Below are 60,948 nucleotides of genomic sequence, written 5' to 3' on the forward strand. Positions count from 1 at the left end.
ACAGCCACACAGCCTGGGTGGTGTTCAGGCTGGTTCATTACAGGAACAATCAATTATTCTATGGTTTAGTCAAAAAATCCAGCTCTTCTGGGAAAGCGGGAGTGAACAAACCAGTGGGTTCAGTAAAGGAGGAATGATCCCCGGAGGCTGTGTCTGTACTCTGCCCCTCCTGCCAGCTTCCCAGGGCAGCTCTCCGGATGGGGCTAGCATAGGTAGGGCATTGGCCCGTTCATCACCGTGGGGTGCCAGCTGCTCCCCGCCGCTCAAGGCGTTGGAGAGGAGGAATCCCAGCTCCTGTACATGAAGCTGGAAGGGGGCAGCTGTAAATCAGGGCTGGCTTCTTAACTGCTCCCCAAGCAGCCATGGGCTGTCTAGTCTGAGCTCGCCCTGGCCTGGGAATCGGAGTAAAGCCGTGCCGTGTGTTTGTGTGGGAGCTGAAGGGACAGTGGGCGGGATTCACTGCTGCGAGGTGAGTGTAGGAGGAGTGAGTTGCAGTGGGCAGGGCCGTACACTGCAGAGCCCAGCCCAGCGGGCGCCTGGCATTAATGTGCTAGCTCTCCGGACTAAAGTCGAGAGCTCGCAGCTGTCTCCCATGCCTGTTGGCTAGGACAGGGGTTCTCAGCCCGGGGGTCCCAGCTCCCCAACAGGTATCAGGGGTTGGGACCACCCTGGCCTCCCCATAGTGCTGCGTGGGAGGAAGCCTCCCTGGGCTAGATCCGTGCTAGACAGAGGGAGTTTGGCTTCTGCTACGGAGCCAAATGCCTGCCTTGATTAGCAGCCGCAGCATGATGAGCAGTAACTCCTAGAGGCCTTGGCCGAGATCAGGCCCCCTCGTGCTGGGCACTGCATAGGCACGCGGTGAGAGACAGCTGCGGCCCTACGCTGGTGTCTCCTAGCTGCCCCTTTGCCGCATCGTCCCCCCACACCACCCCGACTGGCAGCGAAGTCTTTCAAACAGCTCTCAGTCCGTGCCGTCCAGGACAAAGCCCTGTGCCCTGCCCGGTCCGGCCCATCACTGAACCAGCGCCCCACTGCGGCAGCTGGGGTCACCGCACTGCCAAAGGCACGGGCCTTTAGGGAGGACCTTCAGTCAAAATAAGGCCTCCTGAATGAGCAGTCAAGGATCTGAGGCACTCTGAGGAAGCGTTAAGCTTTGTCTTGGCTAAAATCCCGCCTGGAATCCCGGCCTGCCCATGTTCCTGTTGGAATTTAAATGACGTGAGAAACAATGTCCCTTCCTCATGCCCGCCTTTATATCTGTGTCCTTTGGGAAATGTGCAGCGGCCATTTTGTGCCTCTATCACAAAACGTTTCTTCGGATCGCCTTAGGCCCAAGGCGGGCATATTTTTATCCAGCCAAATACATAGCGTGCCAAAAGCACAAAATGGCTGGTGAGGTGCATTCTGGGAGCCACCCACACTCCAGCATCTGTGAAGTGATTCTAGCCCCGTTGTCATTCTACGTTGCTCCATTCTCCCACGAGAAATGGACTTTGCTCCATGGAATCACGCATATTGCAGCTGGAGAAGACCCTATGGCTTTAGGTCCTATTTTGTCCATCCCCCACCTCTGCCGATGCAGGATTGTTCCTTTGTGGATTTTGTTTCAATTGCTCAAGCAATGAGGCCCCCAGGGCTCTCTTGCGAGAAGCGTCCACAGCCTGGTGGAACTCTCAGTAAGGAATTTTCTCACGATAATCAGCGGAAGAGTTGGCTTTGAGTGAGAACCAGCCATTGTCATTCCTGTGCCCATCCTCCTGTTCCTTCCTTGTTTATCTGAAGAAGCTTTTGGAATGCACCTTTCACCTCTGCTGTGATGACTGGCCCAGTGCCACGTCAAAGGAAAGGAGAAGTGCCATCTGGAGATGCCTGGAGCTAGAGTTGCTTGCTTTGCACACCGCTGACTAGTTCCACTTTCTTTTCAGACAACTCAGCAGTTCCCCAACCAACCCCCTCCCCCCCATCCCCACCAGCCAACTCTGAACAATGCCCAGTTGGAGGAGGAGAAGAGGGGTTCTATACCTAACTGGAATCAAAAGCAATGGTTTAAGTGCCCAGACTCTCTGAGTGTCTCAAAGGCCCTGTCCACACGGGACGCTGGGACTGAGCAGTTGGGACAAGATCGTTGTAAGGGCAAACAGCTTAGTGCCACCTCGCTAGCGGTGCTGAATTGTTCTCTGAACCAACGCCCTTTCAGTTCCCACCCACGCTCGTGTTTTGCCCTCTGGCTACTGGCCTGCAGGGCCCACCACGTGCTCTCAGAAGCAGCGGCTTCGGGGGATTTTTGAAAGGCGCTGTTGGAGGACTATTTCAGCCATTTCAGTCTGAGCCATCTTCACGCTGTTGGGATTGAGCCGGTTCAGAGTAACCTGGTGGCTAGTCCTGCTGAAAGCAAGTCTAATCCAGAGGGTATGTGGCAGGTGCGTACACCTTCTGGGTGCATGACTGGGTGCAGCTTCCTCTTAGAAAATAGAAGCTCCTCCCAGCAGACATGGACAGGAACTCAGCCCCTGCCGGAGACAGCCACCCACCTCAGCTCATCCCTTGGCCCCTGCAGGGGCGTTCCCTCCAGCACGTGCTTCGTGGCCTTCTCTTGGAATGACTCACGGGTGGGAGCTCCCACCTCTTCCTCTGGGGACCCTAGTAGATTTAACTACTAGCAATTTACTTTCTGATTATTCAAGCTAAACTCCTGGTTCAAGTCCCAGCTGTGCTCAAAAGCAGGCTGCATCTACACACGGAGTGTGGCCAGCAACAGACTACTCCCCGGCCCGGCTTGTATCTGCTCAGGGCATCCTGATGGCAGAGGCCCCACAAGGCCAATATTTTCCAAAGTCCCGGCTCATTCTGGCACCTCCATTTTTGGGTGCTCGGCCTCAGACCCCTTGGAGGCCCCCCCTTACACAAGCAGGGAGCCCTTTGGAAGATGTAGCATGAGAAGCAGACTCCTCTGTTCAGTAGCTCCATGGATTGAACCAGGGTTCCCCCCAGGACGAGCGTAGGCCTTGGCCAGCGCAGGGAGAGGCTAACAGGCCTGGCCGGAGAAAGCAGCTGCTCCATCTCCAAGAACAACCGGTCGTGCACGCCCACGTATGAACCAGCAACCTGCCTGAGTCGGCCAGGTGCTCGCTACCGGGGCACGGCGCATGAAGACGCTGTCCTTTCCTCACTGGCAACTGCCTGGCCCGCTCACTCGGCTGCTGCCAGCAGGGGTTTCAGCACCTCCCGCTCTGTCTCTTCAGCAGAATGTGGGAGTTGCAGGATATAAATAATAACCGAAATATGCCGGGGACAGATGCCAAGGAGTTTAGCATCAAATGCCCCTTGATTGCAGCTGCAGCACGTAATGCTGGGATAAATAGAGGCTGCACTGAGGAGGGGGAGCTGCCTGGCAGGACGTGCTGTTCTCATAGCTCCAGACCCTTTCCCCGCAACCTGTCCTCATAGGCAGTGGTTTGTCTGGAGCCTGCAGCTTTTAAGGGTGTCCCGGCGTCCCCGGGCGATGCTCTGGAACTGCTCCCCACGAAGCCAGGCAGGACTCTGGGGCAGTCGCCTTTCTGGGAGCAGCCTGTCTGCGGGACACACAGCTCACACGGCTCCACCTCCCTGGGTCTGACCTCGGAGCATTCAGCCTCCTCTGCCCCTCCGTGCGCTTCCCACAGCGAGTCCACTCAGGCGGGGTCCTGGGGAAGCCAGAGGGTCCTGCCCCCAACTCTGCAGTCAAACGGGACTCTCAGCCAGCCAGTAAAACAGAGGTTTATTAAATGACAGGAACATGGTCTAACACAGAGCTTGCAGGTGCCGACAACAGGACCCCTCAGCTGGGTCCATTTTGGGGGCAGTGAGCCAGACAACCCCGTCTGCCCTTCACTCCATTTCCCAGCCAGCCCCCAAGCTGAAAACTCTCTCCAGCCCCTCCTCCTCTGGGCTTTGTCCCTTTCCCGGGCCAGGAGGTCACGGGATTCCTTTGTTCTCCAACCCTTTAGCTCTCACCTTGCAGGGGGGAAGGGCCCAGGCCATCAGTTGCCAGGAAACAGGGTGTCGGCCATTCTCTGTGTCCAGATCCCTGCACACACCTGCCCTCTAGGGCTCTGCAATGATCATACACCCTTATCCCCCCACCTAGATACTTAAGAACTGCATAGGGCAAACTGAGGCACCCCCACACTATTCAGAGGAAACATTAAGAACAGTCCCGCTTCGTCACATCTCTCCCCCCTTTGAGATCAAACTGAGCGGGGTCACTTTAGCCGCTGACCTGGGGAAGTTCGAAGCCACCAACGTTCCCATGGATGCTCCAGCATCTCTCCCATTCCTTGGTGGGAGTTACACCAGGCCCTTCCAGTTTCACGCCCTCCCTTAAGTCGGGTGTGGTCGATAGCACTCGCAGGCCGCATGTGGGAAGGTTTATGTGGCCCGTGCCCTTTCGCCACCCCCAAAACCCCAGGGGGTCAAACTGGGATTGGGTCTTCTCTCCAACAAGCTGGCCAAACCCAGCCACTTGGTTATAGAATCATAGAATCATAGAATATCAGGGTTGGAAGGGACCCCAGAAGGTCATCTAGTCCAACCCCCTGCTCAAAGCAGGACCAATTCCCAGTTAAATCATCCCAGCCAGGGCTTTGTCAAGCCTGACCTTAAAAACCTCTAAGGAAGGAGATTCTACCACCTCCCTAGGTAACGCATTCCAGTGTTTCACCACCCTCTTAGTGAAAAAGTTTTTCCTAATATCCAATCTAAACCTCCCCCACTGCAACTTGACTTATAGGACTGTTTAACTTTCTTAACAGCTTTCACTTCATCTGAGACCTTCTCAAAGCTATCCACACTGGATCTTTCAGCAGGAAAGTCAGTGGATCCATTCACAACAGAAAATTTCTGGCCGTTAGGAACTGAAACTTTCTTGATTAAATCACTTTCACACCCTTCAGCTGCAGTAAACTGCTTGCAAAGACTCCATGAGGATTCCTTTCCCTAGGGCTTTTCTTTGCAACAATTCACCCCTCGCAGAAATTCTGCCCTTACTCTCTTTACCTAGGGCTTGCTCTAGGGGAACACTTTCCTGAGCAACAACAGACTCTTTCTGGGTCTCCCTTACATCCAGAATTACCTCTGGCCGATCCGGCGGATTCCTACACAATCCCCTTTCAGGCAAACTTACAGACTTCCTAGATAAAAGGCTAGAAGCATTCTCCTTCCCTTTGCCACACACAAGTTCAGCAAAAAGAAAAGGAGGACTTGTGGCACCTTAGAGACTAACCAATTTATTTGAGCATAAGCTTTCGTGAGCTACAGCTCACTTCATCGGATGCATCTGCTGAAGTGAGCTGTAGCTCACGAAAGCTCATGCTCAAATAAATTGGTTAGTCTCTAAGGTGCCACAAGTACTCCTTTTCTTTTTGCGAATACAGACTAACATGGCTGTTACTCTGAAACCTGACACAAGTTCAGGAATCTTTTCCTTCTTGCTACAGGTTTCCACACCTCAGTAGGTAACACAATCACATCACCTTCATGCTCTCCTTGTGCCCTGGCTAGGATCTCACCCTGATTAGACAGAGTTGCGACACCCTTTCCCAGCCACACACTAGCAACAGGCAAAATACAAGCACCAGAATTGTCTGGGCTCTGGGATTTTACATAGACACTAACTGGATGCGACCTAGTTACAGGGCCATTTTCCCGAGCAGACACAAACTTAGGACCCTTCCCTTCCTGGGCTTTAGCTGAATCCAGAACCAACTCTGAGACAACTGCACTCCCCTCAACCATCACAGGCTGAAAGGCCCCTTCTGTCTGCTCCACAGACAAAGAAGAGCTGGACACACTTTCTCCTTTCCCAGACACACAGCTTGGGATCTCTTTCCCCTTGTCCCAGCATACAAGGCTGGTCACAGACAACTGCTTGGAGATCGGGGTAGCTCCCTCCATAGGCAAGTCAATACCCCTGACAGACACAGACCCATTTCCTTCACTGTCCCAATTCTCCACCCAGCTAACAGGTAAGGTCCAGGGACTCTCATCTCCCACTCTCCTCGCCTTCCCACCCTGCTGACTAGACATAGCCATCAGCTCACAAGGCTGCCTAGGCTCATCCAGACTTTCCTTACCCAGCACCTTGCCACTCCCCACAGATCCCCTGCCTGTGTCTCCCCCCACTCAGCTGGGGTCTCAGCTCCCATTGTGCTCAGCGCTGCCCTTGCTGTCCCAGTGGGGGTAGGCAGTGAGCTCCCTGCTTTCCTCACTGCATCAGAGTCAGCCTGAGCCCCCTCTCCAGTGTGCAAGGGGGCAGGGAGCCCCAGGGGTCTGGTTACAGGCAGGCAGGTAGCCTGAGCCCAGTGCCGAGAGAGTGCCGAGAGGCTGAACAACAGCTTGAGTTGGTTCGCAACCCGGTGTGCTACACCCAATAATCACAACGGGGTGGAGAAGCAGAAAAGTTTATTTGAAGCTTCAAAAAGGTACAGGGAGATTTGAATCTCAAATCCTGTACCCAGAGCAGGAAGTTACACAGGCTTTTATACATCCTTTTTCCCATCATACTTATCCAATAGCAAGCTGCCCTAAGTATCCATATAGCCAGCCAATCCAGTTCCCAGCTAGTTCCCTGGTTCTCTGTATCATTTGTTAAACTCTACATAAAGCTGCTTTATTCAGCATTGTTCTTCCATATCTCCCCTGTGTGGCCTTGCTTAGTTTCAGGCAGTCTGACTCTGCAACGTATTGTTGCAGATCCTCAGCATAACTGCTGTGTGTGCCTCCAGGCGGGGGGGCCAAGGACACTTGGGCCTAGTACGCAGAGCTGCTGCAAGTGTCTCCAGGTGGGGGGCGGGGGGGCCAAGGACACCTGGGCCTAGTGCGAGGGGGCTTCATCAACACTCGTGATCTTCCATCCCCTCGAGTTACCTAGTGGCCATGTCCCAGTATCCCCAACACCAGGAATGTTTCCCCATTGATCATCACCTTCCGCTCCCACTGGGGGTCCGAGGGGCCTGGCCCCAGGAAACTCCACACAGACATATAGGTTGGGGTCAGGAGTGGGAGCCTGTCCACCTCCCCACCCATCTGGCTGACGGAGTCTACGGCCTTGGGACCCAGCAAGGGAGCTAGACACCGGGGCTTTTCCGCAGGGTCCCCCTGGTTCAAATCGCCAGCCTGCTCAAAGGCAGTGAGGTGGGCATCCACATCCCCCCCTCCTTAACTAGGGGCAGCAATTTAGTCTCGATGTTCCCTGCGGAACTGGCCCCCCAGGGTCTATCCCTACTCACCCCGGGGAGGTCTCCGCTCCCCCACCGCCAGTTCATGCTGCTGCTGCTTCTGCAGCATTTTCTCGGGCTCTCGCTGTCTCTCACAGTCCTCTGGCTCTCTCGGACTCAGCTCCAATCCCGTCCGTCTCCGATCCCCCGATGGGGAACCCGATCGCGAAGACCCCCGTCTGGTCGGGGACAGGAGTCTTGGCGATGCCTGGCTCCCACTCCAGCTGCTCCCAGATCCTGCTTTAGCCCCATTTGGGGTCAGGAATCTGTCCCTTAGAGCGGTCATCCTCCTCCAGCTGCACGATGAACTGTGCCTTGGTGAACTTTCCAACGCTCAACCCTCTCTTTCTGCACAGGGTTACAATGTCCTTCTTCAGGAGACGGTGACAGGCCATCACTCCGCTCTTCCCAAGTTGTTGTGGACTCACAGGCCTGTGTGCTCTCAGCTCCCCACGGTTTCCAGGGAGAACCCCTAGTGTGCCAGCCCTTCTCGAGGTCACCACCTCTTTGCCAGGGTTGAGCTGCAGACTCCTCCACCCCTGGGACCGCTCGCTGCAATCCCCAGGGGAACCCTGTTACTGCAAAAGTCCTTCTCTCTGGTCACACACTCCCAGGGGTTAACCGCCCCCTGAAACCATCTCTCTCTGAATCTACAGCATGCCTGGTCCTCGTCAATCCCCCTTCGTTTTACTGCTCCCCCGTCATTTACTGCAGGAAGTGCCATCCATGGGGTGCAGTAGATCCCACTTTTACCACCAGTTCTCATGGAGTCCCTGGGCGATGCTCTGGAACTGCTCCCCATGAAGCCAGTCAGGACTCTAGGGCAGTTGCCTTCCTGTGAGCAGCCTGTCTTCAGGACACACAGCTCACACGGCTTCCACCTTCCTGGGTCTGACCTTGGCACATTCAGCATCCTCTGCCTGTCTGTGCGCTTCCCACAGCGAGTCCGCCCAGGCGGGGTCCTGGGGAAGCCAGAGGGTCCTGAACCCCAACTTCGCAGTCAGACGTGACTCTCAGCCAGCCAGTAAAACAGAGGTTTATTAGACGACAGGAACATGGTCTAACACAGAGCTTGCAGGTGCAGACAACAGGACCCCTCAGCTGGGTCCATTTTGGGGGGCAGTGAGCCAGACAACCCTGTCTGCCCTTCACTCCATGTCCTAGCCAGCCCCCAAACTGAAAACTCTCTCCAGCCCCTCCTCCTCTGGGCTTTGTTCCTTTCCCGGGCCAGGAGGGCACCTGATTCCTTTGTTCTCCAACCCTTTAGCTCTCACCTTGCAGTGGGGAAGGGACCCGGCCATCAGTTGCCAGGAAACAGGGTGTCGGCCATTCTCTGTGTCCAGACCCCTGCACACACCTGCCCTCTAGGGCTCTGCAGTGATCATACACCCTTACAACCACGACCTAGATACTTAAGAACTGCCTAGAGGAAACTGAGGCACCCCCACACTATTCACAGGAAACATTAAGAACAGTCCCACTTCGTCATATCGGGCTCATTCCAAATGCCAGGCTCCCCCCGAGTGTGTGGGGAACACAGCTCCCATTGCTGGACCACATGGAACCCCCCGCTGGCCCTCTGTCCAGGACAGGGCAGGTGCTGCAGAAAGCAAACAGGTGGGTGCTCGCTCCACTCTCAGCTCCTGCCCGGCATGTCTCTTACATGAAGCTTACAAGAAGTGGAAGATTGGACAAATGAGCAGGGAAGAGTCTAAAAATATTGCTCGGGCATGCAGGAGTGAAATCAGGAAGGCCAAATCACACCTGGAATTGCAGCTAGCAAGAGATGTTAAGAGTAACAAGAAGGGTTTCTTCAGGTGTGTTAGCAACAAGAAGAAAGTCAAGGAAAGTGTGGGCCCCTTACTGAATGAGGGAGGCAACCTAGTGACAGAGGATGTGGAAAAAGCTAATGTACTCAATGCTTTTTTTGCCTCTGTCTTCACGAACAAGGCCAGCTCCCAGACTGCTGCACTGGGCAGCACAGCATGGGGAGGAGGTGACCAGCCCTCTGTGGAGAAAGAAGTGGTTCGGGACTATTTAGAAAAGCTGGACGAGCACATGTCCATGGGGCTGGATGCGCTGCATCCGAGAGTGCTGAAGGAGTTGGCGGATGTGATTGCAGAGCCATTGGCCATTCTCTTTGAAAACTCATGGCGATCGGGGGAGGTCCCGGAGGACTGGAAAAAGGCTAATGTAGTGCCCATCTTTAAAAAAGGGAAGAAGGAGGATCCTGGGAACTACAGGCCAGTCAGCATCACCTCAGTCCCTGGAAAAATCATGGAGCAGGTCCTCAAGGAATCAATTCTGAAGCACTTAGAGGAGAGGGAAGTGATCAGGAACAGTCAACATGGATTCACCAAGGGCAAGTCATGCCTGACTAATCTAATTGCCTTCTATAATGAGATAACTGGCTCTGTGGATGAGGGGAAAGCGGTGGACGTGTTGTTCCTTGACTTTAGCAAAGCTTTTGACACTGTCTCCCACAGTATTCTTGCCAGCAAGTTAAAGAAGTATGGGCTGGATGAATGGACTATAAGGTGGATAGAAAGTTGGCTAGATTGTCAGGCTCAACGGGTAGTGATCAATGACTCCATGTCTAGTTGGCAGCCGGTATCAAGTGGAGTGCCCCAAAGGTCGGTCCTGGGGCCGGTTTTGTTCAATATCTCCATAAATGATCTGGAGGATGGTGTGGATTGCACTCTCAGCAAGTTTGCAGATGACACTAAACTGGGAGGAGTGGTAGATACGCTGGAGGGTAGGGATAGGATACAGAGGGACTTAGACAAATTAGAGGATTGTGCCAAAAGAAATCTGATGAGGTTCAACAAGGACAAGTGCAGAGTCCTGCACTTAGGACGGAAGAATCCCATGCACCGCTCCAGACTAGGGACCGAATGGCTCGGCAGCAGTTCTGCAGAAAGGGACCTAGGGGTTACAGTGGACGAGAAGGTGGACATAAGTCAACAGTGTGCCCTTGTTGCCAAGAAGGCCAATGGCATTTTGGGATGTATAAGTAGGAGCACTGCCAGCAGATCGAGGGACGTGATCGTCCCCATCTATTCAACATTGGTGAGGCCTCATCTGGAGTACTGTGTCCAGTTTTGGGCCCCACACTACAAGAAGGACGTGGAAAAATTGGAAAGAGTCTAGTGGAGGGCAACAAAAATGATTAGGGGACTGGAACACATGACTTACGAGGAGAGGCTGAGGGAACTGGGCTTATTTAGTCTGCAGAAGAGAAGAGTGAGGAGGGATTTGATAGCTGCTTTCAAGTACTGGAAAGGGGGTTCCAAAGAGGATGGATCTAAACTGTTCTCAGTGTTAGCTGATGACAGAACGAGGAGTAATGGTCTCAAGTTGCAGTGGGGGAGGTTTAGGTTGGACATTAAGAAAAACGTTTTCACGAGGAGGGTGGTGAAGCACTGGAATGGGTTCCCTAGGGAGGTGGTGGAATCTCCTTCCTTAGATATTTTTAAGGCCCGGCTTGACAAAGCCCTGTCTGGGATGATTTAGTTGGGGATTGGTCCTGCTTCGAGCAGGGGGTTGGACTAGATGACCTCCTGAGGTCCCTTCCAACCCTGATATTCTATGATTCTATGTCTCACCCACACGACTTTGTGCCCGATCCTGCCCAGGGCTGGTGCACAGCAGGTACGAGGTAGAATGTGGTGAGCAGGACAGGGAGGACACCTGGTATTTAGCACCTAGAAGGCCCCGCTCAGCTGAGATCACCGTGCAGACACGGAGGGAGACAGTCCCTGCCCGGAGAACTTGCTCCCCGAACTCCTCATTTCTGGCCCCACCCCAGAGCCCTTACTCCCCTGCACCCCAACCCCCTAAGTGAGTGAGGGTGGGGAGAGCGAGCGACAGAGGGAGGCGGGATGGAGTGAGCGGGGGTGGGGTCTCAGAAAATGGGCGGGGCCTCAGAGGAGGGGTGGGGCAGGGGCGGGGCAAGGGTGTTCGGTTTTGTGCGAGTAGAAAGTTGACAACCCTCTGCAGGCTCAGGCCCTGGGTGGCAGGGGTCTGGCCTGCATGTGGCCTGGAGAAGGAGGAGGCCTTGTGTATTTTTCTGTTAAGTCAGCTGGCATGTCCTTCCCTCGCACACACCTTGGTGACTTGCCTTCCCCCGAGGCCCCGCAGGCTATGTGGGTGGGATATATTCATTGTGAGCTCCACAGCTGACTGCAAAGCGATAACAAAAACAGATCTAGGCATGTTCGACCCTGAGGCTAGCGGCATGGTAGTGCCAGGGTGTCATCAAATCTCTGGGGAGGAAACAAACAAAGGGGAAGGGGGGTGGGGAAGGGCCTCGAAAGAGCCAAGTTCTCTGGGTGCCTTTGCTTTTCTTGTGCAGAATCCTTAAGTAAATGCTCTTGAGTGACAACTGTGCCTTGCCAGCCAGCCTGGGCGGCACTGACAGCAAGAACAAGCCATTGTGTGGTGGCTACTCCCTGCAGCTTTTGTCTTCTTTGCTTTGTTCATTTTATTTGGCAGCCTTTTCTGTTCTGCGGTTAAACATGCACATGTAAAGGTCAGCTGCTCTCGGGCGAGCGGTTAAACCAAAGCCCAGAGGACTCCGTGAACATGAAATGATCCTTGGTACTTTTCGAAGGACACCACGGTGCCCTGGCCCAGCGGGAGTAGTGACATTCTCCCTGCTTAAAATCCCCTCCACAATTTCAGTTGGCTATGGGATTCTTTGTGGGTTTTTAATTTAAACTGTGGTCTGGCGTTCCTCTGCTCTTTTAAACAGCTGACACATTCTCCCCTATAAGTGGTTGCATATCTGTGATGAGTGATGGGTGTCTCATGCCCACAGAGTAGTTTCTGGAGTTGATTGACTTCATTGGCATTTTGGGTGCAAACTGCAATATTTTAATGTCCATCATGATCTCTTGTCATGGCGGATGCATTCCTCACACTACCGAGCCATGCTGCCCTGACATTCCCAAGTGAGATTGTTCATCAACCCTGGGCAGAGGGAGCTGCATCATCGCTATCTGAGTATCTATGCGTAGGGATGTGTCCAAGGCTGTGCAGCCACGTGATGGCTGGAGGACACATTATGGCCTGAAGGTGGAGGAGATGCACCTGGGTCACCCATTATTGGGTTCTGGTCACCATCTTCTTCTCAGTGATTCTGGGAAGGGTGAAGGGGAAGGGCGCGCCCAGTGTGACATTTCTGAGAGCTGACAGGACTGCTGCATGCCTCAGCCTGGTTGCAACTCTGACTGTAGTCTGAGGAACCCAGGGGGCTTTCTCCATCCATTAGTCACAGGGGTCTGCTTCCCAGAGAGTGATTCAAACCTTCCTGCAAGTCCCCGTATGTGTGACGGAGCCACGCTCCATGCGGGATGGGCACTGCTTTCTACATTACTTCACTTCTTTGGGCCTTCTGAGTCTGTCATGGATGCAGCTGATGTTTTCATGTTGAGAGACGCAGCTACTAGGGGATGGGAAAGGTGGAGGAGGATGACACTCTCCAGAGCCCAGCAAAGTTCCCCTCCAAACAGCTGTGTTACTCATGCATCCATGTCGTTTGCTCCCTCGTGCCATATTGCACCTGGCATCCCCAGTGCTCGCAGCAGGGGATGCCCGCAGTGGAGATTCAGATTGTGCAGTCGGGGCTCTATAGTAGGAAAGAGCTGGCCCTGCTATGATTTTTCCGAGCAGTTGGCGGGTGGACGACGTTATCCTGGCTCCCTTCATGGCTAGAATGTCTCCCATTTCTGTCAGTGGGACTCAGAACAGAATGGATGCCCAAGTCTTCTGCCCTGTGTCAGTGGTCCATGGCGACTGGTGTAGGTGACCGAGGGTGGAGAGAGCAGTCTGGTGTCCTGTTCTGCTAGCTACTCAGTGTGTTGCTCTTGAAGCCGAGTGGATTTCTCCTCCAGGCTGGTCTGGATGATTCCAGGGTGCAATCACCTCTTGGGAGTCAACTCAGTGTCTAGATGGGACAGTTGAAAGCCTTGATCTCCACAGAGGAGGTGATGGCAGAGGGAGGAGAGCGAGGAGGTTGTTTGTGTCCCAGATATCCACCCCAGGGTTGAAGATCAGTTCCCTTCTCAGGTTCAATGTAATGTCCTACTCCTGATCTACCCAGCACAGATCAGACTGAGCGGAGTGACCCCAAAGGCATCCTGGCCATTTACAACTCTGCAGAGGGACTCTCCAACCAGACCCGCATTCTGTCTCAGGACCACCCTGTAGTGGATGCCAGGGGCAAAGACATAAGACAAAGAAAGAAGGAGGAAGAAGCCAACAAAATGCGCACATGGGCTGAAGATGGCGGGGAGGATATTGCCATGCAATCAGAGCCCAGGCTAGCTTTCATTGCAGCATGGCATTTGGATACGGTGATAATAGATAGACCGTAGATAGACAGTGTGTGCATGGCTGAGTGGGAGAGACCCAAGACAACCAGAGAGCAAGGTAAGAGGGAAAGGAAAGAGTGAGACCCCCCAGGGGGCTAGAGCTGCCAGGCAGAGGGAAGACCACCTGGGGACAGGGAGAGGAAGGGATGCCGGGGGAATGTCCCAGGGAAAAACATGGTGACCCAACACAGTGTTATTGCATTTGGTCTTTGAAGTCACCGGGCGCAGTGGCAAAACTGTGGAAAGTCCCTGGCCTGCTGTTCCATGTTTACTATTAAACTATGTACTATTCTGTTATGCTGGGCTGGCCTGGCGCCGAGCAAGGAGTGACTTTTTACCAGAAATGGAGGAGAGAGGCTTGTGCTTAACCCCTTAGTAGGACCCTGTGATCAGCCACAGAACCCGTGCTGCCCCCATGTGCCAGGGGCCAGCTTTTGGAACCATCAACTAGCTAGGGACAGACCTGCCCGCTGGGGCACCCTCGCAGCTAGGTAGCTTGGACTAGGAGCCTGGGGCTGGGTGGTCAGGGGTATAGGCTTCCACCAGAGTTGGAATCGGTTCCATGGTTATGGCGAGCAGTCAAAGAGCAATGGACCAATGAAAAGGGAGTGGGACTCATTCAGTGTGAGTGCTCAGACACGGCTCTGAAAGCCTCCAGCCAGGCTAAGGCGGCCCAGGGAAGCTGGTGTGTGGTCTGCAGGGCAAATTCACTCAGCTGCCACTTGTGATTACTGGTATTATGGCATATGTTTGCTTGCACTGTATTATTCACACGCCAGATGTCCCTGCATGCTGGATCAAGGTCCAGACAGGGCATGGACCCTGGTGAACAAGGGAGACCAAACTGGAACTGATCTGTCTCCAGCAGGCCAATCATACTAAACTTTCTGACTTTTTTCAGGTTCCCTTGCACTAAATTCATCATAACCTGTACATTCTCCTTAAAACAAGTGACATACTCCCCTATGGGCTGTCCTGTTTCCTCGGTACAGCCCTCCTAAGAGCCACCAGTCAAGTCTAGGGGTCCCCTCCCCTGCCTCCCTTACAGTAGATCAAAGTGGGCAAAGCCAATAGATTCTTGGGGAACACTTCTGTAGGCAGATAGAAGATAAGGGAGAAACACGTCCAAATCGATCTCATGCCTGGACACACACGTTCTTAGCATAGCTTTTAAAGTACCATTAAATCTTTCCATAAGCCCATTAGTTGCAGGGTGATAGGGAGCAGCCTTTACATGCTTCACTCCATATAAGTGCCAGCGTTGTTCAGAGACTGCAGACATGAGATTTGCACCACCGTCTGTCAAGATTTCTCTGAGAAAACCTACACAGTTGAATAAAGCTGTAGCCACTGTTGCAGCTTCAATACCTGCTGGCTTCAGGGTATCTGGTGGGAGAAACCAGCACAACAAAAATCTCTCTTTCCATTCCTGGAAGGGTTAGTGAGAGGTCCCACAGATCTACAGACACTCTGGTAACTGCCTGTTTAATAATGGGCAAAGGCTGCCATGGGGCTTTGCAGGGGCCCTTTAATCTCTTATGCTTCTGGCATAAGGCACTACTCTGACAGTCATCTTTTCCTGCCTCAAACTGGTGAGGCCAATAGAAATTCTGGTTCAGCCTGTCACAGGCCTTGTCCACTCCTGCAAATGGACGATCATGAGCTGCGTTCAGCAAGTCCCTCCTGTGTTCTCAGGTACAGGTGCCTACTTGCACACCTTCCCAGCCATCCTCTTTTTCCTGCTAGGACCCTCCCTATACAACAAACCTACCAAAACAAATCGACCTTTTCCTTCCCCAGCTGGGGCATCATTCTGAGCTGCAACTGTCCCTTGTTCCAGAGAAGGGTCCGCTTCCGGGGAAGCCACAAACTCCTTTTGCTTTTCACCTAAGCCCAGACCAGACTCCGGCACAACAGAAGAATTTTCAAATTCCTCCTCCGGGGAAGTCTACGCTACAAAATGATGCCGACCCACAGCCAAAGCAGGTGAATCAGATCCACGCTCTCTATGGGACCTGACTACAACATTAATACGCTTAGACGTGGCTAAAATGTTATTATCTATTAAAATAGCATCAGGTAGCAAATTTCTGGTGCCAACCACTACATCACCCGTAAAATCTTCCCACATGAGGTGGCCTGTAGCTAGAGGTGCGGTCATAGAAAATTCATCCACAGCTAATAGTAAGGCTTTTGCCAGGAAGTCTGTCCTCTTCCCCGACCAAACGTCGCTTAACCAAGGTGACGTGCGACGCAGTGTCTCTCCACCCAGTACATTCAATGCCATTCATTCTTGCACTCTTAATAAACTCTTCTCCACCTTCCCAAGACTCAGTCCAAATGGAGTTTATGGGCCCAATCTCCTCCTCTGCAATCTGCTTTGGGATCAAGGGGGTAGCCTTGGCACTCACGGTGGGGGCTGTGGATGCAGATTGTGGGTGACATTAAGTGTTGGGCAATTTGGTTTGATATGGCCAGGAGGCCTCACGGTGGCAGCAGAAGACCTTCCTTCCCTTAGGGCAAGAGTTTTTAGAATCTGGGCTCCCCTGAGGTTTTTTAACAAAGTTGGGAGTAGGTTTATTCCTAAACCCTCCTCCCTCTTACCCTGGGGAACAGGAGGATTTTCCTTCCCCTGAGGTTTGTGCCCCCCACGAGCCCTGGACTGACTCAGTACATTCATCAGCAATGTCTGCTGTTTCCAAAGCGGTGGAAGGTTTTTCGCCATGGATGGCTGCTTTTACCTCATCGGTGACTGTCCACTATAATTGTTCTTCTGCCATCAAGTCAAACAACTTGTCAGAGCGACCTTCAGCCCCTTCCCCTACTATCCATTGTTCATATAATTACACATCTTGTCCACATATGCCACACGAGTGATGCTGTCAAACATTTGAAGATTTCTGTATTTCAATTGATAGGACTTGGGGTGATCTTAAGCCTCTCAATACATTTTCTGTACATTTCTTATACACCTTAGCACCACCCTCCTCCAGATCATTAAAAACTTGTCCCGCTTTCCCAGTCAACCTGCTTGAGAGGATGGACATCCATGAAGGGATTTCCCTACACCCCCCCTGACCCCCCCCCCAGTTTTGTGAACTAGTTACATGCAGTGTTGCCAATTTAGTGATTGTTTGGAAATTTGAATTGAAATTGAAACATTAATACACACTTTAAAAGCATATACAGTGTATGATAAAATGCGTGTATCTGAAAGGTTTCAGAGTAGCAGCCGTGTTAGTCTGTATCTGCAAAAAGAAAAGGAGGACTTGTGGCACCTTAGAGACTAACAAATTTATTTGAGCATAAGCTTTTGTGAGCTACAGCTCACTTCATCGGATGCATTCAGTGAAAAATACAGTGGGGAGATTTATATTCACAGAGAAAGTGAAACAATGGGTGTTACCATGCACACTGTAAGGAGAGTGATCAGGTAAGGTGAGCTATTACCAGCAGGAGAGCAGGGAAGGGGTGGGAGGGCGGGGAAGAAACCTTTTGTAGTGATAATCAAGGTGGGCCATTGCAGGAACGTCTAAGGAGCAGTGGGCGGTGGGGGGGGGAAATAAACATGGGGAAATGGTTTTACTTTGTGTAATGACACATCCACTCCCAGTCTCTATTCAAGCCTAAGTTAATTGTATCCAGTTTGCAAATTAATTCCAATTCAGCAGTCTCTCCTTGGAGTCTGTTTTTGAAGTCTTTTTGTTGTAACATTGCGACCTTTAGGTCTGTAATCGAGTGACCAGAGAGATTGAAGTGTTCTCCAACTGGTTTTTGAATGTTATAATTCTTGACGTCTGATTTGTGTCCATTTATTCTTTTACATAGAGACTGTCCGGTTTGACCAATGTACATGGCAGAGGGGCATTGCTGGCACACGATGGCATATATCACATTGGTGGATGTGCAGGTGAACGAGCCTCTGATAGTGTGGCTGATGTGATTAGGCCCTGTGATGGTGTCCCCTAAATAGATATGTGGACACAGTTAGCAACGGGCTTTGTTGCAAGGATAGGTTCCTGGGTTAGTGGTTCTGTTGTGTGGTGTGTGGTTGCTGGTGAGTATTTGCTTCAGGTTGGGGGGCTGTCTGTAGGCAAGGACTGGCCTGTCTCCCAAGATCTGTGAGAGTGATGGGTCGTCCTTCAGGATAGGTTGTAGATCCTTGATGATGCGTTGGAGAGATTTTAGTTGGGGGCTGAAGGTGACGGCTAGTGGCGTTCTGTTATTTTCTTTGTTGGGCCTGTCCTGTAGCAGGTAACTTCTGGATACTCTTCTGGCTCTGTCAATCTGTATCTGAAAAAGTATTATAGATCTGAAAAGTATGAACATGGACTAGCTTCCTTATACAGTTGTTATTTTTATGACCATGTCAGTGAATTCATTTCAGTGATGTTGGCCAACCTAATCATTTCAAACTATGATTTGTAAGCAAAGTCTAAACGAGCTCTCCCGGACAGCTAGCGATGAGCTGGGGGCTGGGGGGAAAGGCTTCAGGACCAGATTGTATTTACATTCACACCTCATCTACTTAGGTATCCAGCAAACAGAGCTGCCTTGCCCAAGTGATAGATTTTGGCTGGGGTTAGGTTACAAATCACTTGAATGAGGGGGGAAGAGGGGGAATGAAATGTTGTTTTTCTTATGATAGGAGTAAAGGGCAGTAGAACTGTCCTTAGCCTGTGCTGACTGAGGGCATGGAGAGAGAGGGTGGGGACAGGTGTTTTGCTTGACGGTCTGTCTGAGTCACAAGTACTGTTTGACCTGCCTCGCTCCCCTGTTTAAGGACAGAGCTGATTAGGCTCCATAGAGAGTCTTTTGTTGTGTTCAGTGACCACTACAGCTGAAATCATGGAGAATCAGGACTAAGCGCTTAGACCGGCTGGGGGACAGCGTTTCTGTGGCAGAGACGGCCCAGCCTGCACCAGCAGCGAGGTTCCCCACTGAGAGCTCGGCTGAAATCACGGAGAGCCGGAGGAACCTCAAGAGACCCACTGGCAGAGGTCACAGTGGAGGTGGCAGCCGAAGGCGACGGCGCGGGGCCGTTGGCAACAGCGCGATGGAGTGAACGGTGGCACAACGAACAACAGTGGCCAGAGCGAACAGTGAGCCGCTGGAGGAACGAGCAAGGTGCCTTCTTGCCCCGCACCAGGGAGATGAACTCGTGTGAAAGCACCTCTGAACTCTGAGTCCCCACTGACCCAGGACAACACCGGTGAGTGGGGGTGCCTATGTTAAGAATGCTGGAGACACAACACAGTTCATGCGAACACACATGGCTGTGGCATCCTACTGTCTATTTAAGCAAGAGATGCCACACGCTACGAACTGGAGGCCAATGTTAAGTGCATGGTCACGTGTTCATCCTGGAGCTGGACACTGGTTCCGAACAAGACCAGCAAATGCTCACTGTCTTTCTGCAGGAAACTCAACTGACTGGCTAGATGTATGCGGTGCAACAATGAAAGACTCAACAGTAGAAAAAGTGAAGAACTCTCTCACCACATTCAAAAAATTTGCATACCTGGCTGATGAATGCACCGATGCAAATGGGCATCAAGTATTAAGTCATTGTGTACGTTATCTTGATGTCAGCGGTAGGCCAGTAGATGCATTTCTAGATGTTCAAGTTATAGAGGACAGATTGGCTGCATCTGTGCAACCCACATCTTAGAAGAGTTAAATGCTTGTCAATAGGACCCCAAACAGATGGCTGCTTGCGCATTTGTGCAAACTTCTCTGGAAGACACGGTGGAGCACAAGCTTTGCTCAGAGAAAAGTGTAACTCTAGTCTCTCCTATACACACTGCAGAGGCCATCTACTCCAAGCAGTGCTAGTACGGGCTGCAGACTCTTCAAAAGATATTTAAAAAGCTATACATTTCATGTCTTCATTATATTCTTTTTTCAGCAAGAGTCCAAAAAGACTGAGTATCTTGGAAAATATAGAAGATACACTGGGACTGAAGTTCAAATTAGTCCAACCTGGGAAAACCCTCTGGCTTTCTCATGAGCGATCCTTGGCTGTTGTCTTAAAATTACTCCAGCTGTTAATACTGGCTTTGGAAAGTATCTACCAAGATGGGATGGATCTAAGTAGTGAGGCTGGCGGATTACTTTTGCTACTACGTTCAGAGAAGACTATTGCCATTCTCTCTCTCTCGTAAGTCTACTGTTGAAACCGCTTGGGCCATTAAACAGTGCCATCCAGACATCTTTTAAAACAGTAGTAGATCTTTGTCCAGCAATAGAAGCTACATTTGGATCAATCTCAATCCGAGAGCTATCCATTGAAAAAGTACTGGAAGAAGCAAAGACTTCAGTCCAGAAGTTGACTAATAAAGGCAGTTATATTGAATCCTTAAGAGAAGAGGACAAGAAGTGTTTGTTAAGACAACTGAAAAAGTGCACAGACTTGATTCTTAAAAATTGACAACAGCGACTTCTAGATTCTACTCAACCTCTACGTAGCTTTTACAGATCCCTGTCCTATAAAACACCGACAGCTGAGTGGAGTGAGGCACGAGCAGCCATGGGGCTGCCGTGTGCTCAGGAGAGAATAGAGAATTTGAACACAGTGGAATATCATAGAATCATAGAATCATAGAATATCAGGGTTGGAAGGGACCCCAGAAGGTCATCTAGTCCAACCCCCTGCTCAAAGCAGGACCAATTCCCAGTTAAATCATCCCAGCCAGGGCTTTGTCAAGCCTGACCTTAAAAACCTCTAAGGAAGGAGATTCTACCACCTCCCTAGGTAACGCATTCCAGTGTTTCACCACCCTCTTAGTGAAAAAGTTTTTCCTAATATCCAATCTAAACCTCCCCCACTGCAACTTGAGACCATTACTCCTCGTTCTGTCATCTGCTACCATTGAGAACAGTCTAGAGCCATCCTCTTTGGAACCCCCTTTCAGGTAGTTGAAAGCAGCTATCAAATCCCCCCTCATTCTTCTCTTCTGCAGGCTAAACAATCCCAGCTCCCTCAGCCTCTCCTCATAACTCATGTGTTCCAGTCCCCTAATCATTTTTGTTGCCCTTCGCTGGACTCTCTCCAATTTATCCACATCCTTCTTGAAGTGTGGGGCCCAAAACTGGACACAGTACTCCAGATGAGGCCTCACCAATGTCGAATAGAGGGGAACGATCACGTCCCTCGATCTGCTCGCTATGCCCCTACTTATACATCCCTAAATGCCATTGGCCTTCTTGGCAACAAGGGCACACTGCTGACTCATATCCAGCTTCTCGTCCACTGTCACCCCTAGGTCCTTTTCTGCAGAACTGCTGCCTAGCCATTCGGTCCCTAGTCTGTAGCTGTGCATTGGGTTCTTCCGTCCTAAATGCAGGACCCTGCACTTATCCTTATTGAACCTCATCAGATTCCTTTTGGCCCAATCCTCCAATTTGTCTAGGTCCTTCTGTATCCTATCCCTCCCCTCCAGCGTATCTACCACTCCTCCCAGTTTAGTATCATCCGCAAATTTGCTGAGAGTGCAATCCACACCATCCTCCAGATCATTTATGAAGATATTGAATAAAACCGGCCCCAGGACCGACCCCTGGGGCACTCCACTTGATACCGGCTGCCAACTAGACATGGAGCCATTGATCACTACCCGTTGAGCCCGACAATTTAGCCAGCTTTCTACCCACCTTATAGTGCATTCATCCAGCCCATACTTCCTTAACTTGCTGACAAGAATACTATGGGAGACCGTGTCAAAAGCTTTGCTAAAGTCAAGAAACAATACATCCACTGCTTTCCCTTCATCCACAGAACCAGTAATCTCATCATAAAAGGCGATTAGATTAGTCAGGCATGACCTTCCCTTGGTGAATCCATGCTGGCTGTTCCTGATCACTTTCCTCTCATGCAAGTGCTTCAGGATTGATTCTTTGAGGACCAGCTCCATGATTTTTCCAGGGACTGAGGTGAGGCTGACTGGCCTGTAGTTCCCAGGATCTTCCTTCTTCCCTTTTTTAAAGATTGGCACTACATTAGCCTTTTTCCAGTCATCCGGGACTTCCCCGGTTCGCCACGAGTTTTCAAAGATAATGGCCAGTGGCTCTGCAATCACAGCCGCCAATTCCTTCAGCACTCTCGGATGCAACTCGTCCGGCCCCATGGACTTGTGCACGTCCAGCTTTTCTAAATAGTCCCTAACCGCCTCTATCTCCACAGAGGGCTGGCCATCTCTTCCGCATTTTGTGATGCCCAGCGCAGCAGTCTGGGAGCTGACCTTGTTAGTGAAAACAGAGGCAAAAAAAGCATTGAGTACATTAGCTTTTTCCACATCCTCTGTCACTAGGTTGCCTCCCTCATTCAGTAAGGGGCCCACACATTCCTTGGCTTTCTTCTTGTTGCCAACATACCTGAAGAAACCCTTCTTGTTACTCTTGACATCTCTGGCTAGCTGCAGCTCCAGGTGCGATTTGGCCCTCCTGATAACATTCCTACATGCCCGAGCAATATTTTTATACTCTTCCCTGGTCATATGTCCAACCTTCCACTTCTTGTAAGCTTCTTTTTTATGTTTAAGATCCGCTAGGATTTCACCATTAAGCCAAGTTGGTCGCCTGCCATATTTACTATTCTTTCGACTCATCGGGATGGTTTGTCCCTGTAACCTCAACAGGGATTCCTTGAAATACAGCCAGCTCTCCTGGACTCCTTTCCCCTTCAAGTTAGTCCCCCAGGGGATCCTGGCCATCCGTTCCCTGAGGGAGTCGAAGTCTGCTTTCCTGAAGTCCAGGGTCCGTATCCTGCTGCTTACCTTTGTTCCCTGCGTCAGGATCCTGAACTCAACCAACTCATGGTCACTGCCTCCCAGATTCCCATCCACTTTTGCTTCCCCCACTAATTCTACCCGGTTTGTGAGCAGCAGGTCAAGAAAAGCACCCCCCCTAGTTGGCTCCTCTAGCACTTGCGCCAGGAAATTGTCCCCTACGCTTTCCAAAAACTTCCTGGATTGTCTATGCACCGCTGTATTGCTCTCCCAGCAGATATCAGGAAAATTAAAGTCACCCATGAGAATCAGGGCATGCGATCTAGTAGCTTCCGTGAGCTGCCGGAAGAAAGCCTCATCCACCTCATCCCCCTGGTCCGGTGGTCTATAGCAGACTCCCACCACTACATCACTCTTGTTGCACACACTTCTAAACTTAATCCAGAGACACTCAGGTTTTTCTGCAGTTTCGTACCGGAGCTCTGAGCAGTCATACTGCTCCCTTACATACAGTGCTACTCCCCCACCTTTTCTGCCCTGCCTGTCCTTCCTGAACAGTTTATAACCATCCATGACAGTACTCGTTGTAATCATACAACGAATGAATGAAGATTTGACTTCAACTTCTTCTTTATCATCACTAGTGGCTCGACCTGATCTTTGTGCTCTGTTTCCTGGGCTGAGAGAAGTGGGAATTCATCTCTTGCCACTCCCAGTCACAACAGCCACAGCTGAGCGTTCTTTTGCCTCATTGAATAGAATTTTGTGTTCAGAAAGACGTCGCCTTCTGCCTGATCCTGTGACTGAACTAATGAGTATATCCATGGAAGGACTGGAAGTACCGGACACACGAGAAGCCACCAAAGCTGAACGCATTGCATTCAAGAAGTTCATTAACAGAGCTGTGCAAAATTATAACAAGAAACCAAGAAGGATGCAGACGTTGTGCTTCATAGAAGGCTTGAGTAGCCAACTTTAATTTGAGTGATGATTTTAAAATCTAATAAAATGGTCATGAAACATTTTTCAGTTTTTACTGTGGTGCCATACATCCCATCTTCACCCTCACGGTCTCACCCCTCATCAGCCCTGACCCCCTCTGTAAATTCGAACACCCCCACAGTTTCAATTCCTGGGGAAAACACTGCATCCATGTATCCTCTGGAATCAGATGGACCCCACACCGTCTGTCAAAGGTGGACAGGAGCTCCTCAGTGCAGTCAGTCTCTTCAGAAATTGGGCGTTTTCTCCCACTCCCTGCTGTTGAGAGGGCCTGAACCCCCAGTCTGAGGCTGCTCCTCGTGCTGCTCCAGGACTTTGAGCAGCACTGTATGTGTTCTCTCCTCAAATACGAGCTGTTCCCTGCATCTTTGGTGGGCTTTTCCCTCCATTTCAGTGTTGGCTTAGACTGCTGCCAAATATTCCATGCATCTTTCGTGTGCGCTCTCCCCGCCTCAGTTTCCCTGATCCACAACTCCACCATCGTTATTTCTTCTTCCTGTTCTTTCTGGGTTTCCAGGAGTTGCAGTCGGGCCAGTTCCCTTGCAGTGTCTGGAGCTGCAGGGCATTTGGACGCCTGGTCATAGCTTATGAGCAAAGCTCTCCATTCCTTATCTGAGATTTTCCTCTTAAAGGATAATCCCCTTAGCAAGCACGAATGTTCCAGGTCTTTTGTCCCAAGACCCTCCTAGGACTGTAATTCCCTTATTGGGACCAATCTTTCACCCTTAAAAACTCTCAGTATCCAATTTAAACTTCTAACTGCCCTGGGGTTATGATCTATAAACCCAACTGACCTGGGGCACGTGAATCCTGTCACGACTGTCTGGAGTGGCTCCTGACCAGGAGTGCCTACCTCACGATGGACTGTCAGAAAACGACAGATGCCCCAAGCTGGTGATGTGTTGTATAATTAGATTTCACCAAGCCAGTAACAAATGAGAACTCCTAGGTCACTAAAACAGTCTTACCATGGAGTCACAGACAATCCCCTGAGATGCTGCAGTCTATCTTGTCTCCCAGACAAGCTGGACTTAGTGATAATGATCACTTACGCCAAAAATCACACCACATTTAAGTTGCTTCCAATTCCAACAGACCAGTCACTTACCCCAGATCCACTGGGATCCTCGATCTTACACCAAAGACAATGCTGGCAGCCAATGCTCTAGTAAACTAACAAAAGGGTTATTAGCTAAGAAAAAGGAATGAGAGTTATTGAGGGGTTAAAGCGGGAAAATATGTACAGGTGAATCACAGTTTGTAATTCTAAATGGTGGCAGTGATGTAATAAACTGCCAGTCTCCCCGAAGTCTTTTCAGGGGACCCAGATTGTCTCTGGGGGTCTCTGCTTTTCATCTAGTGCCCTTCCCTGGAAGAGTCCAAACAGTCCAGGGAAGAAAGATTTTCCCTGAATCCTGCTCATAGCTTCTCACAGAAAACAAGCTGCCAGGATCACAGCTCACAAGGGTTCTTCCTTTGATGATGGAAAGTGAGGAACGTGTGTAGAGTCTGTGAGTGCCGATCGTCACATACCATGATCACTTTCTTTGAAATTAGCCTTTTTCTGTTAAAGTTCTTCATCTGCCTTCCACAAGGCTTCTCTCTTGTCAGATGGGTTATTTAGTGATGGGGTTTCAGAGTAACAGCCGTGTTAGTCTGTATTCGCAAAAAGAAAAGGAGGACTTGTGGCACCTTAGAGACTAACCAATTTATTTGAGCATAAGCTTTCATGAAGTGAGCTGTAGCTCACGAAAGCTCATGCTCAAATAAATTGGTTAGTCTCTAAGGTGCCATAAGTCCTCCTTTTCTTTTTTAGTGATGGGGGTACACACTATGTACATGTTTGCTCCTACCTTACACCAGGATACAGCTACGTGAAAACAATGCATGTAACAACCCGGTAGTTTTCATGAAGTTTTAACACCAAATGCATTCTTATCCGTTCAGTAATCACTTTGATCTACACTGATACATAAGCGAATGGGGCTGGCTTCCAGCCATGCATTTGTAAGCATTCAGTGAGGCCGAGGGCTTGGGCATGAGCTGGCACCTGGTCTGCCAGCATCACAAATGCTTCCCGCTTAAGGACTGCCGTGCCAACGTAGCATGCCACAGAGCACCATCAACCTGCCTGGGGCTGGCCGAGGGCCAGGATAACCCATAGCCCCTCCATCAAAATGCTCACAGTCGAGGCAGGAAACAGAAAAGCACATGGACAGGGAGGGGAAGAAATTGTCTTGTCAACCCCACCAAACCGTCATCACAGGGAGCATTGCACAGCAGGGAGCCCAAGGCTGGAATAGTCCCCCCTCCCCCGCCAATGGAGAACTTGACTCATCCCCAGGGAGCTGATCCATTGCAGAGAGGCCCACGAGTGCTATGAGAACATTATGAGACATTGCGTTCTGGAGACAGCAGGGTAAAACCCAGCCCCAGCTCCGCTAAAATCTCCCCTGGAAACCCCAGTCAGGCAGAGAGAGCTGGTCCTCCCTGGCCGAGGAGCAGAAAGGTGTTTCTCCCTTTGTTTGGGTGGGCAGAACTCAAAGCTATCCTGTTACCCAAAGCCATTACTGGCTACGCTGTGTGCATCAGTGCATCCCAGAGCCCAGCCAGGAGCTGACAGCTGAGAAAAACAATCCTGGGAAAGCACTCACCTGCCCACTGACCCCTGGGGGCCTGTGGCTGGCTGTGAACAGGCATCTCCGGCACCCCAGGGACCGAGGAGAAGGGTTTTGCAGTGGGGCGGCCTGGTCCAGGCCTCCTCGTCCTCAGGGGGAGGCAGTCGTGTGCGTGAGTTGAACAGGGCACCTGCAAGGCCAGGCCAGGCCGGGCACTCCTGCAGCTGCCTCTGCCCAGGCCTGAGTGGGGCACAGGAAGGTTTGTTTTAGTAAGAACCCCGCCTCCAGGAGAGTTCTGACCTGACCCAAAACAGGAGACTCCCTGGGGACAACACCAATATTATAAAATTGCAAGCTGGTGCTGTGTTTGGGGGTGACACCCCCAGAGAGATTGGCATCGGCACTGCCTCGCCTGTTTGATGGCCTATTAAGGTCATGATGATGATCACTTTAGATAAGCTATTACCAGCAGGACAGTGGGGTGGGAGGGGGTATTGTTTCATGGTCTCTGTGTGTATATAAAGTCTGCTGCAGTTTCCACGGCATGCATCCGATGAAGTGGGCTGTAGCTCACGAAAGCTCATGCTCAAATAAATTGGTTAGTCTCTAAGGTGCCACAAGTCCTCCTTTTCTTTTTGCGGATACAGACTAACACGGCTGTTACTCTGAAACCTATTAAGGTGTGAGGATGTGACTCAGCAGGGAGGGGGGAGTGTTGACCTGGGAATGTGCCTGGGGATGGGAGACCTGAGAGCCTGTCACCTGAGCCAGGAGGGGGAGGGGGAGGTAACACGTCTGCCCAGGAATGTGGACAGAGGCTGCAGCAGGGAACCTGCTGGGTGGGTTTAGTTTTCAGTTTGGGGCTGGGTGGAGGAACACAGGGAACCCCAGGGCTGGGGTCTAAGCTCCCTGCTCCCCCAGAAGGACTTGACTGAGGGGTCCAGGTTGTACCCACAAGCTCTGTTGTGGACTGTGTTCCTGTTGTCCAATAAACCTTCTGTTTTACTGGCTGGCGGAGAGTCTCAGTGAATCCCAGGAAGAGGGGTGCATGGCCTGGACTCCCCCACACTCTGTGACAACTGGTGGCAGCGGTGGGATGTACTGCACCCCGTGGACGGCGCTTCCTGCAGTAAGTGACTGGGGAACAGTAAAACGAAGGGGAATTGACAGGGACCAGGCGTGCTGAAGATTCAGAGAGAGACGATTTCAGGGGGCGGTTAACCCCTGGGAGTGTGTGACCAGAGAGAAGGACTTTTGCAGTAACAGAGTCCCCCGGGGGATTGCAGCGAGCGGTCCCAGAGGCGGAGGAGTCTGCAGCTTGACCCTGGCAAAGAGTCGATGACCTCAAGAAGGACTGGCACACAAAGGACTTTTCCTGGAAACCGTGGAAAGCTGCCCGGCCTGCGAGTGGCCAGCAGGGAGGTGTACGCTAAACGCCTGAAGAGCGACCTGGTGGAGCTGTGCAGGCAGAGGGGGCTGCGCATCGGGAGGTCCACCAAGGAACAGCTGATTGCCCAGCTGGAGGAGAGGGATCGCTTGGATGACCCGATCCCTGTCCCTGAGGGAAGCCGCCCGGCAGACGCAGCGTGGGCCCTGGGGCCTGACCGGGCTGGGAGGGGTCAGACTGCTGCCCAGGACATCCCGAGACCCTTCCTACCTATGCCTGGGGGAGGGGTTGGGGGAAGCCCAGCGAATACCGAGGGCACCCTGACCCCAGCAGCCAGCAGGGGATCCTCCTGGCGGAGCTCCCCATCCCTGGAGCGGAGGCGGCTGGAATGGGAGAGGGAGATGAAAATGAGGGAGCTGGAGGATCATGAGAAACAACGTCAACATGAGGAGAAACAATGTCAACATGAGCAGGAGGAGAAGGAGAGGGAACGTCAGGAGAAGGAGAAACAAAGACAGCATGAACTGGAGCTGGCCAGGCTGAGGAGCAGTGCTGGGCCCCGGCTGCGGTGAGTGCGGGGGGACCCAAGACTGCAAGGAGCTTTGATAAGTGCTCCCTGTCCCAGCGGAAGGAGGGGGAGGACATAGATAGCTTCCCGACGGCCTTTGAGAATGCCTGCGAGATGCACAGGGTTGACCCTGCAGACAGGCTCCAGTTCCTCACCCCCTTACTGGACCCCAAAGCCGTGGAGGTGTACAGCCGGATGAAAGGGCCGGAGGCAGGGGACTATGAACTGTTCAAACAGGCCCTGCTCCGTGAGTTTGGGCTGACCCCCGAGATGTACCGGAGAAGGTTCCGGAGTCAGCGTAAAATGCCTGAGGTCACCTACCTACAACTGGTCAACCGGATGCAGGGGTATGCCCGCAAGTGGACAGCTGGGGCCCGAGCTAAAGAGGACCTGCTTGACCTAATCATACTGGAGCAACTGTATGATCAGTGCCCGTCCGACCTGAGGCTGTGGCTGGTGGACAAAAAGCTCGAGAACCCCCAGCACGCAGGGCAGCTGGCCGACGAGTTTGTGAACAGTCGGTCAGGGGGTAGCCGGGAGGAGTCCCAAAAGAACAGGCCCCCCCCGATGCAGAGAGAGAGTCACCATGGGACCTCCCAGTGGGGAAATGTGGAGAACCCTCTCCTAAGGGGAACGCCTGGCGTCAGGACCGTCCGACCCGCTCGAGGGGACCAACGTGACCTGAGCTGCTATCACTGTGGCCAGAGAGGCCACGTACGGACCCAGTGCCCCAGGCTCAGGGACAGACTGAGCAGACCCAACCTACCCAGGGTTAACTGGGTAGGGACCCAGCTGGACGAGGGGCAGACGGCCCAGGCAAGGGGGGCTGCCAGCTTACCACCTGCTCAGGAGGGAAGAGTACCCCAGGCCAGCTCCGCCAGAGGGCTGGAGGCTCTGGACTCAGGGTGCTCGGTTTACAGGGTGGGCGCGGGGCTGTCCCTCCGGAGAGAGTGCCTTGTTCCCCTGGAGGTGGATGGGAGGAAGGTCAATGGATACTGGGATACGGGAGCGGAGGTGACGCTGGCCCGGCCCAAGGTGGTGGCCCCAGATCGGGTGGTGCCCAACACCTACCTGACCCTGACAGGGGTGGGCGGGACACCATTTAAGGTGCCCGTGGCAAGGGTACACCTGAAATGGGGGGCCAAGGAGGGCCCCAAGGATGTGGGGGTACACCACCATTTGCCCACTGAGGTTTTGATGGGGGGAGACCTAGAGGACTGGCCAAGCAAGCCCCAGACCGCCCTAGTTGTGACGCGTAGCCAGAGCCGGCGAGGGGCATTGCGCCCTGACCTTGGGGAGGGTACCACACCGGAGGTGCAGGACCCTACCCTGGTGGGGAGGGAGCACTGAGGGGCACGGCTCAGAGAGGCGGAGGCCTCAGACCTGGCCACTGAGGGGGAACCGGGCCCCATCCCTTCCCCAGCCGCTGAGTTCCAGGCCGAGTTGAGGAAAGATCCCTCCTTGCGGAAGCTCAGGGACCTGGCTGACCTCAGGGTGGGACGGACCATGAGGAGAGGCTGCCAGGAGAGGTTCCTGTGGGAGAAGGGGTTCCTGTACCGAGAATGGGCTCCCACAAGGGAAGTAGAGTCCTGTGGGATCAGGAGGCAGCTGGGGGTCTCCCAGAAGTATCGCCGCAGGCTCCTGTACCTGGCCCATGACATCCCCCTCGCAGGGCACCAGGGAATCCGGCGCACCCGGCAGAGGTTGCTACAGAACTTTTACTGGCCCGGGGTCTTTACCACGGTCCGGCAGTATTGCCGATCCTGTGACCCCTGTCAGAGGGTGGGGAAGGCCCGGGACAAGGGGAAAGCGGCTTTGAGACCTTTGCCCATCATAGAGGAGCCTTTCCAGAAGGTGGCCATGGACATTGTGGGGCCTCTCAGCAAGACGACCCGGTCGGGGAAGAAATACGTTCTGGTGGTGGTAGATTTTGCCACCCGCTATCCCGAGGCAGGTGCCCTTAGCTTCCATTGAAGCAGACACCGTGGCCGATGCGCTCCTGACCATTTTCAGCTGAGTGGGGCTCCCCAAGGAAGTCTTGACAGACCAAGGCTCCAACTTCATGTCGGCCCCGCTCCGGTGCTTGTCGGAGAAATGTGGGGTCCGGCACGACTGGGCCTCAGTTTATCACCCCCAGTCCAATGGGCTGGTGGAGAGGTTCAATGGGACGCTAAAGATGATGCTGAAAACCTTTATGAACCAGCACCCGCAGGATTGGGACAAGTACTTACCTCACCTGCTGTTCGCGTACAGGGAGGTGCCCCAGGAGTCTACCGGATTTTCGCCTGTCGAACTGTTATATGGCAGGAGGGTGAGGGGCCCCCTGGACCTGATGAGAGACAAGTGGGAGGGGAAGGCCACTCCCGATGGAGAGTCAGTGGTGGAGTATGTCCGGATCTTCCAAGAGAGACTGGCTGAACTCATGGGCCTGGCCAGGGAGAATCTGGCCAGAGCCCAGAGGAAGCAGAAGGTCTGGTATGACCGCACGGCGCGGGCCCGGGCCAACGCCACCGGGGATCCGGTGATGGTTCTCATCCCCGTGAAAAAGAACAAACTACAGGCCGCCTGGGAGGGCCCTTTCAAGGTCATCAAGCAGCTCAATGAGGTAAACTATGTGGTGGAGCTGTCGAACCGGGCGCACCACCGCTGGGTGTATCATGTGAATATGATGAAGCCATATTATGCCAGGGGGAATGTGGTGTTTGCCGTGTGTGGACATTGGCAGGAGCAGGGAGATGACCCTTTAGTAGATCTATTCCCAGAGCTGGTTCCCCCCTGGAAGCAATTCCCCTCTCAGATCAGCTAACCCCTGCCCAGTAAGCTGAGGTCAGGGAGGTGCTGCATCCGTACCGACAGCTGTTTTCCAACCAGCCTGGACGCACTAATCTGACTGTCCACCGGGTGCAGACAGGGTTGCACCCACCAATAAGATGCTCCCCCTTCCGAGTCACAGGGAAAACTGCTCAGGACCTGGAAAGAGAGGTCCGGGACATGCTGGCTTTGGGGGTGATCCAGCCATCGGCCAGCCCTTGGGCCTCGCCGGTGGTGCTGGTCCCCAAAAAGGACGGGTCGATCCGGTTCTGTGTGGACTATCGGAAGCTCAATGCCATCACTGTATCTGATGCCTACCCCATGCCCAGGCCTGATGAGCTCCCAGACAAGCTGGGAGGAGCTCGGTACCTTACCACCATGGACCTTACAAAGGGCTGCTGGCAAGTACCGCTGGATGCAGATGCCCGGCTGAAATCGGCCTTTATCACCCCTCTGGGCCTCTATGAGTTCCTGACCCTGCCTTTCGGCCTCAAGGGAGCGCTGGCCACCTTCTAGCGCCTGGTGGACCAGCTACTGAGGGGGATGGAGAGTTTTGCCGTGGCGTATATTGATGACATCTGTGTCTTAGCCAGACCTGGGAGGACCACGTGTCCCAGGTTAGACAAGTGCTGGACCGACTCCAGGGGGCTGGGCTGACTGTAAAAGCGGAGAAGTGCAAGGTGGGGATGGCGGAAGTATCTTACGTGGGCCATCGGGTGGGGAGCGGCCGCCTAAAGCTGGAACCAGCCAAGGTGGAGGTGATCAGAGACTGGCCCGCTCCCCACACCAAAAACCAGGTCCAAGCCTTTATTGGGATGGCAGGATACTACCGAAGATTTGTGCCCCACTTTAGCGCCATCGCCACCCCCATCACTGAGCTATGCAAGAAGGGGAAGCCAGACAAGGTGGTCTGGACCGAGCAGTGCCAGGAGGCTTTCCGGGCACTGAAGGAGGCTCTGGTCAGTGGCCCAGTTCTGGCAAACCCAGACTTTGACAAGCCCTTTGTGGTGTTCACCAACGCCTCCGACATGGGACTGGGGGCAGTGTTAATGCAGGAAGATGAAAAGGGGGAGAGACACCCCATCGTGTACCTGAGCAAGAAGTTGCTACCCCGGGAGCAACACTACGCAGGCATCGAGAAGGAGTGCCTGGCCATGGTGTGGGCCCTCAAGAAACTAGAGCCCTATCTCTTTGGGCGACACTTCACCGTGTACACCGACCACTCTCCCCTGACCTGGCTGCACCAGATGAAAGGAGCCAATGCCAAGCTCCTGAGATGGAGCCTGCTCCTGCAGGATTACAACATGGACGTAGTCCACGTGAAGGGAAGGGCCAACCTGATAGCGGATGCGCTGTCCCGGAGAGGGGGCCCCAAACTTCCCCAGGTGACTGGTCACAGTGACCCCGCTCAGTTCAGTCTCGAAGGGGGGAGAGATGTGACTATGTGACTCAGCAGGGAGGGGGGAGTGTTGACCTGGGAATGTGCCTGGGGGTGGGAGACCTGAGAACCTGTCACCTGAGCCAGGATGGGGACGGGGAGGTGACACCTCTGCCCAGGAATGTGGACGGAGGCTGCAGCAGGGAACCTGCTGGGTGGGTTTAGTTTTCAGTTTGGGGCTGGGTGGAGGAACACAGGGAACCCCAGGGCTGGGGTCTAAGCTCCCTGCTCCCCCAGAAGGACTTGACTGAGGGGTCCAGGTTGTACCCACAAGCTCTGTTGTGGACTGTGTTCCTGTTGTCCAATAAACCTTCTGTTTTACTGGCTGACTGAGAGTCTCAGTGAATCCCAGGAAGAGGGGTGCAGGGCCTGGACTCCCCCACACTCCGTGACATAAGGGTCATCGGCTGTACAATGAATTCATTGAAAGGAACCAGGGCTACACCTTATCACTCAGCAAGGCATGCAGTGGCATGCCTACAGTGGACTGAGGACTCTGCGGCTTTTCCATGCCATGTGCTGGACAGTTTGTGTTTGGGACAAAGGAAGGACCAACCACATGGCAAAAGGAATATAAAAGGCAGCTGCCCCGTCTCCATTTGGTCTTCAATCCGGCTTCTTATCTCTTAAAAAAGGGAAGAAGGAAGATCCTGGGAACTACAGGCCAGTCAGCCTCACCTCAGTCCCTGGAAAAATCATGGAGCAGGTCCTCAAAGAATCAATCCTGAAGCACTTGCATGAGAGGAAAGTGATCAGGAACAGCCAGCATGGATTCACCAAGGGAAAGTCATGCCTGACTAATCTAATCGCCTTTTACGATGAGATTACTGGTTCTGTGGATGAAGGGAAAGCAGTGGATGTATTGTTTCTTGACTTTAGCAAAGCTTTTGATATGGTCTCCCATAGTATTCTTGTCAGCAAGTTAAGGAAGTATGGGCTGGATGAATGCACTATAAGGTGGGTAGAAAGCTGGCTAGATTGTCGGGCTCAACGGGTAGTGATCAATGGCTCCATGTCTAGTTGGCAGCCGGTATCAAGTGGAGTGCCCCAAGGGTCGGTCCTGGGGCCGGTTTTATTCAATATCTTCATAAATGATCTGGAGGATGGTGTGGATTGCACTCTCAGCAAATTTGCGGATGATACTAAACTGGGAGGAGTGGTAGATACGCTGGAGGGGAGGGATAGGATACAGAAGGACCTAGACAAATTGGAAGATTGGGCCAAAAGGAATCTGATGAGGTTCAATAAGGATAAGTGCAGGGTCCTGCACTTAGGACGGAAGAACCCAATGCACAGCTACAGACTAGGGACCGAATGGCTCGGCAGCAGTTCTGCGGAAAAGGACCTAGGGGTGACAGTGGACGAGAAGCTGGATATGAGTCAGCAGTGTGCCCTTGTTGCCAAGAAGGCCAATGGCATTTTGGGATGTATAAGTAGGGGCATAGCGAGCAGATCGAGGGACATGATCGTTCCCCTCTATTCGACATTGGTGAGGCCTCATCTGGAGTACTGTGTCCAGTTTTGGGCCCCACACTTCAAGAAGGATGTGGATAAATTGGAGAGAGTCCAGCGAAGGGCAACAAAAATGATTAAGGGACTGGAACACATGACTTATGAGGAGAGGCTGAGGGAGCTGGGATTGTTTAGCCTGCAGAAGAGAAGAATGAGGGGGGATTTGATAGCTGCTTTCAACTACCTGAAAGGGGGTTCCAAAGAGGATGGCTCTAGACTGTTCTCAATGGTAGCAGATGACAGAACGAGGAGTAATGGTCTCAAGTTGCAGTGGGGGAGGTTTAGATTGGATATTAGGAAAAACTTTTTCACTAAGAGGGTGGTGAAACACTGGAATGCGTTACCTAGGGAGGTGGTAGAATCTCCTTCCTTAGAGGTTTTTAAGGTCAGGCTTGACAAAGCCCTGGCTGGGATGATTTGACTGGGAATTGGTCCTGCTTTGAGCAGGGGGTTGGACTAGATGACCTTCTGGGGTCCCTTCCAACCCTGATATTCTATGATTCTATGATTCTATGAAACAACTTCTCTACAAACTGAAGCTCTGAACAAAGGACTGAATGACCCACCCAAGCGGCGGATGTGCTCCAGAGGGACTTTCAAGCCAGCAAACTCACCAATACTGCTAAGAACCTGATCGATGGACTTTGAAGTCTCTGTGTGTATTTGAGTGCTTTATCATTTAACATCTCTCTTCTTTTTCTTTCTTTTTTCTTTCTAATACACCTTTAGTTTTAGACACGAAAGGACTGGCTGGCAGCCCATGGTATTTTGGGTAAGATCCAAACCTAGAATGACCTGGCAATGTGGCTGAGCCTTTGGGGTCGGAAGAACATTTTATATAGTGAGCAGAATTTTGAAATAACTTCTCACTGTTCTGGACCTAGGTGCTGATTGGGAGCCAGGGAACTAGAATGCAATAAAGGGGGCTGTGTGACTTTCTTTTTTTTTTTTTGCTTCTTGATAACCAGTGGGGGCGGGATCAGGAGCACAGTTTGTGACTGGTTGGTGAGTTTAACTTCAGTGTTACTCACCAGTCTTGGGAGTATCTGCTCTCCTTTTTGCAGCCTGCCCTGACTTTGGCATTTTCAGGAAGGGGTCCCCCAGGCACCCTGGGTCACACTAGGGCAAGTCACTTTGGCATTCTGTGCTTCAGTTTCCCCAGCTGTTGAATGGGGATGATAACACCATCCTCCGGCAGGAAAGGGCAGGCTTGATTAACGTGTGTGCAGTGCTATGATTAATCATCTATTATTTCTTGTTGCATTCAAGTTAGCCAAAGAAGAGAGGAGGCAGCTGCGAAGGAGATCACACTAAAAACACTCCTGACAATTTCTATTGTAACTAGTTGCTGCTCCTTGTCTTAGATTTGCCTGCTGGATGCTGGGAGGAATGACCCCTGAGGCACGTTAAACTGTGGAGAATTTACAAGCGGGCACAGACTTGCTGAGCATGTGGGAGTGATGGGGATCAGCTAATTGAAATATTATTCAGTGGTGAATTAGATGTTCTTGGTTTGCCCTGAATGCAGGTGTCCAGGAAAGCAGCGTTGTCTATATTAATATTACATACGAAAATAACAATGCTCAAAGAACACGATTTAGGGGTCAAGTCAACAGTTAGGAAATTCCAGCATTAAGGCTGCCTGCACAACCTTAATTCAGCCCCCTTGAGCATATGCACTATGATACAGTCGTCAGTGACACACTCACATACCATTTTTAACACAGGTCCCCTGCCTCAGTCAATGCCTGGGACAGACAATCTCAGGTATTCTTAGCATAACAGAGCTGAGAAAGGGTGCCCTTTGGAAAAGGAGAGAGACTCCAGCCTAGATCCTCAAAGGTATTGTGATGCACAGCTCCCACTTCAATCAACATGCCGTTGAGGACCTGGGCCTCAGTTATCAGCAGACGGATGTGATCTAAAACGAAGAGAAAGAGAGCGGACAGATGAGAGGAGTTTTCTGTGACAATGTCTCTTTAAGTCTAAGCTTTGGATTATGTAATTATGAATATTTAAACAATCACCAAACAGCTGTATACACCGCAGCCCTGTATAGATGGCAAAATGACTAACAAATGCAGTGCTGCAATCAATTTAATTTCTTCCTTTCTTTTTGTCTCTTTTCTTGGAAACATTTACTGCGTTTGTGTATCTTGTACCCAATAAAGATATTAAAAGCCCTTGGATCAGCCGCTAGGTAATCAGCCAGCCAGCCTTACCAGGAAGCTTATCAGCGGATGATATTTAGGTATTAACTGTGGAACTATTGAAAGACGCTTATGACCCAGCCCGAGGAAAACAGTTTTGCAGCTCCCTGGGGAATTAGCCACAATCTCATTGCACTAAGGCATAAATCGCTGGTGATACTTGATGTCACGTCTAATTACAGTGAGACACAACAAAATATAATGCAAACAGACACATCCATGGGTGCGGGAACACACCGACCATTCTGAAAATCACTTCATTTTTTTTCATAGATTCACAGAGTTTAAAGCCAGAAGGGACCATTAGATTATTTTGTCTGCCCCCTGTAGGTCACAGACCAGAAAATGCCATCAAGGGATCCCTGAATCAAGCCCGGGACCCTGACTGAGTTCGAGCGCAGGTAATTGGGAAGCCCTCAAGCAGCAGTGGCGATGAAGCAGTTAGAATTGAGCTGACGCCACGTGGGTCAGACGAGAGTCCAGGTCACTCTCCCAGAGCTGTATGGACCCTGGACAGAAAACGTGTTTATTCCCGTCCACAGGAGAGTCAAAAGGAGCCAGTTGTCCTTGGGCCAGCAGTGCTGCTCCAGAACCGCATGTCCAAGAGGGGTTCGACGTGACTTCGATTGGAGCACACACAACTTTTCCTGCAGCCAATCATTACCTCTGACTATCCTTTCTGTGACTGTCGAACCAACAGTCCCCACCCCAGACTGCAGCCCCACAGTAAGAGACAGGCCCTGCCCTGAGGAGCTTACAATCCAAACCGAGTGGCCTGGCCAAGAGAAGGAGAATGGAAATGTTCCCCCCGTTGTGCACCTAGAGAAGAGCGATGACGTGACAGAGCCAGGAACTGAGCCCAGGTCCAATGCCTTGACCACAAGCCCAGTCTTGCTCTCGGACAGAGTCTAGAACAGGCTCCTGGGAGAGAATTTGAAAATACAGCTCCCCCCACACACTCGCCCAGATCAGACGCCGGAGTGATGCTCATCTGAGGGGCATGCCTGTGTCTGTGCGTGCAACCATCCTCATGTCCTCTCTGGGGGTCTTCCATTTGTAACCCTTCTGCCCATCAGAGTTGGCAGCAACAAGGGCCGGGTTCAATATCTAGGGGTTCCATTCCAATAACACAATGCAAACCGGCTCGAGCCCCCACCCAGTGACCTGGGACAAATATATACCACCCCCGCTGGGCGCCTCCAAGAGGCAATACTTCCCCTCTCGCAAGCACATAGTCTGAGTGTAGCAAAAGTCTTTTAATAACAGAGAGAAACAATGTGGCATTATGTTGGGGAAACACCACCAACCGGATTCATAACACAACCCATGAGCAAAAACAACCCCACCCCAGGCAAATTGGGGCATGCCCTTTTCCCTTTGGTTCTTGAGTCCAGCAACCCCAAAAGTCCAATGCCCCAAAAGTCTCTGTCCCTGGTCAGGGCAGCCCCAGAGTTCGAAAGTTTATCGGTGGAGCTTTTACCTCCCAACCTGGGTGGAAATGGGACAGGGGTAAGAGGCACCTTACGTGATCTGAAGCTGACCGCCCCATAGCTCCATAGCGGCGCTCCGCTCCGCTCCGCCAGCCGCCCCACAAAACTCCTTCGCGCAGCTGCACTCCGCTCCACCAGCCGCCCCACGAACTCCTTCGCTCAGCTGCGCTCCGCTCCGCCAGCCGCCCCACGAACTCCTTCGCTCAGCTCCACGGCCCACAAGCAGCTCCTGCCATCCACACACTGCTCCGTGTTGAACTGCTTCACCAGCTGTCCCGCAAACTACTCCACAATATATCTTCAGGCTCCCCCACTACTTAACACAACACTCAGTGATTTCAGCGCTTAGGTGAATTCAGCTTATAGTAGGGGAGCCCCAGTGCTGGTGCACTGTCAGCCCAAAGTGAGCTCAGCAGCCTATAACTAGACTTCTAATGAAATCAAAATTAGCTCTGATATTCCACAGTGGAGAGAGGAGGAAGTGCAATCAGCATGTAAGGCCCTCACCAAGGGGCCCATGCCACCAAGTATTAATACTTGTCCCCAGCCTCTCTCCATTCACACAGTTTTGGAACCCATGACCCTTGCCTAGCGAGTGCTACTTAGATGATGGTGAATCCCTCCATCGTAACAAAAGGCCACGTACAGTTCCAAGCACAGTTCCCATAATCAGGGTAATAACAATTTATTCTTCCTGCCCCAATAACAGAGACACTGGGGATCCCACAGCAGCCAAAGTGACCATTTGGGCAGCTATGGTCTCATTCTAGGCGTGGTGGGTGTGCCTATGCAAATGAGATCGGCCCCTGAAGTTCTTTTCCACAACTTGCCACACCTCACCACCAGATGTCAGGGTGGAGCTCATCCTGACACTGCTTACACATTGATATTGTCAGCCGATCGCCTGCCTGGCAGGGGAGTGCGTTTGCTTTGGGGTTAGCTGAGGAGGCTGTGGCGGGTTGGAGCTTGGATGTCTTTCGAAAAGATCAAACTGTCCCCTCAAGCTCCAGGGGAAGGTAGGAGCTGGAGGGTCAGGGTTAGGGTTATGTGGGAGTCCAGATGAGATGATCAGAACGGAACCTACTAAACAAAGGAAGGAAGCCGCAGAATGAGGAATTACAGGAGAGCAGAATGGGCCTCACTGTAACATATGCGTGTGAATTTCACTTCCTTTTTTTGTTTGCCAGAAAATCTGGGTAGTGGCTGCAATGGGCAGCTCAAGGTGTGACAATACAGCTGGGGATTAGAATCATAGAGCCCTAGGGTTAGAAGGGACCGCCAGGGTCATCTCGTCTAACCCCCCTGCCAGGATGCAGGATTCTTCCTTTGTATTGTCTGCCCCAGAGCATCCTGCCCTGGCCTTTAAAGGAGATGAGAGCAAAGGCATTAACGGACCATGTAGAATAAGCCTGGAGCAAATGTTGTGTTACGTTGGGAACTCTGACCCGGCAGAAAAGCCGGAAGGCAAATGGGAGTGAAATGCCCTTGGATAGGGAGTTCCTGGGCCTGCTATTTGAAGGAGAGACCAGCAGAGCGTCTGGGAGTTGCTTCTGTGTTGTTTTCCCAGTCACTTACGATCCCCTCTTTGTCTTTCCCCAAACTCAGAGGTGTTTGGAGCTGGGATCCTTTGGTTGGGGCATATTCTGATATCTGCAAGCAGGCTGCAGCCACATGAGAGTGTCGGCCCTCTCCGAGAGGTGGGACGAGAGCAGGGAAGAGGAGCGTTGCCTTCTTTTCCTCTTTGTCAGAGGGATTTAAGGGTCGCAGGCTGCCCACCCTGCAGCTCCAAGCCTCCCTGTTTGGTCACCGAATTGGCACAACACAGGCAGCAGGAGCGTGAACTGGCCTCTCTCTCTCTCACACACACACACACACACACTTCATAGATCATAGAAGTATCATAGAATATCAGGGTTGGAAGGGACCTCAGGAGGTCATCTAGTCCAACCCCCTGCTCAAAGCAGGACCAATCCTCAATTTTTGCCCCAGATCCCTAAATGACCCCCTCAAGGATTGAACTCACAACCCTGGGTTTAGCAGGCCAATGCTCAAACCACTGAGCTATCCCTCCCCCGCCCCTGCCCTGGAGGACCCTGTAGGACAGAGAGGAGAGTTTATTCTCCCTCCGTCCAGTCCTTGACCTCTCAGTGTAGGTTTGTGTTTGATGCTCCCCCAGGGGCATCAGGGGCATTATTACAGGTTACTGAATTAAAGAACAATGGGGAGACAAACTAGTGCCCGCCAAGAATGGAGACCCCAGCAAACCCATTTCACAAAGAGCCATCGCCCCTGATAATGCCGTCCAGCCCCCAGCCCCAGGGGAGCATTGGAACCAGGGACCTGGAAGGGAGCCGCTCCACAGCCCGCCGGGTTCCTTACTCTGGCCCCACCACCTGGCCCCAAAGGCAGGACAGAGCAACAGGAGAGACATGGGGCGGGCGGCGGGGGGCAGAACCTCAGCAGATGTGAACCAGTGCAGCTGCCTTGAAGTCCATGATGCGATGGATCTGGCCCAGTAGCTGCGAGGGTTGTGTATAGAAGCCCCAGCCACCGACTCAAGTCAAGGAGAGGGCCAGGGCCAGGGCAGGGAAGAGCGTGCTGAGCTCCCTCCTGCTTTAGTCAAACACCACTCTTGGGGCTTAATCCAGGGGCGAGGGGGTGAAACCCTCTGGGCTGGGCTGCACACGAGGTCAGACTCGATGACAGAATGGCGCCGTCTGGCCTTAAAATCTGTGACTTTCTGAATCCCGCCCCCCGCCCCCCATTGCAGTGCAGCCACTGCTAGGCTGGAATGCGGCAGCTGTTTAAGGAGAACGTGGGACCCCTGTTCCATGGGTCCTGCAGGAGGGGATGTTGAGAATCACGACTCCAACAGGCCACAGGTTGCCAGGGAATTTTAGTTAGACTTCCTCTTGGTTCAACCAGTGCACTGGCCCTAGATCTTGACTCTTCTTTCAGAGGGGCCCTGGTTCTGTGTTCCCCAGAAAGGGCTCTGTGGCTCCCAGCAGTGGTTGATGGGACCACTCACCAATGCAAAAACCAGCAGCTGGTGGCACCATCTCCTGCTCCTTCTCCATCTCTGGGGATTTTGCCTTCCAGTGGGGAGGTGTGCATGTCTGCCCACTGGGCATGGCCCGGGCTGTGCATCACAGCCTTTGTGGGCCAGGCCACCCTTTGCACTGGGGTGGGCTGCCCCCATCCTAGCATGAGTCTGAGTGGGACTCGCACATATTAGAGGGGAGCCCTGCCAGCCTTGGCAGGAGTCTGTGGGGAGCCCTAAGGTGCCTGTGGGGAGCCCAGCCTTCTTTGTTCATGGCTGTACCCTGGTCAGTGGCCAGACACCCTGTTGCACAGAATCGGAGCACGCCTGTCCTTTTGCCAAGGACTCTTGCCTGAGCAGGGTTCTGTGTGCTAAGTTTCGCTGTGAATTCAGCCTGTGGCATGTCAGTTTTTATTCTCTGACAGTCCTCCCCCTTCCTTGTTTTTACCATAAAGAAGCCGCTCGCGGGGACTTCCCGCTGAGAAAGAGGCCATCCAGTGTCCATGCACTCGCTCTTCCTAGCGGAAGCATGACCTCCATTCAGGAAACCCGAGGGAGTTTTCCCAATCTGAACTAAATGATGCCAAGTAACATCCTGCGGCAGGAAATGTTTGAGGCAAAGATTTGAGCCTCAGAAGCTTCACATAAACATTGCTGAAAGGAGTGGGATCACTTACCGCACTTTGAAAGGAAACGTGGCTGCTGGGTTTCGTTTATTAACATGTCAGTGGTTTTATTACCTCATGCTCCGAGGCCCAGTTGTTTCAGCCGCAACATGAACACAGCCCACGGCATCTCTTAAACGGCAGAGCATGCCTCTTCTTTGCTGAATGATTTGGGCTTTGGCATGAGTTCACACGAATATTTACACAGCGTTAGCCCACTATATTATCCTGGAAGGCAGGTGTTGCATCACCCCAGTGCCTGAAATTCTCTTTGCTGTTTCAATTGGCGATAATATCCTTCCCTTCCCAGCCTGCCATCCAGGAGCATTGCCGGGTGTTGCTAAGCAGCAGCTATATTCCGTCGCCCAGCTGGCTGCTAACACTGCTCGGTGAAGTGATTCCTGGCTCTTCAGAAACCCAGCAAGCCGTGTTTCAGAAACCAGGTAAAGCTATGTGACTACCAGTGCCTCCTAGAAATCCAGCCCCGGCTCCGACACCCAGCTTGCCCAGCTGATTCTGCGGTGTCTCTTTGCAGGATAAAACATCTGTACTGAAGTTCTTCCCTGGAGAGCATTGGAGGTTGTAGCTGCAGGTGGCCATGGCAAACGACCACTGAGTCTGAGCATCGGTTGATGGGATATTGCTTATGTGCACTGCAGCCCATACAGAGTCCTGGGTTATACCAGCTACCTACAGGCCTTTATCCCCAGTTTATGAGCTGGAGAATTCTCTAAATGGGACGAACCCCAGCTGAGAAACGCCACTGGCCTCAGGCCAGCCGGGTGCTCATGTTCCAATGCAGAACTTAGTCCCCAAGATCTCCTCCCATGGGCCACAGCTCACCTCATCCCTCTCTAATTGGCTTGATTTGTCTTGATTAAACATTTACCAGCCCCAGTTAAACTCTTTAATAACTTATGGCCCAGTGTGTTTAAATATGCATCGATAATGAGCAATCAGCAGCTCCAGAGCCAGATGAGAGTTGGTGGAAAGCCATCAGCGCATGTGCATCACCAGGGATGGCTGAGCTGCCCCAGAGGGTTGGGTGGATAAACGAAGGCAAGCCTGGACGTTCATATTAAACGATCAGGCCTTCAGAGGGACGTGCGCCTCCGAGTGTGTGCACACGCTTGTGAGGTGCGTGCAACCCCCAGTTGTGTGTGTGCACGCTTGTGAGGTGCGTGCACCTCCCCAATTGTGTGTGCACACTGCTGAGGCGTCTGAACCCCACGATTTGCACACGCACGTACCTACGTGTGCAGGGCAGCACGCACACATTGGAGTCTCCATGAGGACGGGGAGAAGTGTGGGCATTTATGAAAATCCATCCCCTTGAGCCTGCAGAACAGGTCTAGAAAACTTGCTCTCCAGGCTTTCCCATGAGAATCCTAAGAGTCCCCAGTTCTGGCCCAGCTGTCAATGCCATGGGAACGGGCTCCCCCAAGGTACCTCGGTGCTCCGGGCTGTACCCCGCAGTGTCACGGACACCAAGAAAATGAAGAAGAAAGTGACTGGAACTTGTTTGATTTTTGGAAAAGCTTCAAGGTTTGGCTCGAGCTTCGAGCCAAGGTTCAAGGTGTTACGGCTCTCCCAGTTGATCTAATCTAAGTATTTATGGCACATCTCAAACGCCTGTCACAGCTTTATTTGAACTCCTTGAGACTTTGTTACGCCCCCGGCCCCGCTATGTAGCTTTTAACTCTTAGTACAATTGCTCCAAGTGCGCAGGGACATTGCTAGACCCGGCTAGAGCATCTGGCTGCCTGTGGCCACCTCATTTGTTTCAGCTGCAGGAGGGTTTTAGCTGAGCCACAAGATGCTGCTTGACCCATGTTAATTGATTTACCTTCAGGAGAGTTTTCTCCTTAGTCTCTGCTCTTAGCTAAGGGAGCCAGCGTCTGCAATCGATCGGAAGGGACCGCCTGCCATCTAGTGGGCAAACGGAATGCAGAGGAGCAGGAGGTGTGATTCCAGGGCGGGGAGACACTCTCGCACTAGTCCTGAGAGAGCGAGTGCACTGAAAAGGCTGCCCCCTCCAGTACACACCTAGGCTTTCAGAGGGGGTCGTACTGGGTCGCCCTAACCTGTCCCACTGCGGATACAGCGGCAGCTATGCTGCTGTTTTTAGCGCACTAGCTGGATCAGAGCTGGCCGGGGTATGGCTACCCAAGCTGGGAATCAGAGCACCTGCTTCAATGTAGACATACCCTGAGAGAGGCTCCCAGCACCATCCCTCTTGTCCTGCTGGGAAATTTCTAGGGGCAGCTTTAGGATTTTATTCCTTCCCTACCCCACCATTCACTGGCCCATAGGGATTGTCGGATGTAACGCGGCCTGCAGTGACACGAGAATGCGGATACCAACCTCAGACCAGGCTGGCAGGACGCTGGGCACAAACCCCACAGTGGCCGGGAGTTCTATAGTAGGAGCCACTCAAGCTCTATAACAGCCTCAGCGTGGAGTCCCAGACGGTCCCCGTGGGTGCTCCGATCTGCGGCACCACCAGGCGGGCCTGCCTTTGCGATAGACAGTCCCTGCAACCAAGTTCACAGCAAGAGTCAGGTTGTTCCCAGCCTCAAAGGACCAGTCACTTACTCCTGGTCAGTTGCACCTTAGATTTCACACCAAAGACAACACTTGCAGACAATCCTATAATAAACTATATACCGATCTCTTTCATAGGAAAAGGAAATAAAGTTGTTTGCAAGGTTAAAGGAGGTAAACATGTATTCACAAATGAGTTACAATCTTAAGTTTCAGAAAGTAGTAGAAGCTTCTATAATAAGCAAGCTCTGTATGTCCTTTAGTGCTAACCCAGGCTATGCACTGGGGAGCTCTTGCTTATGCTTAGTAAATCTTGTCCCCCCGCCCACCAGAGTGCAAGCAGTAAAGAGATCCAGTTCCTTCTTGTGAGGGGTTTTCAATCCCCTTTCACTCTTGTGCTCTGAGCTGCAAACTCAGCTGATGGGAAGAATCTGCTTGCATAACTCCACGAGAGAAGGACAAATCAATGCCTTTTGTCCTCTTTATCATCCCACAATAGTCTGTCTGGTGTTGATGGATCTTTCCTGTTGAGCAGGACGTAATGCCTTCTGTTGGAGCTCAGCACTTCCCACTAGTTCTTTCCTGCCTAGTGATTTACATGGCCACAGAGGCTCACTATACAACTGCTCAAATATAACCTTGCAATAAGGGATACAGATGTTATCAGTGAGATTAATCCCAGCAGCAACTCACCAGCATTCAATAAAGTCTAAGCACCAAACACAGTTTTATAACCCTAATACCTGTCTGAACAATTCTAACACTCAGGTGAGCCAGACTGATCCCAGCGAAGTATTTGTCAGGGTTCAGTGGCGGCATTCAGGGTTCTCTGCGCTGTTGGCGTCTTCACATCCCAACACAATGGCATCAGCGCCCTTGTGAACTGACGGTGCTTCAGTACATGCGGACGAAAGACTCCGAGCACGGTGAAGCCCCAAAGACCCTTAGGCCTTTATAACTTCCATTCCAGCTGCTGGCAGGAGACGTGGCAGATCCGGGACAACTGGGAGCGACCCTGGAATTTCAGGATGCAGGGTGAGCGCCCTGACAGATTCTCATGGCCTCCGCATGGCCTCAGGAATGGTGGGTGCCTCTTGCGGGCTCTTGAGGGTTTCATTTCCAGGGTGGATAATGGTTAACCCTTCGAATGCTGACATTTTCCAGGCTCCTGGCTCAGGAGGCTGTGTGAACATGCACATCCTCCCTTCCAATGACTGTAATTTGTTTCCAAATTACCCAAAATCCCCAACTGATACATATTCTTGAGTGAGTCTCCTTGTGTCTCACGTGGGACTCAGATGCGCTCGCATTAATAAATATATACCCTCGATCAAACAGTCATACAGCACACTCACTAGAAATCAAATCACAAAGCAGCAGCATCCCTGAGCCAAAGCCATGGGTACTGGCCAGGGGATTTACTAGGGGAAGCGGCTGCCCACATATTGATGTAAAGTGGGGAAGGTGAGCAGAGGGGAATGATCCTGGGGAATGATGTTAAAATCCCTCGAAAGGTGGGTGGGCCCAGAGCTCAGAGATTTGCCGGGGTCAGGTATGGGCGGGGGCCGGAGTCCAGTCACCAGGACTAGCTAAATTACAAGGACTGGAAGGAAGAATTGCTTTCATCAGCAAACAAGGCCAGGAGAATAAACGTGGTACAATATTTTTTAAAAAGTACAAACTCTTGTTTTAAAACATTGTGAGGCGCTCAGAGCCGGGGTTGCCAATCTCTTCCATGCCCGGGCCCCCCTCCCCGGGCCCTGCACCCATCCAGCTGGGTCCCCCACCCATTTCACCGCTCTTGACCCCTGCTTGTGACCCCCAGGGAGGTCACAGCCCCCGGGCTGACATGGGCTAGAGCCTGAGACAGGAATCACTGAAGAATCCAGCCCGTGACTTCTGGGGACAGACACGCAGACAGTCCCGGGCTGCTCCCTGCCAGGGTATCCTGGAGCAGAATTTGTTAACGTTAAAGAGATCGTCCCCATCACTGACACAGGCCCTGCCCAGCACCCACTTGCTGTGTTTGCCCTGCCCCAGCGGGTGCTGTCATGGGCACACAAGCCGGCCATTTCCCCGCGGGGCTCTCGGGGCGGACGTTGCCATCAGGGACCATCCAGAGCCCTGAACTCAGGCCCCGGCAGGCCGCAGCGGCCCCCCAATGCTCCATCACGGCCCCCGTCTCTCTTGGGAACCTCAGTGCTGTGACCTCAGCGCCTTGGCGACAGAACCCGGGCGCAGGGAGGCCATCTTGGGGTCTCCCCTCAGCTGCCCCATCTCCTCCCTGCTCCCGGAGAGGCCCCAGGGAGCCGTGCGGGCCGGACGGGACCTCCCAGCCCCCGGGGGGGCTCGTTGGGTGAGTCGGGCACGAGCCTGGCCCTGGCACCTGGAGCTGGGCTATTTGGTGGCCAGTGCCGCCCCAGCGTGCAGCCGCCCTCCCGCTGAGTGCCCGTGGCCTGGGCAGGATGCACTGCCCGCCCGCCGCGAAATGCATGGAAACCAGGGGCTGGGGGGGAAGGGGGGCTGTTCTGAAAGGACACGTGGCGTCTCCTGCCGGCCGTGGCCATCTAGTAAAGGTGACACTGGGCAGGCCAGTGCCAATGGGTGGAGCGTGGGGCTGGATGGCTCCGGCCATCGGGCACAGGGTGATACGGCTGGAGCCTTTCTCAGTGGCTCGCTCCCAGCCAGGCCAGTCAGCGGGGAACCAAAGTCCTGACTCGAGGCGGGCAGGACCCAGAACCTCAGATCCAAGCCCCTGGAGGTTCGGATCTGGGTTCGGAGCGGAACCTCCTGGCTCGGGCCCATCTCTGGCCAGCATCTTTCGCTTGGTGGCTTATGTGAAATGAGTTGTTGGGTCTCAGGCCAATTCACCAGATGAAGGAAGCCTGTTACCACTGGCCCCACTGAGAGAGGCCAGGGCGCTGGATACCTCCCCTCCTGCCGCATCAGCAGAGGGCTCAGACACACCCCACATCTCAGGAGACGCACTCCAGCCTCTTGCCAAGGTGCAGGCCGGGCCCCAGGGATCGCTCGTCCGCAGGGCACAGACGGGTGGTGGGCCTGCCCTGGATTCGCCACCCTGGCTGTGGGTGTCTCCTGGAGTCTTTGCAGGCCTGCGTGGGGTGGGGGGAGCGTGATACCTGGGACCTTCTTGAGACCAGCACTGCCAGGCAGAGGAGGCAGGTGGCCTGCAGCAGGGCCCTCTGATGCTGAGCCTAGCTCCCGCGGGGCCCAATTGCACAGTGCAACCAGGGGCCCAGTTCCTTGGGGCAGGGACTGTGGGTTTTTTGTTTGGCATGTGTAAAGCACCTAGCCCGATGAGATCCGGGCTCTGGCTGGGGTGTCGAGATGCTACAGGCATACAAATAATAGGACCCGTTGGTACCATTCTCCAACCCCATCTCAACCCGTACCATGGCTCGTGAGCTGACCAGAGTCTTTGCCTCCCTCAGGAATTTCACTGTGACCGTCGCCCTGGGCCACGGATGGGATGTACCAGCTCAAGGTCCAGGCGGAGCCGCCAGCCCAGTCGGGGTCTGACATGAGTGCCCAGGAGCTGAAGGAGCTGCTGTGGTCTGGGGGAGAATGCAACGCTGCCCTGATAAGAGATGGCGCCTTCCGGGTCAGTGGGCTTCAGACAGGCTGCAGCATGGGCAGGCTGGGCAGAGAGGGCACCGGGCAGCTTGCCCTCTGCAGGGTATACGGTACCGTGGCTAGCAGGGCCGTGTCCTCACAACGGCTGAGTCTACCTTTCTCAGAAAGCCGGCCACTGGTGCCCTAGCAACGGTGGGAGCCCTAGTTTAGGCAAGTCCCCGGCGTTCTTACCACATCGTGCCATTCCCACCCCGCTCGGCGCAGGGCTGACTGGCCCAGACGTGAGTACGCCAGTGCCGTACCGGGGTTCAGACATCAGTGGCAGCTGTGCTGGTGGGAGACCTCCTGGACCGTGCTAGTGTAGAGAAAACGTGGGGGTGGAACCCAGACTTCAGCAAAGACCCCATCCAAGCGCCGACGGCCACGCTACAGAACAGAACCGTGCCCTAACTAGGTCAGCGGCGATCGTTGTCTAGCCAGCTCCCTCGCCCTGGAGCCACCCGTAGCGTAGGCAGAGCCCGCTGACTTTTTAACTCGGTAACGTTCTGTCATCTGCGACCACTGAGAACAGTCTAGAGCCATCCTCTCTGGAACCCCCTCTCAGGTAGTTGAAAGCAGCTATCAAATCCCCCCTCATTCTTCTCTTCTGCAGGCTAAACAATCCCAGTTCCTTCAGCCTCTCCTCATAAGTCATGTGTTCCAGACCCCTAATCATTTTTGTTGCCCTTCGCTGGACTCTCTCCAATTTATCCACATCCTTCTTGAAGTGTGGGGCCCAAAACTGGACCCAGTACTCCAGATGAGGCCTCACCAATGTCGAATAGAGGGGAACGATCACGTCCCTCGATCTGCTCGCTATGCCCCTACTTATACATCCCAAAATGCCATTGGCCTTCTTGGCAACAAGGGCACACTGCTGACTCATATCCAGCTTCTCGTCCACTGTCACCCCTAGGTCCTTTTCCGCAGAACTGCTGCCTAGCCATTCGGTCCCTAGTCTGTAGCGGTGCATTGGGTTCTTCCGTCCTAAGTGCAGGACCCTGCACTTGTCCTTGTTGAACCCCATCAGATTCCTGTCCAGCAACAGTTGCAAAGCGGGGCTGCAGGTCACTGCTCGCGGCACCAGCCAGCTCTAGCCAGCATGACCCAGCCCAGCCACTCGGGGCGTGAATGCCCTGGGGCAGGCCGTTTGTTCTGGCCGCCTAAAGGGAACCCCAACGGAGGCTGGCAGGAGACACGGCAGAGTAACGTCTGACTGTCTGGCTGTCTGGACGACGGGTGAGCTAGGTGACCCCTACCAGCCAGCCATGTAATCCAGCGGTTGTGACACAGAAAGGGAAATGCCCATGCAGGCTCAGTGCAATCCCAGCCACCCGATGAGCGTGCCCCCGCCCCGCTCATGGCAGCGGGCTGGGGGTGTCCCCGCCCCCCTTGCTGGGCTCTCATCGGCCATGGCCTCTCCTTTCCCTGCAGCAGAAGAAGCTGGCGCGCCAGCTAGTGGAGGGAGGGGAGTGTGAGGAGCAGCTGATGGCAGGAGAACAGCAGGTAGGGCTGGGGGCTGACGGGGTCTCTCTTCCAGTCTCCCTGCTGGGGACATCGCCCCAGCTTCCTGGGATGGACTCTAAGCATTTCTCCCTCTGTTTCAGCCTCAACTCTTCCAGAGGGGCTTTGAGGAGAAGCTGGGGTTTCAGCCGGAGGGGAGCGAGCGCCACCACAAGGCAGGGGAAGCACTGGCATGGTGTGGGGAGGGAGGGGGTGACAGCATTCAGGGGATGTGGGTCAGGACCATGGAGGGCCAAGGTGCCACCCAGCAGAAGCAGTGCAGCAGGGTGCTGTGAAGCACCCCAGGGCACGGCACGAGCTCAGAACCAGGCGACCCTGCATTTCACCCCCTCCCTCGGCGGACCCAGGCGGGTGGAATACTCTGAGTGCTTGGGTCCCCAAACACCCCGCTTTCCCAGCAACGCCCGCAGAACCTGGCATCCCTCCCTGGGTTTAGAAGGCCGGGTGTGCAAAATGCGGGGCTTGCTTGGAGGGAAAAGGGCAATTCCCTGCAAGGTTCATGGACCTGCCACATTGCTAGCTTTGTCCCCCCCAGATCACTGGGAGCCGAAACCCAGGCCCCCCTGCCCAGGGCAAGCTCCCTTGGCTGAGGTGGATGGCAGGAGGCCTCACAGAGAATGGCCTTGCCAGAGGAGGAAGGGGGTTGAACCCCAGAAAACAAGGATTAACCACCCCCACCCAGGGCATCACCGTGAAGGCAGCAAGGGTGGGAGGGGGACAGTGGCAGAAGTCCTAGCTCTCCTCCTGCCAACAGCCACCAGGCCCCCTCCCTGCAGACGCTGTTCCTCCCTCCGGGCAGCACTGTTTGGGGGTGCCCAGCGCTCAGGGTGAGGTGTTACCCCTTCCCTCCACCGCACGAGTGCCCTGGAATTAGCTGGCAGCTGTCCCTGTTGGCAACAGCAGCTGGTCCCCAGGAGGGCTGTCTCCCCCTGAACTGAGCAGTCCGGGGCTCTGGCATGGTGGGGTCCAGGCGCCGGTGCCCCAGCAGGTTGTGGGCCACAGGGGCTGGGCCCCTGGAGCTCTCCTGCCCTCCTTCCTTGACCTGGCCTCCCACGGTGCAGGGAGCTGACCAAGGTCCCTGCCTTGCAGAGGCTGGTGCGCGGCCCGCGGGAGGCCTATCGAGCGATGGACGTGGCTCTCCAGTGTGTGAGTGGAAACCTTCATCCCAGCTAGTGTCATAGAGGAGCCCCCCGCCCAGGGGTCCTCTAGAAACTCACCTCCACTGCTCCGCCCTCCCTGACCCCGCTAGGACTGGTGCTTGCTGTGCCCTTGACAGTCCCCCTGCCCGGCATTGACACAGGAGAGTGGGGCCAAGCTGGGCCACCCCAGTGCAAAGGCCCCTGGCAGCCCCTTCCCCTCCTCCCCGAACCACGGGGCTATTCCAGCCAAGCCACAGGCCAGCTCGCTCTCCTCCAAGGCAGGGAGCTGTGCTCCTTGACCCGGCTCTCACTGCTCCCAGCACCGTCCCCCTGACCCGCTCCGTGCTCTGCCCTGCCCCGGGGCACTCTGCAGGGACAGATCGGGCTGGCTCCACGGCCCTGGGCCGCTGCTAAACCCGGCGGGTCTGCTGCTGCTTTCACCCCACGCCACACTCCCAGCACATGGCGCGGCCAGAGGAGCTGGGCGCCAGGTGCCCCTCTAGGAGAGCTCTGTTCTTCAGGCAGGAGAGCTGATGGCGGGGAAGGAGGAGCCGGGGGCGGAGCGCTGGCAGCTGCCGGGTGAGCCCGACGAGGAGGAGTGAGTGTCCGCGAGGCTAGCCCGCTGTCAGACGCAGTGGGGCCAGCGGCGCGGCTGGTGGAGATACTGCCCAGGGCCTGCGGGGTCTGCCACTCCCAGAGAGCCGGGGGCAGGCGTGTGACGGTTCGGGTGGCAGCAGGGAGGGGTCAGTATGGCCACTCATTGCTCCGACACCATGCACAGCTACCCCGGGGATGGGTGCAGAGCTGAGCGCCCGGGAGGACGGAGGGGATGTGCAGTAATGTGCAATCCATGGGACGCTGGCACAGATCCCAGGACCCGGTAGCGCAGCGAGCCCATCTCCCAGCTTGCCCCCGCCGTAGCGAGATGGGTGTTGTCTAGTTGGGGTTTAGCTGTCCCAGGTGGGGGGGACCCCATTGTTCCCGTTGGGAGAGGGGGCCGCAGCTCGCTCCAGCCTGCGTTCGGGCCGTGCGCCTTGAAAGGCAGCCTGGGTTTTCCCTTTCATAATCCCACCCCATCACTCCTAGCTATGCCCCCTTGGTCCACCCGAGCTCGCCCCATCCATCCCTCCCTCGCTCCCTCCCTCCCAGGGGCTTGCAGCCCGGAGAGCTCTGTGCACGGTCACCATCAGCCTAGCTATTGCTAGGCCAGGCTACATAGACGGGGCTCTCCTGGCCCTGCAAGTCAGGACACCTGCCAGGGGGGTTGTTACTTAGGATGTCAGCACCCAGGACACTCTCCATGTGTAGGGGGAGCATGTGCCAGCCAGCTCCACCCCCTGATCCAGCCACATAGCTCCACCCACTGAACCAGCCAGCTCCACCCACTGATCCAGCCACATAGCTCCACCCACTGAACCATCCAGCTCCACCCACTGAACCATCCAGCTCCACCCACTGATCCAGCCACATAGCTCCACCCACTGAACCAGCCAGCTCCACCCACTGATCCAGCCACATAGCTCCACCCACTGAACCATCCAGCTCCACCCACTGAACCATCCAGCTCCACCCCCTGATCCAGCCACATAGCTCCACCCACTGAACCAGCCAGCTCCACCCTCTGACCCATCCATCCAATAGTATCTATCTACAGATAAGATGTCAGCACCTGCATCCAACCATACATAGATTGTAAGCTCCGTGGGGCAGGGGCCGTCTTTGCCCTGTGGCTGTACAGTGCCTAGCACACTGGGGTTCTGGCCCATGGCTGGGGTTACTAGGCCCTACAATAATACAGCTAATAATAACATTGCTTTCTCCTGCCTGTGGATTTTCCAGAATCTACTGGGGCTGCTTTTACTTCTTCCCTTGGCTCCGGATGTGGAGGAGAGGGAAGCGGGTGCAGCCGTGAAGGGGTACGTAGTGACTGCCTGGCCCTGCACCCCCCGCCCCCGACACACAGGTGACTCCCTGCTGGGGAGGGGAGGGGACGCAGGGAACAAAGGGAAGCCTCGACCCTTCCGGACCCAGCCAGAGCCCTGTGTCCAGGTTGTCCCCAAGTGCCAGCTGGGAAGTGAGACCCCAGAGGAGCCCTGCTGGAGGGCTGGACAGCCCCTGCCTGTTTCCCACAGCAGCTACCAAGAGGGCACCCTGCTGGGAGGGGGCTGCCGCCCTGGGGGGCAGGGGCAACCTGCTCCCACTCCCCACAGGGGCACGCTGCCCTGTCTTGTCTTGTGACCCCGGTGTGAAGTAAGTCGCCCAGGGGCTTTGCGGAAGCGACCTGACTGCGCTGGCTCTGCCAATAACTAGCCAGGCCTCCATCCCCGAAGGGGGGCCACGGGGCACAGGGCTGGGAGCGGCTCCCCAGAGATGGCCGCACTCCCGCAACGTGCGGTTTAATACACTCCGTGTAAACAAACAAAGACCCTCAGCCACACGTACAGGAAGGGGGCTCACCCGGGGAAGCAGCGACTCCGATAAAGATTTGGGGGGGTGGACAATCAGCTGAACAGGAGTTCCCAGTGTGACGCTGTGGCCATAAACCAGGGATCTCCAGTGGGAGCAGGGAGGTGATTTTCCCTCTGTACCTGGCTCTGGTGCGGCCGCTGCTGGGATCCTGGGTCCAGGTCTGAGGCCCACAGTTCCAGAAGGACGTTGGTAAGTTGGAGGGTGGTCAGGGAAGAGCCCCCAGGATGAGTAAAGGACTGGAAAGCTGCCTTACGGTGGGAGATTCGCGGAGCTCAGGCTGGTTAGCTGAGCACGGAGAAGGCTCCGGGGTGACTTGATCCCCGTCTGAGTGCACCCACATGGGGACTGTTTATTAACGAGCTCTTCAGTCTAGCCGGGGCAGGTCTCACCCCGACAGGTTCAGGCTGGAGACGAGGTGTACATTTCTAACAGTGAGAATTACCCACTGGAGCAAGAGCGAGGGCCGTGGGGGCTTCTCCTACGCTGGCCATTTATAGCTCGATTGGCTGGCTGGCGAAGACGGGGGTTGGGGCCGTGGCAGGGGCCTAGAGGGGTTGCAAGCTGGGCTGGCATTAGGGGAGTAGGAGGCAGGGCAATTGCCTGGGCCCACATGCCACAGCCCCACCCCCCAAGCTAATTTACGGGTTTCAGCCCCACACTGGGCTGAAGCCCCAAGCCCTGTGCCCCGAGGGGGGCTGAAGGTGGTGGTGGGCGGGGGGGGGGTCGTCACAATTTTTCTAGTGGGGGGGGGGCATGATTTTTCTTAAGTCCAAAGCGGGTCACCAGCCCCAAAGGCTGTGAACACTGGGGTAGAAGCTCGGCTGAAGGGATTCTCCCGGGCAGGTCTGGCGGTGCTAGGCCGGAGGGCAGCCTGGCTGGCCACAATGGGCCGCTCTGGCCTGGGGGTCTATGAAGCTATGACTCCAAGAGCGCGGCAGGATCCTGCCGGACAGCAAGCTCTGAAGTGCTGGGGGGGGGGGGGGTTAAGGCAGCCCCCCCATCCCAGCTGGGGCATGCCCTTGCACTAGCTTCCCCAGTGCATGGGGAGTGGTGTGTGTCCCACAAGAAGGGGGATGTGGAGGTCTCGGGGTGCTGGGAACGGGCCCAAGGCAGGGCCTGGGGAAGGGGGGATGCTGGGGACAGGGGGAGGTCAGAACTGGGGCTGCTTTAATGGGCTCTTCCTGTTCTTTACAGCTCGCTGTGACCGGGGGCGAGCCGTGGGATCCGGGTCCACAGCTCCAGGCCCCATCTCCTCCCCCAGATTTATACGCAGACCCGTGCGGCTGCACTTGGCCCAGCCGTCTCTATTTGCATCTCCCCTGACCCTGATGAGCGCAGCTTCTGCCCCTCGGCCCACCTTGAGCCACCGTCCCACAGCCTGAGCAACGGGGATTCTCCGGCCCGCAGCACCCCCAGGATTAAAGCACCTGACACCACAGCTCGTGCAAGGCTTCTCTGCCCCGAGTCGGTACCTGCCTGCTCCAGGAGGGGGAGGCGCTGTGCCAGGGGCATCAGCCGCTGTTCGGGTCCTTGACATTATTCTGGGTGCAGGGTAAAGCGCCCCGTCTCTGGGCCGATACCCCGCTCCCCACGGGGCTTACTCAGGTCTCTCCTCCTCTTGTCCCTTACGAAGGGGACGTTTCCAAAGTGCCCTGACCGTATATATACCGGGAGAGTCCGTGCCCCTCTCACACGTGTGCCAGGGGAGTTCCCCACCACAGGCTCTCTCTCTGCCAGGCCGATGGTCAGGCCTGGAGCCTGGCTGTGTTCCAGCCTCCTCCAGGGAGATGCTGTGCCCCCTGCCATCGCCGGCCCCCCTCCCACGCCCGGCCGGCTCACCCAGACACCCATCAGCCTCTGGGGCAGGATCCAGGGAGGCCCTTCGCAGCCCTGCGGGGTGGGTGGGCATAGCACAAACTGGCTGAGCAGCTGGGCACCCATGGCGGGGCGGAGGGGACAGGTTTGTGAGGTGGAATCCCAGCGGCTGCCTAAACAGCTTAAAGCAAACCGGAGTTGGCTAAGGCCCTGGGCCAGGGCTGGTGCAGTCCTGGGCAGGGCAGAGGAACAATCCCCAGGAGCAAATGCACAATCCCTCCCCGGTGCCGCTGTGGGCTAGCTGCCAGGGAAGGGCCGAGCTCCTGTGCATGGGGGGACGGGCGGCTGGGGGGTGATGGCCAGAGAGGCTGTCTGGTGTGAGTCCTGCCCATGTGGCCCCGGCTCTGGGCTTCTAGTGGCCTGAGGAGATGAGCTATGGGGGGGCTCAGCCCAGTTCTCCCCAGCGAGCCCTGCAGGTTCTCAGGACAGTTCTTGTGCCAGTCTGCCCGGCGCTCTCACACCGGGTGCAGCTGGGAGCTGACACATGGGAGCCGTCCCGGCTGGAAAGCTGGCCAGACCGTGCTGGGGGCAGGGGGTGCACAGGAGTTGCTGGGCAGAACTGGCCCCCTTTGGGGCTCTAGAACAGCCTGCCGAACCGTCCGAGCCAGGTGTTCGTGGCGCATCCCAAACCAAGAGCACGGACCTCGGCTCTGAGATGTCCAGTTCAGGGGCAGAGTCCCAGCTGGCCCCAAGTGGCACACCTCTGCCGTGCTTGGAGCCAGGCGGCCCACCCCAGCGCCGAGCAGCCCATGCACTGCGGGCGGGTGCTGTGTATGGCACGGCTGCAGGAGATCGGTCCTCCCCCGGGCTGAGGGCTGCTTTCACTTTGCAGCGCTGCCAGGCGGGCGCCCCGTGTGCCAGACTCCGCGGGGGTCCCATTGGGCCACGGCCTGCTGCCAAGCCCTTTCCGTCACAGCTATATAGCACTGTAAAAAACGTACACGTGGCTCAGGCAGACGGGGGGCTGGTGGGCCTCACGCTACGTGTTTATAAGCCAAGCAGCTTGGCCTCCAGGAAGGGGTGTCAGGCTCCAAGCCAGCACCAGCTGCATGGAAACAAGGCTCAGCTGCTGGTGTTTGAGCAGGGGCCAGCATGGCTAGTAGGGTGGAGTTGCATCGCCCCCAGGTGTGCCCGGGGCTCTACAGAGCCTTCAAAGCCAAGGCCCCAGCCCTGGAGAGCTGGCAGGCTGGAGCACGGCCGTGCCATGAGTGAGGGGGATAACACAAGCTGGGGGGAATGTGCCCCAGCCAGGACCTGCCTCCCATGGTGCAGGTGTGGGGAGGATATCGGCCGGAGGGCCGTGGCTGCGGAGGGGGTTTCCACGCATGAGGGGGGCATGGCTGGTGATGGGGCGGCCAAGGGAGCACTGAGGGAGCTGGCACCAGCAGCCCGGGGGGCAGGAGGAAAGGCCAGTGCTGTGGGGCAGGCTCTGGGCACATGACTTCGCCCTGCCTGAGCCCATGAGAGCTGGTCTCGCCTTACAGGTCGCCGGCCGAGCTCTGTGCATGGGTAGGGAGGGCCCCGCCCTGCGCCCGCCGGAGTCAGCAGCCCGCGCCAGCCCAGCCCGCAGCCCCGGCCTGGCGGGAGCAGGAATTCGCACGTGGAGGCGGCCTGCTGGGTGTTCTGGAGCCCGCGCCAAGGCCCCGCACGTGTGCACACCAGCGTCCCCAGCCTCACAGCACGTGCACGGCAGAGGGCGCTGGCTGCACAAAGCCTGGCTGCAGCCACGTGGCATGCGGCTCCCCCCTAAGACCTGCAGCCTTTAAAGAACGGAGTCAATCCTAGTGCGAGAGCACGGCCTGGCCCCCGTGTGCTGTGACACACACCCGTGCACACACATGGGACAGACTCCCCACCTCCTGCCCAAGGGGACTATTTGGGGTGCAAAGGGCCCCTGACCGAGAAGCACCGGCCCCAGCCCAGGGAGGGCCCCGCTGAGCCCTGCTTTGGAAGAAGCCCTGTTGAAGTGCTTGGCTGGGGCTGGCCACACGCCCGTCAGCTGTCACTCCGTTGGGTCCCAGCTGGGCCTGCCTTGGTCTGCGCCCCCCAGGCCACTCCGCAGGGCACCGGCCGGGCTACGGTGAACGGCCCAAGCGATGCTCTTCATACGCCTCTGCCAGCCTCATCCCTCCAGGAGCCCCTTAGTCCCCTCCCCCAGTTCTCCTAGCGCTGCCCTTTGGGGCTCCAGGGCCAGCTCCCCTGTTGAGTGGCTCTGACTTGCCACCTCTCGCGTCACCAGGTCCAGTCACTGGCTTACCCGGGCTTTGCCCCCTGCCCAGAAGGCGGCAGGCCCTTGTGCCAGTCACTGCTCCTCTCTGAGCGCCCCCAGCTTGGCGAGGGCCCTCTGGCACCCAGCCCCAGGTGACGCCCCATTGCCGGGGGCTGCCCCCAGGGCTCCCTCTAACTTTTCCCACCCCTGGGCGGGATGAATGTTACCTGCAGCAACACGGAGGGGAGGTGTGACCCGACCCTGCGTGACCCATCCCCTCCCTATGCATGGGGTGGGGGTGGGGCCAAGGGATTTGGAGTGGGGGAGGGGGCTCAGAGCTGGGGCAGAGGTTTGGGGTGCAGGGCTCTGAGGGCTCCAGGGTGAGGATGAGGGGCTCCAGGCAGGGTCAGAAGGTTGGGGTGCAGGGAGTGAGGGGTGCTGGCTCTGGGGTGGGGCCAGGGATGCGGGGTTTGGGGTGCAGGCTGCCCCAGGGTTCCGGCAGGGAGAAAGGATCCCCCTCAGCTCTCTCTCACTGCAGCAGCCCTGGACTGAGGCGGGAGAGGAGCGTCTCCCCGCTGCAGCACCTCTCCCCCGGCCGTGACGGGACCAGGGCTAGGGCAGAGGAGTCTCTCCGGGCCGCAGCCCTGAGCGCCTGCGGGGCACTGAATAGGCTTCTGCATGGCAGCATGGCCGCGCAGCTTAGAGGGCACTTTGGGCCCCCGACTGTGAGCGCTGAGCCGGCGGCCCAGGGCCAGCTGGGTGCTGGAGTGCATTGCCCGGGCTTTGCCCTGGGAGGATGACACTGTGGGTGGTACTCCTGGCACTCCGGTGAGCAGATGCCCCAGCCGCCCTGCGTGCAGAGGGGCCCAGCCAGGGGCTCATATCCGAATGACAAGCGAGAGCCCAGGAGCCAGCCTGCTGGGGACGTGGTCCTGGATCCACACCCATCAGCGTGGCACTGAGGGATGGCACACCTGCTGGTAGGGGCTGCCCTGGCCCGCTCAGCGGCCCCACCACGGGACTCAGAGCCCCGTCTGTTCAGGCAAGAGGCAGCAAGCTGCTGGCTTGGAGCTGTGGGCTGGCAGTCAGGGCCCCTGGGAGCCCCTCCCACCCCAGCACCACAGCTGGGTCACTCTGGGCACTTTCTGCCCAGGGGGTGCAGTCGCTCGGTGCCACCCACTAGCAAGAGACCTTTATGAACATCGCCATGGGGGCCCAGGAACGGAGTGCGTGAGCCCTCGTGCAGGGGCTGTCTCTGCCCCTGCCCTGCCCCCAGAGCCGGGGCTAGCCCGTGCAAATGCTGGTGCCGGCTGGGGAAGGCGTTTGCGCAGGGCTTTGCATGCCTTGGGGAGAAGGTACCGAGGGAAGGGAGAGGCTGTTGGTTCACTGCTCACACTGAAGGATTTTCTCTTAGCACAATTCTTCCTCAGCGTCAGGGGCCTCATACACGGAGCTTGCTAGTGCTCTGGAGATCTAAGGAACTCTTCTCTAATGCAGCTACACCCCTGGGAGGCAGGGCAGGGCTGTAAGCCCCATGGTACAGATGGGGAAACTGAGGCACAGAGTGACTATGTCCCGGATCCTCAAAGGGAGTTAGGTGCCGTCACCTGCCAGACACTCATGGGGCTGAGCTGGCACTGGGAACAGGACGAGGTTGTTTTCCATTCCCAGCAGCCTGGGTGCCCCCTGCCCTGCCAGGGCTGTAACAGGGCATGGCTCCGCCTGGTCACAGGCAGGCCGGCCCTGCAAGCGGCCAAGGGGGCACTCCCCTGGTATCCGGGCGCCTGCTAAGGAAAGGCCGGAGAGCTCAGAGCTGAGGCAATGGCTCAGGCAAGGTCTAAGTGCCCCATCACCACCCGTCTGACCCCAGCCGCTCTGTCCCGCTGGCCCCTTCCCCACCCCACGCCAGCAGCCGCAGGCGCCCAGAGCCGGTCCCTGTATTCACACATGGTGCGTGCACAGCTGCAGCCTGCGCTAGCTTGGACGTCGGCTCACTGCCCCCCTGGGCACCAGGCTGACGCCCAGTGGCTACCGGAGCTGGGGCGTCTCCAACCAGGACCAGAGACCCCCAAGCTTCGAGAGAACAGCCTGAGATGCCCACTCCCAGCACCCCATGGGACTGGGGCACCAGGCCAGGCGGCACGAGGGCGATGCAGCATCCAGCAGAGAGGGCAGCGCAGCCTTGGATGGGGCGTTGTGGGGAGCAGGGCGCACATGGCACTGCAGAGCCGGGCCCCCGGGGGGGCTGGGCTGGCCAGGCACAAGGGGTGACTTGGGGTGTCGTGCTCAGTGCTGGCGCCCAGCTGCTGGCTGAGAGGGACCCCGGGGTGCGTGCCCCAGCCGATGCCCATGCCCATTGCTTCTCTGCTCAGCGCTTCCTTGGCTGCAGCGAGGCGAGGGGCCTCGACGAGCCCCCCAGTGAGGCAGGGCAGAGGCGGCCTGGGGAACAGTCAGCACTGGGACCCCTGCCCGTGAGCATTCAAGGGGCTCTAAGGTTGACCCAGCAGCATGGAGCGGAGTCCTGCCCTTCCCCACCAACCGCACCTGGATGCCCTGCACTCAGAGAAGATCAGGGGAGGAAGGGACCTCAGGAGGTATCTAGTCCCACCCCCTGCTCCAAGCAGGGCCAACTCCAGCTATATCATCCCCGCCAGGGCTTTGTCAGGACTGACCCTTGGGGCACTCTGCTTGATACCAGCTGCCAACTAGACGTGGAGCCCTTGATCATAGAATCATAGAATATCAGGGTTGGAAGGGACCCCAGAAGGTCATCTAGTCCAACCCCCTGCTCAAAGCAGGACCAATTCCCAGTTAAATCATCCCAGCCAGGGCTTTGTCAAGCCTGACCTTAAAAACCTCTAAGGAAGGAGATTCTACCACCTCCCTAGGTAACGCATTCCAGTGTTTCATCACCCTCCTAGTGAAAAAGTTTTTCCTAATATCCAATCTAAACCTTCCCCACTGCAACTTGAGACCATTACTCCTCGTTCTGTCATCTGCTACCATTGAGAACAGTCTAGAGCCATCCTCTTTGGAACCCCCTTTCAGGTAGTTGAAAGCAGCTATCAAATCCCCCCTCATTCTTCTCTTCTGCAGACTAAACAATCCCAGCTCCCTCAGCCTCTCCTCATAACTCATGTGTTCTAGACCCCTAATCATTTTTGTTGCCCTTCGCTGGACTCTCTCCAATTTATCCACATCCTTCTTGTAGTGTGGGGCCCAAAACTGGACACAGTACTCCAGATGAGGCCTCACCAATGTCGCATAGAGGGGAACGATCACGTCCCTCGATCTGCTGGCAATGCCCCTACTTATACACCCCAAAATGCCATTGGCCTTCTTGGCAACAAGGGCACACTGTTGACTCATATCAAACTTCTCGTCCACTGTCACCCCTAGGTCCTTTTCTGCAGAACTGCTGCCTAGCCATTCGGTCCCTAGTCTGGAGCGGTGCATGGGGTTCTTCCGTCCTAAGTGCAGGACTCTGCACTTGTCCTTGTTGAACCTCATCAGATTTCTTTTGGCCCAATCCTCCAATTTGTCTAGGTCCCTCTGTATCCTATCCCTACCCTCCAGCGTATCTACCACTCCTCCCAGTTTAGTACTACCCGCTGAGCCCGACGATCATTCATCCAGCCCAGACTTCTTTAACTTGCTGGCAAGAATACTGTGGGAGACCGTGTCAAAAGCTTTGCTAAAGTCAAGGAACAACAGGTCCACCGCTTTCCCCTCATCCACAGACAAAGTTATCTCGTCATAGAAGGCAATTAGTCAGGCATGACTTGCCCTTGGTGAATCCATGCTGACTGTTCCTGATCACTTCCCTCTCCTCTAAGTGCTTCAGAATTGATTCCTTGGGGACCTGCTCCATGATTTTTCCAGGGACTGAGGTGAGGCTGACTGGCCTGTAGTTCCCCGGAGCCTCCTTCTTCCCTTTTTTAAAGATGGGCACCACATTAGCCTTTTTCCGGTCATCCAGGACCTCCCCCGATCACTATGAGCTCTGCAATCACATCTGCCAACTCCTTTAGCACCCTGGGATGCAGTGCATCCGGCCACATGGACTTGTGCTCGTCCAGCTTTTCTAAATAGTCCCGAACCACTTCTTTCTCCACAGAGGGCTGGTCACCTCCTCCCCATGCTGTGCTGCCCAGTGCAGCAGTCTGGGAGCTGACCTTGTCTGAGAAGCCAGGGCTGCCCACTTGTGAGCCAGGGCTTCTGCAGTTCCCTGTCCTCAGTGCCCCCTGCCAGGTGCCCGTGGTAGGCCCTGCCTGTAACACGACAGCAAAGCAGCCTCCTGGAGCCAGGGCCTGCAGCAGAGATCCCTGCCCCAGCCTCTCCTCCTGGAGGGGTGGCAATCTGGGTGCAGCTCCGGAGCCTGGCCAGAGCCTGTGCCCGTGGTGGGATGGGGAGAGCAGGGCGGCCAGCTTTCGGGATAGCCATGGCCTGCATCCCTCGCCC

General features: G+C 54.9%; 1 long non-coding RNA gene across 1 annotated transcript; it reads right to left on the reverse strand.

Moving 5' to 3' along the window:
• Positions 1-17,680: 17,680 nt before the first annotated feature.
• On the reverse strand, positions 17,681-38,198 carry LOC311520360. Its single transcript, XR_014711564.1, has 3 exons — positions 37,425-38,198; positions 35,403-35,610; positions 17,681-17,920 (listed from the first exon to the last, which is right to left on the reverse strand). It is a non-coding gene; the product is annotated as an uncharacterized lncRNA (long non-coding RNA).
• Positions 38,199-60,948: the final 22,750 nt, after the last annotated feature.

This window comes from Lepidochelys olivacea, assembly GCF_965140295.1.
Source record: "Lepidochelys olivacea isolate rLepOli2 genome assembly, chromosome: 5".
Taxonomy (NCBI): Eukaryota; Metazoa; Chordata; order Testudines; family Cheloniidae; genus Lepidochelys; species Lepidochelys olivacea.